At 37.6% G+C, this 70,729-nt stretch overlaps 5 protein-coding genes across 6 annotated transcripts; 2 read left to right on the top strand and 3 right to left on the bottom strand.

Moving 5' to 3' along the window:
• Positions 1-1,663: 1,663 nt before the first annotated feature.
• On the top strand, positions 1,664-10,228 carry si:ch211-243g18.2 (uncharacterized protein LOC559906 homolog). Its single transcript, XM_041970942.1, has 10 exons — positions 1,664-1,715; positions 3,117-3,389; positions 3,491-3,616; positions 4,282-4,364; positions 5,153-5,309; positions 6,533-6,697; positions 6,809-6,934; positions 7,774-7,991; positions 8,839-8,867; positions 9,604-10,228. Exons 2-10 carry the CDS (start codon positions 3,126-3,128, stop codon positions 9,717-9,719), a joined length of 1,284 nt encoding a protein of 427 aa, XP_041826876.1. The 5' UTR covers positions 1,664-1,715; positions 3,117-3,125; the 3' UTR covers positions 9,720-10,228.
• Positions 10,229-13,804: 3,576 nt separating this feature from the next.
• Positions 13,805-17,228, bottom strand: rbp4l (retinol binding protein 4, like). Its single transcript, XM_041970267.1, has 5 exons — positions 17,178-17,228; positions 16,616-16,733; positions 16,379-16,515; positions 15,732-15,844; positions 13,805-14,392 (listed from the first exon to the last, which is right to left on the bottom strand). Exons 2-5 carry the CDS (start codon positions 16,730-16,732, stop codon positions 14,169-14,171), a joined length of 591 nt encoding a protein of 196 aa, XP_041826201.1. The 5' UTR covers position 16,733; positions 17,178-17,228; the 3' UTR covers positions 13,805-14,168.
• An 8,592-nt stretch (positions 17,229-25,820) lies between these two features.
• On the top strand, positions 25,821-36,046 carry pde6b (phosphodiesterase 6B, cGMP-specific, rod, beta). The gene is made up of 23 exons (XM_041969818.1): positions 25,821-25,979; positions 26,130-26,441; positions 27,495-27,647; positions 28,568-28,657; positions 28,771-28,911; positions 29,018-29,092; positions 29,215-29,279; positions 29,489-29,555; positions 29,633-29,680; positions 29,767-29,916; positions 30,065-30,208; positions 30,399-30,464; positions 30,705-30,854; positions 30,962-31,069; positions 31,250-31,359; positions 32,116-32,203; positions 32,292-32,392; positions 32,524-32,631; positions 32,708-32,771; positions 32,943-33,017; positions 34,538-34,621; positions 34,793-34,946; positions 35,871-36,046. Exons 1-23 carry the CDS (start codon positions 25,821-25,823, stop codon positions 35,921-35,923), a joined length of 2,565 nt encoding a protein of 854 aa, XP_041825752.1. The 3' UTR covers positions 35,924-36,046.
• Positions 36,047-38,421: 2,375 nt separating this feature from the next.
• Positions 38,422-57,148, bottom strand: fybb (FYN binding protein b). Of its 2 annotated transcripts, XM_041969820.1 has the most exons (22): positions 56,997-57,148; positions 51,448-52,444; positions 48,041-48,167; positions 47,879-47,949; positions 47,504-47,526; positions 47,013-47,065; positions 46,649-46,775; positions 46,363-46,522; positions 45,985-46,102; positions 44,396-44,415; positions 44,240-44,312; positions 44,005-44,091; positions 43,456-43,496; positions 42,601-42,682; positions 42,370-42,469; positions 42,101-42,263; positions 41,927-41,960; positions 41,806-41,840; positions 39,959-41,699; positions 39,246-39,300; positions 38,651-38,749; positions 38,422-38,509 (listed from the first exon to the last, which is right to left on the bottom strand). In XM_041969820.1, exons 1-19 carry the CDS (start codon positions 56,997-56,999, stop codon positions 41,677-41,679), a joined length of 2,337 nt encoding a protein of 778 aa, XP_041825754.1. In that variant the 5' UTR covers positions 57,000-57,148; the 3' UTR covers positions 38,422-38,509; positions 38,651-38,749; positions 39,246-39,300; positions 39,959-41,676. The 2 variants fall into 2 exon arrangements, with proteins under 2 accessions (XP_041825754.1, XP_041825755.1); XM_041969821.1 differs by lacking the exon at positions 44,005-44,091.
• A 1,302-nt stretch (positions 57,149-58,450) lies between these two features.
• Positions 58,451-66,032, bottom strand: ccdc80l2 (coiled-coil domain containing 80 like 2). Its single transcript, XM_041969215.1, has 12 exons — positions 65,441-66,032; positions 65,287-65,375; positions 65,018-65,191; positions 64,747-64,898; positions 63,466-63,768; positions 63,100-63,331; positions 62,792-62,948; positions 61,508-61,644; positions 61,254-61,405; positions 60,244-60,347; positions 59,856-59,936; positions 58,451-59,712 (listed from the first exon to the last, which is right to left on the bottom strand). The coding sequence occupies exons 1-12, from the start codon at positions 65,718-65,720 to the stop codon at positions 59,384-59,386; spliced, it is 2,190 nt and encodes a 729-aa protein (XP_041825149.1). The 5' UTR covers positions 65,721-66,032; the 3' UTR covers positions 58,451-59,383.
• Positions 66,033-70,729: the final 4,697 nt, after the last annotated feature.

Here is a 70,729-nt window from a genome sequence, read left to right as displayed (position 1 = left end):
AGGTTGCAGCAAGATGAGTGACTGCAGGTAAGGGAGGGCTCCTGGTAACTGGATGTGGACATACCCTGATCAGTGAGGGTACAGGATGAAAAACTGATGGATTCTTGCTGTGTCAAATATTAAAAGCAGCACTGGGAAAAATGTGATATGAATCTCTCATAATTTGCAATGTGGCCAAAAAATCCAATTTTAAGTTAACCAAAAATAATCTCCATATCTGCACCATGAACTGTAGAAACAGTAGACACCAACTTATTACGCAATCAGTACTTGTCTACTGTTTTCAGCATCACATTTTGCATCTAAATATCACATTTGTGAATTGTAAATGCCGAAAGCAACATTCAAGCATAATTCAAACACAGATGGCTAAACATCCCCAGTGGCATGGAGGGAGTGCATATGTCAGTGAGCCTGTGAGTAGTTACATTTTGATAATCAGATTTGTGGAGTTTACATGCACTGCAAAGATGCAGTAATAAAAAATGGTTTGTGTTTTTCTGTCCATTATTAGATTTCTTTTACAGTACATATGTACAGTACCTCACATAAGTGAGTACACCCCTCACATTTTGCAAATATTTCATATCTTTCATTGGACAACACTATAGAAATGAAACTTTGACATACAGGATACCAAACTATAAAAACTAAACTATATTCTGTATGTCAAAGTTTAATTTCTATAGTGTTGTCCCATGAAAAGATATAATGAAATATTAGCAAAAATGTGAAGGGTTTACTAACTTCTGTGAGATACTGTATGTAGGGTAGGGACATGAGACTCAAACTTCCTGTTATTTTCAAAACATTTGGATTTGTTTTGTTGAACATGGTTGTGCCTATGGTCTTAGTGTGTGGGAGCTAATAGATCTACAAAATAGGCTACACCCTGCTGCTGTCCTTAATACTCCATGAGGCTTTATACTCCATGAGGAGAAAACAACGGTTGACTTTCATACCACACGCATCAACCTGCTCTTAGTCTTGGTGTGTTATGTCATACATTGTGACTATGTCATTTTAGTTCACTACCTTTTTACACATGCAGAGATGTAAAAGAATAAAATAAATCAGACTTACTGGTTTACATGAACAAATAACATTGGAGTACTGGGGGGAAATCGAGGTGTGTTAATCTGGTTTCTCATAATCAAATAACTGTCACATTATGCAGTTTACATGATCTCTTTAATAATCTGATAACTCCAACAATCATATGATGTTCCAGTTTCAGGTGTTCATGGAGGTGGACTCAGTGTTCTGTGTTGGATGGTACATGTTTACTTTCATGTATCATGTGCTTACCTTAATGCTGTAGAGATCTGGAAATATCCACCATTAAGCTGAGTTTAACAACTAGATCTGGAGTTTCAAGTTATATTTTAAATGTGGAAACTTTGACATATTAGAGAACATTTTTTGCATGCAGAATTTCAGTCAATTTTAAGCAAAAAAGAAGTATTTCCCATTCAAAAAGCACAGAGTGAACATTGACTAGGACAGCAGCACAGCATATTAAACTTTAGTGGCTCAGGTCAAGTGGAAAAGTGTGTTTTCATGGTTTGACTGGAGGTGTAGTACAGTAGACACACCTCCTGTAGAGATGCTCCTCCCACACCTGCATATAAGCTTAGGACACCTGTAGCATCAACAGCACAGAGCTTCCTCCATTCTTCTAGTTTACACCTGAACTCTACCTGAAGAAAACCCTGGTAAGAATAAAATTTTCTCTGTATTACTTTATTTGACCTTATTTTTAGTTTTGCAAGTAGGCTTCTTTAGAACTATAGATTTAGAAAATGTTTAGCTATTCTATCGGACGCTTTAATAGTGGGCACTTTTAAAATGGATCATTGATATGAATCTAAATTTTTAATTGCTAGAAAATGATCCAAAAACTTGCCTCAAGCAAATTGGTCTAATTCCTTTTGTTGACTTTCATTGTAAAGTTTTCTGCACATCTATTTGTCAGCTGATGATGATATCAAAAACTAAAATGACAGTCCACTTCCTGCTAAACAAAGTCTGTCCTTGTGCCACTGGAATTCACTCTGAATATTTTCTAGATCATTTTCCCAAGCTCTATCTTTCATCTGAACAAGGACAGCCTGTCTCCTGCTGGGTCCTTTGTAGTATTGTGGGAACAGTGTTGTGAGGATCAGGTGACAGAGACACTGAGAGGTTCCCTTGACCACTAATCTGACACTGAAACCCTGCACACACACATAAACACATACATACACACAAAGACAAGGCGACACTGTCCTGCACTAAATTTGACATCCAAACAACTACTAGTCATGCTTGAAGTCCAGGAAGTAATGTGAACACCTGTTTTTACAAAGTAACATCACTGAAAAATGTTATCAGCACAGCAACCACACGATTGCTGTTAGATATTTAAATGATTCACTTCGGTAAGTGTCTGTTTCGGAAGCTGAACATCTATTATTCTGTCTGTTTTTATGAAAAGTTTCCTCTTGAATCTAACCTGAATCTTATTATCATAGTAAAAGGCTGTGAAAGTGTTCTCAGCCACACTGAGAGGCTCTTCTTTGACCTGAAGCTGAGCTGTGATCATTTACATTTTGATTTCATGCTGGCTTGAGTTGAAATTTTATTTGCACACAGCTGAGAATGACACTCTGAAGTGGCTCTGATCATAAATTCAGTCATCTCTGAGATGTAGATGGTTAGTTTGAATGGCTGACTCATTGAAAGAGTCCTTTCATCATTTCAGAGGACGATCAGTAGACGTGAGTGTTAGGCCCTACTTGTATTTCCATTAAAAGCTGGCCAAATGCAAGAATAAAGCACATTTGCTGAAGGGCCACAGAAGAGCTTTTCTGCAACTAGATCTCATGTGATGCTAGCTTTAAATGGCTGAAAAAGGTCAAACCATCTGCCTTTTCACTTTGTGTGTTTTTGTCATGATGTTTCCCCCTTCTTTCTGAGATAGGTGAACCTTTAAGAGTTGTTAGAGATGTAGAAAATCTTGTCCATGACGTGCTAAAAAATAAATAAATAAATAAATAAAACGAAAAATAAAGAAAAACAATCCTTGTTTCTTTTCCATATTTTGAAACTGCTCTTTGTGCCATCTGTCATCACAGCTACCCATCATGGCCTCCAGCATCTCAGTGAGAAGTTTCTCTATGAACCGTCAGCCCTCTTTTTCCAGTCGGTCTTTGATGGACACCGGCCGGGCTCGCTCCCGGGCCTCTGTCTCCTTTGCTGCAGCCAGCCCGCTGACCCGTTCGGTATCTATCAGCCAGGATCTCAATGGCCCACTCAGCCTTCAACTTAATGGACTTCATGGCAACAGCACCAATGAGAAAGAGGCCATGCAGAGTCTCAACAGCCGACTGGCCAACTACCTGGACAAGGTCTAATACCCAACACCGTGTTGCACCATTACTGGACAGGAAAAGGAAACTCTACAGCTATCAGTAACCTGAAACACTTTCCTTCTCTTTGTCCCCTTCAGGTGCGTTCACTGGAGCGCTCTAATGCTGACCTGGAGATGAAAATTAAGCAGCTGATGCTCGACCGCATTCCCAAAGGTCATGATCTTGATTCAATGATGGCCCAAGCACATGCTGTTGAGCAAGAGGTGGGAGTGAAGAAGCCTGCAGCCACACATAAGGGAGTTCCACTTAAAAAGTCAGAATGAAGAGTCTAAATTTAAGAGAAACCAATTAATATTGCTCAGGTGTATGAGAGCTGTCTGTATTTTACATAGACAAAACAGAAATGCAAATCGTAGCATATTGTTGCAGGAGCTTCATCTATAGGTTAAATTTGTCTGATCTTTGAATTGTTCAACAAGACAAAGTTAATGATTATGCTGCCTTTGTAAGAATGAAAGAGTTGTAGCTTAATGGAAAGTAAACGTATCTCCTTGTTCATCTTATGTAGCCATTAGCTAGTTTACTGTTTAGTGTTATTGTAAGTAAACTACTGCATGTTCATTTTGGTCACATGGACATCTAACAAAGCATCACATGTACTGTAGAGGAGTGAAGGTCAACTGGCAGCTGTACCTCAGGAGAAGGAAAAGTCATCTGCCAATCAAAAGGTTGATAGCTTCCTCAGACCACATGTTGAAGTGTCCTTAGACGAGAGACCGAACCCTCTGTTGCCTCCAATGTGTCCATTGGTGTGTGCATGTGTGTAGATGACACATAAAAAACAACAACAACAAAGAAAGCAAAAACAGAGTACTGCGTATACAGAGCGCTATTTAATTAAAAATTAACCCATGCTTATATTTGCCAGGTGAGGAAGAAGACCTTGGAAAATGCTCGTCTCATGTTAGAGATTGATAATGCTAAACTGGCTGCTGATGACTTCAGAATCAAGTGAGTGATTAACGATTATACTACCGTGAATAAAAACAGGTATTTTGTGCTAAAACAGCCCTTTGATTTCCTATGTAATTCTATTATAACCACTATACATTTAGCCTGACTACCTTTTCAATCTCTCTACTCTTCTCTTACCTCAGCGTGTCAGGGTTAAAGGCATCCCACTCTATGTCTGGCCCTGTTGGAGGATATTACCCTGTTAAAATAGTCTCACTCATCTGACTACATAAAAGAAAATCACTTTGTGCTTACAGATGTACTTGCCCTTTAACTTCTCTATTTTGTTTGTAAGCCTGATTAAAAAACCTTTAAAAAAATCTACATAAGCCCAAAATAAACAAAAATAAAAGCAACAGAGCTCAATAACTAATGCTCAGTTTTTGTTATGTGGGAGTTGGTGAAAAGCTGACAGCAAATATGCAGCTTGTAGTGACTACTCAACCCAGAATCCAAGCAAAGTACTCTGGAAAATAGTTTTTAATGGTAAAAGCGTAATGTTGATCTGTCTTAGTAATTTCACTTAAAGATTATGTCCCCATTATGAGGATCTCTGATTTATTACAAGTTGTAATCTAAATCTATCTTTTTATAATTCTTATAAATAAATACTAATAATTTTTATTAAGCTTAATAATGTACATATAAAAATTTTAAGGATTTTTCTGGTGCAACTAAAATAATAATAAAAAAAACATCTTGTATTCTATTTGTAGAATAAACCTTAAAAAACAGACTCATGTTTGTAAAATATGTTGCTGTTTGTCTTTTCTGTACTGCCCAAGGTGGGAGACGGAGTTGGTGATGTGTCAGTCTGTGGAAAGAGACTGCGTTGCTCTGAAAAAGGCTAAAACCGACCATGAGCAGATCATTGCCTCACTAAGAGGAGATTTGGACAGCCTCAAAGAAGAACTCTACTTTTTAAAGAAAAACCATGAGGAGGTTTGTCATCTCACCTTGTATACAGTTTTATCCTTTATTTTTGTCGTTTATATCCAGATTTATACGAACTTGCTCTTTTCGTATTCTGTGAAACAACACTTTCTTTGCTCAGTACTTAGACTCATTTCCACTTTGGCCCGCTCTCGTATTCTCTAACCTGCCCTAACAAGCAGCACGTTGTTTGCTATTGCCTTGACCTCATTGAGTGGTCTCCTTAGATTCTTTTTTCAGATCCAAAGTAGAAAAGGATGTGGAGAGAGGTGGAACTCTTGTTACTATGGACAAAAGGGAGGGTAATCTGGAAAGATAGCAAAGATAAACTTACCCACTAGCAGCAAATGATGGACTGAGCTCCCTCTTACTGAATCGAGCCTATACACATTCAATTTGATGCCCCTTATAATGCACTAGGCTAATGCTGAATATGGAAAGAATTGGTATGTTTAGTTTTAATACTAAGTAGATGATAACCCTGCTACACATGATGCACATTTAACAATCATGCAATTCTTCTTTTATATGTTATTTGACTGCTGTTTGTACCCTGTATGCTGTGGGGAAAGCTCTGATATGAAGACTTTGTTTCTCAAACTATGGGTCGTACTATTAATACATCTTTGATTTCCTCTCTAGAATCTATGCCAATGTTCTAATGTAAACATTAGGGATATTTGCATCCACTCAAATAGAGAATCAGCATTTCTTGGGTTTAACTGGAAAACCAGATCACAATGTGTCCTCTTGTCGTTTGCTCATGCAAGGATTCTGTCCATAAAATATGAAAACATAACCCTGTTTTCTAACAAGAGCAAAACAGTTATATTAGAATGTATTTGAAAACAGACCAAATTAGATTTCTGTAAATGACAAGACAATGTCACAAAGAAGCGAGAGTAAAGGAGATATACTGAGTAGGTGTTAGTGGGTGTGGGTTGAAAGGCCAGGGGTAAGTTGAGCTCTGACATATCAAGTATTCATGATGAACTCCTGAATAATAAAAAAAACTGTCACATCCTCTCCTCCACCCTGTGGTGTAGGTTTCACAAAACTGCTCACTGTTCCATATGATGCCTGTTTGCACGTATGTATAAACATGGCTCGGCTACTCAACAAGAAGAAGAAGCATTAAACACATCGTGAAACCATAATAATTTTAAATAAAAATGTTTTGCTTCTTTTACAATGTCTAAAAACCTGAAGAATACAATTTTCTGCCCTTGCAGGAACTTGATCAGATGAAGTCTCGCATCGCCAGAGATGAAGTGAATGTAGAGGTAGACTCAGCCAGTGGACCAGAGCTGGGCAGCATTCTGTCTGAGCTGCGCTCCCAGTATGAAGGAATTGTCAAGAAGAACAAGGAGCAGGCGGAGCAGTGGTACCGCAAGAAGGTGTGGGGAGAAATATGCTTCCTTTATTTACAGTTTATGCCCAGTCTATGCAGCCTGCACAAAGATAAACAGATGTGGGTTATTTATTTTTTTTTTTTTCACCACGTTCAGCTTGAAACGGTGCAAAATGAGGTGAAGGAGAGTAACGAGGCCCTGAGAGGAGCACAAGGAGAGCTGACAGAGAGGCAGCGCTTCCTGCAGACTCTGGAGGTGGAACTGGAGAGTCTGCACAAACAGGTGAGCACCTAGATTGCTGAGATTAGATGAAATTGTCTTACATACAATAAGACACTTAGTGAAAGTGTTTATGCACGTAACGGTTTGTGGCTCCTTGATCCAGAAATCTGACATGCAGCTAAAAATGATCCTGTAAGTCAAATCTCCACTTTCAAGCTATACAAACTAAACTTCATGTACATAAAGCAGTGCAAACACAGCAACTGTAATTTAGTATTAACTAAAGACAAAGTCAACCTGTATTATAGTATTAGATGAAAGAGAGGCTAGTTTCACGAGAGATTTGCCCAACAAGAAAGTCAGTAAAGGAGTTCACATTTATTTTAAACTTCTTTGTGAATCCTTTGAACATTTCCACACTGCTGCATTGTAATGTCTGGGAAAAAATGTTTTGTTTTTCTTTTCATGTAATCCCGTGTTTACAGTGAACATGTTCTCCCACGTTGATAAGACATGCAAGGGCATAAGGGATTCAGTTGCTAAATAGTATAGTGGTGAGTTACAGTAGTGGGAGAGGGTGTTTGCTCCATGTACCAATGCCTTGTTGGTTTCTGATAATAATGGTCTGGGAGGTCATTTCAGAATCAAGAGACATTCTTGAGGTTTAATTTTCTCCCACAAAGCAGATCTGATGAAATGAGACAGGGTTAATGAGCCAACTGTGTCAGAACAGTACAGTCACTGTAGTGAATGTAACCCCAGTTTTATCATGTATCCTAAGTTGCCAGTCCTTATTTTCTATTATCACGATTAGACTATCAGGGTCATTAGAATAATTATGTTATCATCACGCTGAAATCAGGATGGTCAGGTTTGTTATTCTCCCTTTGCCCACTCAGATAGCAGCTCTGGAAGGTAACCTGGGTGAAACAGGCCAGAAATATTCATCTGAGATGGAGCGTCTTCAGGCCACCCTGAACCAGATGGAGGATGACCTCTCCCAGCTCCGCTTGGACATGCAGCGAACCAAGACCGACTATGAGCAGCTCCTTCGAATCAAGCAGAACCTGGAAATGGAGATTGCTACCTACAGGCGCTTGCTAGAGGGAGAGGAAATGTAAGTTTTGGAGTCATAATAATGTTTTATTGCAGGTGTCAAAGGTAAAAGCAACAACAATGGAAATACAGTAAAGCCTGACAATCAGACACTTTTTGACTCAGAGGTTAAAGGTGTTTAAATGTACTGACAATCATACATTACTTACCAGAGGAGAGGCTGCTGTCTCTGTTGTATGTGCCACTGGTATGTTCACAAGTGGTGTTGCATACCTAGATGCTGTTACTGATGTCTTTAACATCCTAGTTGGGGCACCAGGGGGCAAACTTTTTCAACAAGACCTGAGGAACTTAAATGGAACTAAGAATGCTCCAAAATCTGAATACTGTGTGGTTGAGTAGATCATTGTTCAGGATGCAGTGCCATGTGTGGATTGCTGTACTCAGCCCAAATTACTACCACTGCTATGACATGCTAGCTTTCATTTTAATTGGAATAAAATTAAAGTTTAAATAATCTGGCTACCCTTGTTAAATTTGTGTATCTTGATCTTGTTGCTGACATGCCAAGCAGCCCAGTAGCCAGAATGTAATGTGGCCCTGTCAAGCTTCTAGGAGTCACAGATATTCATAATTGTACCATTTCCCAGCAATAAATGCATAAAATTATAAAAGTCATGCAATGTTTAGAAGAGCAAATCTTTTACCAACACCAACCAATTATGTTTGTGAAGGTTCTCATTTATTCATCCAGTCATGATGGCCAATGTAGGTTGAGTGAAGTTAACTTTACTAGATTTATTTTATTTGCTTTAATCCAGAACAGCCAAAAAACAATAATATATATACTGACCTTGATTTATACTAGTTTAACAGTAATTCTAACTTATTTTCTTTCTATCCATCAGAGTCAAAGAAGTTCCTCCTCCACCTAAAAGTGAGTCCTTATTCTATTTATCTTTTTTAAAATCAGTCATTGTATTACTTTTTGTAATTTTCTCATCACAACTTGAAAATTCAAGAAACACAAATAATAAAAAAAAAGAAAAAAAGAAAGAAAGATAAATGTAAAAAAAAAAAGTGATCTTCACTGGATAACAGCAGAATCCTATTCAAATGAATTTATATTTGTCAGTGGTGTGGTGAGACAGGCAGACAGATATAGTCTTTAACAGAGGTCCAGACATAATTACAGCTCTATAAAATTGCAATGCAAACACTATTAACAGCTCAGCTGCTATAGCAACAGCTGTGGGTGTGACAGCATTCATCACGTAACTGTGTGTCCCTCTGAAAGACTCATGCTGCTGCGTTAGCAAAGAGAAGACTGTTTTTAAAAATGTTCATTTTTTAATCACAGGAAAAACGACAAGCCTGACATCATCTGTGAGGAACAATCGAAACTGCTTTAAGAGATTTTGTAAAAATGTTTATTCAGTAAAGATCATAAACATGGATATTATGTTTGTCATAAAGGCAAGACCTTCTTGTTAAATCTCTAAGCTCTTCTTTCATTTACTCTTTGTTTCATCACTTCTCATTTCTCATGATCTGTTAATTTGATCTCTTTTCACCCCAACAGAATTTTCTACTTTTAATAATGACAAACTCCAGTGTATCTCGTCTTAATCATTCCCCCCTAAGCAAGATCTTCTCATCTCTTTTCTGTGCAGAGGAGCCTGATGTCCGCACCAGGAAGATTGTGAAAGTGGTGACTCAGACGATGGTCAATGGCAAAGTGGTGGATGAATCCAGTGAGGTGGAGCAAATTGAGGAAACAAAGAAATAGTAAAAAAAAAAGAAAGAAAACTTGCCTAAAGTTAAATTAAATGGAATTTTTTTAACAAATAGAGAGAAAGAGTAGTAAATACATAAAAAACAAATATTACAATGTTAACCTACATATTAATTGTTTGGATTGAGAATAGGCATCATTTAGTTTTACATAAAAAGCATGTTATGTATGGGTCATTTTGGGGCATTACTCAACAATGAATGTTATGTAATTTTGGAGAAATGTTTCCTGACAGTGATGCTTAGATTTTATTTTTACAATTTGGGAATGAATAGATTATCGCAAACAAAATGCACGTGCTTAAATCTTTTGCTGGAAATCTGTGTGAAGGGAACTAGCGTTGTCATCACTCTATTCATACTAATAAAAAGCTATAAAAATAGTATATATAGTTACATATTTATTTCTTAGCATGGTAAAGTTTACTTTAGTTATTACATTAACAAGAAAAGCATTTAACTGTGGTTTTTTGACTGTATTCTGAATAAAAAAACATCAATTAATCTGGGGTATGTTGATACATATATTTACACACACACACACACACACACACACACACACACACACACACACACACACACACACACACACACACACACACACACACACACACACACACACACACACACATATATATATATATTAGAAAAAAAAAAGAATGAGCCAGTCTTTTGAATGGCTCTTTGAACTCAAGATCTGGCTCCCTTCAAAGAGCCATAAATCCTGTTTCTATCTCTTACAAGCTATGGAGATGCAACATGGCCTGAGTTTTACTTGGAGTCACATCAACCACCTGATAATGAAAACTATATTTCTAAAGTATAGAATTATTTTTCTTCTTTTTCAATTTTCCTTAAACACACCTGCCATTGTGAATTTTAGAAATCATGCATAATGAGGCTGAAGCTATTGCTAATGCTACCCTGTAATTCCTTCACACAGCTACAAAGATTTCAGTTTCGTTTATTTCAAAAAGACAATGCATATTCATGAACATATAAATGTAAATATGCCAGAATTAGCCCGAAGGCTACTTCACATCTGTAGTCCCTGGCAGGTCAAAGAGATAAAAACATCATATGACATTACAACTTTGCACAATATACAGACTGAGATCAAATTATTAACGACAATTCATAAGACATTAGAAAAACAACACAATAAGACACAATCATGACATAGAACAGAAACATTTACATAAGAGCACAACATCAATGATCACAAATCTGGTTCCCCTCGAGCCATCGTTTTAAATTAATATTAAAAGTATTGAAAGTGGTAGAAACTCTTATTGCAGCTGGGATATAATTCCAAATTTCTGAACCCTTGACTGATAACACCTGCTGGCTGAAAGTAGTGCGTCTATAGGGTATTACACAATCACCTCTGGTAGAGGCTCTTGTTACTCTACCACTAGTACTGGTTTAAGATGACAGACAGAAGGTGTTATTGAACTTAGGTGGACACTAATGAGTCTGCAGGTCACACTGTGAGGATTTGTATGAGTTTTCCACTGGTCGTCACACTTTACTTAGCACAGTACATGTCAGAGTAAGTCCCTGTTACAAAGACATAAGACCCAATGGAAAATAATAACTATCTTGTCATATGAAGTTTAGCTTTGCAAATTTATGGTATGGAGCCCAAACAGCAAGCAGAAGCATGCTCATATTTAATATAATTAAAACTGAAGCAAGTATGAAGTTGTAATAATTTCTTTACCCTACCTTTCTCTCTCTGTCAGAAACAGAAGCACTTTGAAAGAAAAAATGTTATGACAGCAGAAATGAGAGACACACAGATCTTTGGTTCAGTTGATGTGTCAGCAACATATACAACTCCAGATCAGTCAGCATTTAGATGATCACAGACAAACTCAAGGACACAGAACTTTTGTGGACAAAAAATGCTAATATCAGAACCAGACTGAACTAATTGATGGCTATTTTACAGATCTATGGTATAAATAAAGTTTATTGCTATCATTACTGAAATGAAAATAGTTGAAAAGGGTAAAAACACTGCGCTATGACTAACTCAAAAGGTCTTCAAAACTGGTGTTTACTGCACACTGTGTCACATGGAGTATAACACTGTTGGGGTTTAGACGTTTTTTCTGGAGATTTACAGATGACCTGATTCCTTGTATAGTGAAACAACTGATCCTATCAGAGTTAAGCTAGTTCACAAACAGACTAACTCTAACTCCCACTGTCCCAATGTCATTACTCCCGGACAAAATGACCCTCTGTAGAACAGATTCTCACTTCATAGGTTGGCCTGAGCCAACAACAAAATGACTGAATCAGATGAAACTTTGCTGTCTGTTGAGCATCAGTCATTTCAGCATACTTCACACATTATGACAATTTAGCAAATATAAGCATTATATAGTTTTCAAGTGTTTAAAACTCTCAGGTTTTATTTCACTGCATAAGCAAAGTACTTTACTTTCCAGCTTGTTGCACAACATTAAAAGCAGTTTCAGAATCAACCAGTGTGTCTGTCTCCTGCTGATTTCTTTTTCTCAAACAACTATGATTTTGACAGCGTCCTTGTTTTCTCCTTCAGTTACATTTGATCTTTTTACTGGTGCAACAACACAAAGTAGGAAACACACAAGCCACATAAAGACCAGTCTGACTTCAGATCAGTCATCTGTGCAATCCAAAGATGAGAAAACTCCTCATCTGATCCTTGACCCTGGAGCACCCTCGATGACCCCACAGCTGAGGTAGACTAAGAAGGCCTAAATCTTAGACCACCTGTAAGCCTATTACTGTTTATTGTGTTAGATTTGGCTTAATTTTCTTGGGCTCTGAAAGGATTATCCACTTGTACGGGCAAAGTGCAGTACGCACTGTGTCAATCTTCAGCCTACCGCATGTCTAATGTGTGCCAGTCTTAATTTCAAACCAACACACAAATACAACTGCGGATCAGAGCCAATCAGAGGTAAGGAACTACCCCTTCTCTTGGCTTTTTATGTTATTTTTCTCTGAGCTTGGGTATTGAGGGAATAAACTCACAATTTGTAGACAGACATTCAGAGAGATAATTAGTCCAGACCTTCCTAGTAACTGTCCCTCTAGGATTTTCTATGGACAGAAGAAATCAAAGAAGAGCTCATTTAAAAAAAGTAGTGCATCTGTTTGGTTATAGATTATAAAATGAAGCACGTGTGGAAAAGAAAATGCGTTATGGAGTAAAATATGGTGGCTGATCTGCTGTGGACTCACTTAACTGACTGGTCCCTCTCCTCTCAGCATCACTTATTGCAGATGTGTGAGGACCCATGGGCATCACTTAAAATGCAGTCAAGTGTGTTTAGCATCATATTTCAACATGCAGGTAAGTAAACACTGTGAAACAGTGTATTCCTACAACTTTTTTCAACATGGTGAAGAATGGTTTACCTCACATTAAAATGTTTGTTTCTAAGCCTAACAAAGTTTCCTTAGAAACTTTCCATGAAGCCTTGTCTGAAATGAACTAAATAAAAGTGAAAAACAAAACTGAAAGTGAAAGTGAATAATAAAGATATGCAAAAAAAAAAAAAAAAAAAAAAAAAAAAAAAGCTAAAGAAAAGAAAACGAGAGTTTTAAACTTCACTTGTGTTTTTGGGTCCATAATTTTAAGACATTAAGGTTCATCTTAAGCCACCCTTAAGAACATTATTGCTGGTTCTCATAAGTAAGAACTCCAGAATGAAACTTTTATAGTTTACTTTGGCATCTAATGCTGTTGAAACTAGTGAGTCAAGACACATTAAGCATATCTTATAAATGTTTTGGCCTTTCACTGTGCTGAGGATGAGAACGAATTGATATATCAAAGAAATGATTAAATAAAAATTATTAGACAATAAATTGAATGAAATGTGTTACCCAATATTAAAAACTAAGTTTGTGGTGAAGATTGTGTATTTTTTTCACTGCTGGAAATTTTATAAGACATTCTAATTATGCAAAAAGGGTTTTAATATTAGAATGTATTTCATATACATCTGTAAATGTGAATCTTTGAGCTGCACAAAGATAGACATTTTTCAACTCTATTTGATTAGAAAAAAGGTTTATTTCAATTTTCAAATTCACCCACTGCTCCATTGCAACAGTAACACTTTTCTTTGACAGGTGATGCAGCCTATGCAAGCCTCTCGCCTCCCAGTGACCACAACAAGCCATGTGCACACACTGACACAGATGGAAGTGAGTAAATTAAACATAGAAGAAAACAAAACATGAAGATGATTTTTCAATGCCTCTGCTTTGTTTTATCTTCTTCTGTCAATCTCTTTGCGTTTTTCACACCTATCACTCTCACAGATTCACTTTCTCTCTCACACACACACATGCACTCTATCCCTCTTATTTTCATCAAACCAGCTAGATAGCAGCTAGCTGGCATACGCTCCCGCTCTCCTTTTCCCTCTCTTGCTGTTTAGCAGGCCCCAGACTGCAGGACTGGCTGAAACTCTCCGGCCATGCAGATTTCATCCTGTTTCTGACGAACGACACGCTGGATTGCAGGAGGCAGGCCACGAGGGTTCCTGGAGAAGACAAGGGCATAACCATCCTCACAGCTTCCATCCTCTTTCAGGGTGCGACAGGCGTAGGTGATGGCATAATTGTCATAATCAGTGTCGATCACCCAGTAGTTGTCACCTGGTTAGAAAGAAATGGAGAACATGAGGAGGAATTCCAAGGAAATTTTGCCAGAAATGATGAAGTGATCTTGTTTTTCTGAATGGCAAACTTCTAAGTTGCAGACGACCCGATATTCCAGATTTGAAAGTCCCATATAATACAGTTTTTCAACAATTTCATATGGGTGTCGGAGGTCCAACAACTTTGTTTTCAAGGTGTATTACCCCAAATTCAGCCTTTATCCTTGTTTTCAGCCATTCCAAATGTAGCTCTAGTGAGCTCTATGGAGAATGGGCTGTTTGTTTGTCTGAACCTTTAAATGTTCATGAGTGGTGCCTGTCCATGACCCTCTCTGGGAGAAGATCCAGCTTTTGCTGGCACCTGCTTGGTGATTTTAGAGGGCAGGGTCAGCTAGCCAGGGGGGTCAGGTCAGTGACAGTATCCAATAATGGGAGCGGTGGTTACTTCCCTTTGTGAGGTCACAAAGGGAAAGATCTCAAACTGATCCGTTTGGGCACACATTCACTAAAAAGTGGAACAAGCAAGTTAGAGAGGAGACATAATTTTCTTTTTCTTTATTAAAGACAAATTACATAACTTTCCAACTTTAAAACTCTCGGACTTGTTTGATAGCACAGTGATATCTACCACACACATTTCTGGAGCCATCTCTGCCCAGCAGCGTCATGAGGCTGAGAAACTGCACTGTACAACTTTTTCATCTGGGTCGCCGCATGACGTTGCACCCAAGTTTAGCTTCACTCGCTATCAAATGGACATAAATACACCAGGCATTTTGAATATGTGCCGTGACTGATTCAGCATATAATTTAATCCACAGAGAAGTAGACATTCTAAGTAATAAGACTGTCTTTTGCTAGCGGAGAGATCCCATGGTGCAGGTAGGATACAAGATGGATTCCCAATTAGTCAACTATAGGGGGCACCTTGCTGGGAAAATTGCAAATGTTCTGTTGTGCATCTTTCAAATTCTTAAAAAAATTTTTTTCTGTCTGTTAAGTTTCTACTGTAAAAAACAGTGAGCTGTTATAGACAATTACATTATTACAACAGGCTTGTTTATTTAAAAAATCGCATTAATATGTGCGCTTTATTAATCATTACCAAAATCAGCTGGTGTTCTCATGGTGCACATTTTTACAATGGGTTTGTGATTTTCTAGTTATATACGGCTTTGTAGATGCTCACAAATTGGCTGTTTTTTCCAAGTTGGTGCAACTGGAACGCCAACTACCTGGTAATGATGTTGCCTACTCTCGAACCTCTCAGAATTACAAGACAACTTGAACGCACCATAAAGCCTGGATGTGAGGAGGGAAAAGTGTGGCAAACATACCTCCACTGGAGAGGTAGCTAGCCAGACCCTGGTAGTTCATGAACATCTTGCCGGGGGTAGTGGGGTCAGGAACAGAGTACTGAGCAGCCATGTCAGCACACACAACCCAGAATCTGTAAAAAAGATGTCATAAACACAGATTTTCACAAAGAGCAACATGTGAAGCAACACATGTAAAAAGGTTCTTTGTCTTTATTTAATTCACTATTTCTACCAGCCACACTGGATTCCGCAGAATTTTTTTTCATTACACAACAGGCACATGATCATGACTGTAAAAGTGCATATTATTGTTCAAAAGCCTCTTTCCATCCAGTATTTCTTCCTAATCCTTCATAATCCAAGGAAACTCTGCTTCTTGCTAATGCTGCTCACAATGTTCTTTCAAAAATTATACCCAGTAACACGTAGGCCAAAAACAGATTTCAAACACCTTAATGAAATTCTGGCCAATGAAACTGAATATCTTAGATTCCCAGATCAAGTCTTTTCTGGCTGAAATGACCTTGACTCCAAGCAAGCATTTAAATAGGGGTGAGGGCAGCTAGTCTTGCTTCTACAGCTGTATCTGCATGGAAAAAAGTCTATGGGAGATTTTCAGTTATTACTGGGAATGGTAAAAATCACCTACTAACTTCCTAACTTACCCAAACAGTGTGACCCGTCCTTTGGAAGAGGCAGTCATGGAGCCATCATCATCAATAGTGTACTCAGCTGAGATGTTGTCCTGTAGGAACAGCCCCTCTGGGTCTTTCTTCTGCAGTGCATACCACTTCCCTGCATACTACAATAGAAAAGAAGATGCAGGAAATGAGGATACATTCATGAACAGGTTAAAAAGTTTTTCAGTACACATGCTACATGTGTGTTTTGAATTTTCTTACCCTCTTAGGGTCAAAATCTTCTTTAACTGAGAAGCTATCAACAAGACAGGATGCAGACAGGCAGCGCTCCACACAGGAAACAAATACCAGCAGGAGGGCCAGCTTAGAGGATCCCATTCTGTAATCAACATGTAATATTTTAATTGTGCCAGAAGAATCCTAACCAGTAGGTGAGATCCAATTGTTTGCTGAATGCTAAATCAAATAGGTTACTTTGATAATTTTATATCAGTATTAGCATGTTTGGACTTTTACTGCAACATAGTTCAGAACTTGTGTTTCTAGGCATACTAAAACTGTAAATATACCATGAAAATATAGGGCATTTTACCTAAATTTAAAAAAAAACTTTTTAGGGAAGAATTATGTTCAATTACAAGCTATGTTTAAGCATTAAGGTGTACTCTGTACTTTTTCATGGAATGTAATAACTACTAATCATTACAATAGTTATAGCTAAAAAAAAACTGAAAAAGCAACAAACTTTCAGGTTGTTACTACTGACAGTATTTAATATATATAGTAACACAGTTTTATAACGAAGGTAGATTCAGCATCTTACCTGTCTGAGGTCAAAAAGCAACAGTGTTTGAAATCAAAGCTCTCCGGTAACAGGTTATCTACCAGACTGGGTCCTACGTCGGGGGCAGTCTTTATATATGTGCCTAACAGACAAGCTTATGGCTGATTTTCATTGCTTGGAACTAAATAAGGTGCTTAAATCTAGAGGTAATCTTGTTGGGTTGAAATCCTTACCGTAATCTGGATTCTCTGTTCAAACCCGAGCAAGACTTACTATAAAAACAATTAGACCTTTATGTAACTGACTGGAAGCACAGTAAAACCTGCACTTTCACAGCAGAGCTAACAAATTAATTGTATCTAGACAAGACGATTCACTAAGTGATTGAGTTTTCTTACACTGCTTTCTTGTATAATGTATTTACTGCAGCATTATACAAAAAAAGCTTGCAACCATTTATGATTAGTTTTATCCTTGTCTAAGATGCTGTCTAAAACAATGAAGTCAGGGATGTCTTTCTTGATCCATATCTGAGGCTGATAGGTAACATCTGACTGTGTTTTGTTCCCACTGCATTGCTTAAGAAAAATATTCACATTTTGTTGTATTGTCTGCAATGGCAGGATTAACTCATGCTTTTCTAAAATGAAATTCAATGCTCTCAATCTCAAAAAGAGATTTTATGGCAAAGTAAAATACAGATATATATGTAACTCATCAATCAGTGAAAAAAGATTTGATGAATGAGGGAAGATTTCTGCTTGGGAAAGCAATCAATGAATAAACAAAACTGGCAACCCTCGACAAACAGAACAACAGAACAGACATCCAATGACTTCATCATCATTTTATTGATTAAGTTAATTAAGGTTGCCTTCATAACTTGAGGATATTTTTTTGTAAATTATACACCAGAAAATCCTTCTTAAATTGAATTGGTGTTTAACAGGCAACCATGAAGCCACAATGAACAAGCGGCGTGGATAAGAGACACTTGTGAAATTTTGTAAATGGAGTATCGTTAGAATTTAGGTCAAAATTAAGGCAGGGTGGGGTTTGTTAAGCTGACATGGCACAAAAAACAAACAAACAAACAAACAAACAAAAAAAAAACACACACAATATGACTTAATAAACCATAAACTGATCCCAGACAAAAACTGAGACCTGAAAAAACTCCTGGAAAACATGTAATTCAAAGAATAATAAAACATCCTTTCAACTATGACAGAGCATTGAATTGTACAACTCTCATTGGCATCTCTACACAACATGGAGAACTGAATTTCTGCCACAGAAATAAAACAAATCAAATGTTACATCCACCTTAGTAACCAAAGTTTACAACAGGCCTCTTCCAGGAATGTGCTGAGTCTGGCAACCTTAAAAACACCATAAAAGCAGCATACCAGTTGCTTTTTTAGATCATACACTGCTTTATCCCAGCACAGTTTGCTATAGTGCTCAGAATTAATGAGCCTTGAATCCACACAAACCAGCTTTTTAACACACATTTGATAAGGGCTGAATGGATGATTCAGGAAAGAACAAGAAGGCCCTCTGTGTCCAGTGACTAAACAGGAACATAATGATTTTGTGACAGGGAAATGTTACAGCTTAGACACAAAGCAGAGTGTAGGTTAAGGACGTAGGTGTACAGTTCTGTCAGTTGTGAGTTAAAATAGATTTAGACTATTGAGTAATGTTGTCTTTTTGGTTGAGCAACTGAGGCGTAATCCTTTAAGAAGCAGTCAGTAAACACATCCAAATAATACAGTTAGATAATTAGATAAATAAAATAGTTTTCACATGGACCCCATTACAATGAAAAAAGTGACTTTTTTATTTTAAAAAAAAGGAATTTTTGGAAGCACTCAGTAACAAAGGAGCTTCCCAACACAGATGTACTGTACTTTTATTCATGCAATTACACAATGACATGTGCTTATGATCTCTCATATCCTGGATTAACCCTGGTCACATGACATTGTTATTGGAGTGCAGTGCAATAGTCCTGCTTACCTGGCCTGAAAAAGTTAATTAACAAATCAAATCATTGATGCATACAATGTATTCATCTTTAAAATTGTACTCAAACTGTATAAAAATTACACTCATTTAACATTTGATAGTAAGTCATTTTTCTAATGTTTTGTTTTTTAAATGAAATATTCTTCTATTTTGTAGTACTTTTAAAAATGATTCACCAAAGTTATCCTGTTTCCATTTAACTTTTCTATGGATTGAAATTTAAAAAATGGCTGGTTAAGGATTACAATAAGTAGAATTGTGTTGTGGTACATACCAGAACTACCAGAAAAAGTTGGTTTTGTTACTTAGATTGATTAGTCAAACATGCATGATCCAGGGTTTTCAGACATGTACTTGAGTAAAGAAGGAAGTGTCTGTGAATGGAAGAACTTTATTGATTTCATGAAAAGATGGCTACTAAGGTCTTTTGGACAGAAAATATTTAGCGATGACTGACTGAAAAGGATGTCCTTATTAAACATGCTGTGAAATTGTCACAATAATAAAACAAATCGTTCTTTGTTTAAACACTGACCATATACACCAAACATTCATGTTTATGTTGAGCTTTGGGCTGCAGTTATTTGTTGTTAATCTAGTAAAACCTATGTGAAAACAGCAGTGTCAAAAGAAAAATCCTTATTAAGTGCTTGACCAATGGCTTAGAGCGCCACATAAAATCCCACAACTATTTCCTTACTGGTGTTTTGCAGGTGGCCTGCTGGTGTGAAATCTAGAAGGGTGTTCAACTGGGTTGTGATCTGTAAGGGTATGTATTTCATGGCCTCTCGTGTTATATGAACGGGTGCATTGATATCCTGAAGGAGACCCTCCAACTGGACCTCAGACATGCCTATCAAGGATGCATTTCCTTTAATTAGCCATAATCATACACAAACAGTGTCAAACGCACCTAAAATAAATGATGATTATGTCAAGATTAGGAATCTTGTATTTAGGTTGTGTGTATTCTGTGCTTAGATAAAGCATCACTTTAGAAATGATGGTGCATTAAAAGTGTTTGTGACTTCGGAACTAATGTATGAGTCTGCTGCCATCCTTTGGTGTGTGTCAGGATTGCATCTTGCAGGAGGTGATTAGATTATGGTCACACAGTGGCAGGAAAAGGTAAGAAGACAAGTTAGTCCATAGCATAGTTGATATCACTGACAAAGCATTTATTTTCTTATAAATATTTGTTTCTTTACCTAGAAAGTTAAAAAATTATAAATGATATTTGTGGGGGCTGCACGGTGGTGTGGTGGTTAGCACCGCAGCCTCACAGCAAGAATGTCGCTGGTTTGAATCTCGGCTGGGGGGAGGTTCGAACCTTGAGGGTAGTGGCCTTTCTGTGTGGAGTTTGCATGTTCTCCCCGTGTATGTGTGGATTCTCTCCGGGTACACCGGCTTCCTGCCACCGTCCAAAGACATGCATGTTAGGTTAACTGATGACTCTAAATTCTCTCTCAGAGTGTGAATGGTTGTTTGTCTCTATGTGTTGGCCCTGTCCAGGGTGTACCCTGCCTCTCACCTGCTAATGCTGGGATAGAATCCAGCTTACCCTCGTACAGAGAATGAATTGTATCTGTCCATTACAATTTGTCACAGCAGCATAAATAGATGAAGATAACATGCACATCCCAGAAGAGTAATGCTGGGTGCTGGACCGAAAAAGTATCAGATAAAAAGTATAATCTGCGCACCGGAAGCCGCTCCTTGAAAAGTTTAATTATGTTTCGGGCACCAGCCCTTCTTCAGGCATGAAATGAGATTGGAGACTCATCTCCATATATGCAACCACAAGGATTCCCCTGACACAATCAATATTCTAATATTACAAAATTACCCCAAAGTTAAATTACAGTTGAAAATTATAAAATTATTGTCCTGTTTTATTGTTTCTTAATGGATTTTTACATTATTTTGGGGCGGCATGGCTCAGCAAGGTAGAGCGGTTGTCTTATATCCCGAGGGTTGCCGGTTCAATCCTTGGCCAAGTCGGGTTCATGTAGAGGTGTCCTTGGGCAAGACACCAAACCCCTAATTGCTCCTGATGGATCGTGGTTGAGTTCCTTGCATGGCAGCTTCCGCCATGTGTGTGTGAATGGGTGAATGTGATGTATAATGTAAAGCGCTTTGGGTATCGTTCCAGGTACAGTAAAGTGCTGTATAAACAAGGACCATTTACCATTATTTTTGTATAATTTACTGGTACATCAGTTTATTTATTAAGCTAGTTTTATATTTCGTTATTATTTTGAATTTTGGAAGTTTGGGTCCTCCATACAGGCTAGCTACTGAGGGGACCATGTAAACAAGGATAGCTAATTCCTAGATACACAAAGTGATGGACAGCATGAAGCCAACAAGTCATCAAAACATCACAAAAATCACAACCTGCACCAGAGGAGGAAAACAAAATGTAGGCAGTGTAAAAGCACTCATCAGAGATCCTTACTTGACTCTTCAGACACAGAGATGAAGTAGGTACAAAATGTGATTAATTCATCCTGCAAAACATTATCTGATGCCTGTGTTACTGCTCTGAGCAAAGGGAAATCTTTTGTTCCTACTATGTATGGTGGAGATTTGGATATGATGGTTGATGTTCATAAGTTTTTTCAGTGGTTGTGAAATTCATTCCTCTCTCCCTGCAAATGGAGACGCTGAGACCCTGGGTGACTCGGCAGAGTTGACAGAGATGATGTCACTTGTGCTGCACTGTCTGCCGGATCCAGGATGCCGTTTAGAGGTAAAACTTTCTTCCTTCCCCCTAACAGAAATGTGTCCATTGACACAGCAGACTAATGAAACGTGACGTTTTCCTCCTTTGCCAGAGGAAGTGAGAAGATGGCTAAAAACATGATGTAGGAACAAAGACATGAATTAAAAACTTTATAAAATGACAAAAGAAGTAATAATTCAGAGCATGGACAAAGGGGGAGCTATAGTCATTTTGGATTGTACTGCGTATGATGGAGAGATACAGAGACAATTGAGCAATACAACTTTTTATAGAAAACTCAACCACAGTCCAACACAAAACTTCAAACAGTGCATCGGAGAGTGGTGAAATCACTAAACAAGAACATGCATTTATGGTGGTTAACTCTCCCATCCCCCTAGTTTTGTACACTCTCCCCAAAATCCTGAAAATATATCAGTATTTGGGGATTATTTTCTGCAACCACTGGTCACTGCCCTGCCATCTTTCGTTAAAGACTCTATGGAGTTCATTAAGATGATTCAAACTATTCAACTCAAAAATGAGCACATTTTTTGTTACCACTGACATTGAATCTTCATATACAAATGTACCTTTTGATGGGGTCTCCAGGCAGGTTACACTGTAACTGCCCCAGCACTCATTGATTTGTGGACCTTAATTGAAATGATCCTGACATCCAATTTTTTTCTGTCTGGTTCTGATTTCTATCTCCAGGTGTCAGGGACGATCATGGGAGCCAACATGGGAGGCAACTTGCACCTGCCCTTTATTTCCAACTGGAAGAGGTACACTGATGACATTTTCTTCATTTGGACGGGCTCTGAGGTCCAGCTCAGAGTTCCATATATTTATTAACACTCACAGTTGGCACTTAAAATTTGTCATGGAGTATGACAAAGACCAGATGGCCTTTTAAGACCTCCTACTGTACAGAGCAGGTCTGTCTGAGTCCAATCCTTGAGAGCTACTATCCTGCAGCTTTAGATGAATCCCTTCTTCAACACACCTGAATTAAATGAATGGCTTGTTACCAGGCCTCTGCAGAGCTGAATGACATGCAGATGAGGAAATTCAGCCATTTGATTCAGGTGTGCTGGAGAAAGGATTCATCTAAGGTTGCAGGACAGTAGACCTTGAGGGCTGAACTTGAGCACTCCTGGTACAGGGACTCCAGCAGAGTGGGTACTAACCTCTGCTGCAAAAGTTCTATAGGAACTCCATTCTTCGTGGACGATCTTTTTACCCTATACCACCCAAAGGGAGTTTACCTATTTCTCAGTTCAACTGTATTCGTAGCATCTGCAGCTCAGATGTGGACTATCTTGCTTAAGCCTCTGACCTTGAAAAACATTTTCTTGAGAGATCATATAAACATGAATGGATGGCATATGCTCACAGCCGTTTTGACTCTGTTTCCCAATCTGAGTACCTAAACAATACTAGCCCTAAAGCAACTGGGTCTAAGATTAACTGTATGATCCAGTACTCACGTCTGGGCAGAGACTTTCAAAGCATCATTCAAAAACAGTGCCACATTACTGACTCTGATCCTTCTCTTTAAAGCTTCCCTACACCTCCTTGAGTTTTGTTCAAGAGACCTCCCGACCTTAGAAACATATGAGTGAGAGCTTATCATTTTACAGTCTGTTACCTCTGGGAATTTTAAATGTAGCAACTTCATTCAGTGTAATTTTACACACAAAACATCACCTTTCAATTATCCACGGACTGGCAAACCTATAACATCAAGGGGGTTATTTGTTGCAATACTGAAAGTGTGGTCTATCTGCTTAAGTGACCATGTGGCCTTGCATATGTTGGAAAAACCACCAGATCATTAAAAACAAGAATCACGGAATACAGATCGAAGATCAGAAACAATGACACCAGAAGTCCGGTAGCAATACATTTTACACAAACACTGTCAAGTGTTAAATTTATGTACATTTTTAGGCCTGTCCTAAAAATACATCTTCTAACCCATACGTGTAATCACAACATCATCAGCTATTATATCAGTCCAATCTGTTTCTGAAGACACCCAATAGAATTTAATGCTTTAGCAATGAAGAACAAAAGGGTTTTATATAATGTTCACCTACAGATATTAGATTGAAGTAATCCATTAAAACTAATTAGTGTTCATCTAAAGTATCAGCATTTTTGTAAGAACATTGTTGACTCCAAAACTTCTCATCCAGCTCCATGATCAGCTTAAAAATTATTATTTATTCAGTACTTCATCTGCCTCAGGATGCCTGCAACTATGTGTTTGAACATGAACTCTTCAGGACATTAAAAAGTTGCTATTTTGTGTTTTTAGAAACCACAGATAAAGTATGTGTCTCAACATTTCTCAGCAAAAAGCTTTTTCCAGTTTTACTCCCACCTTGTCACATACTGACACTTTTATGAGGAATGTGAAGTATTTTAAAAGTTAGTAAGGCAAAAATTGACAATGGTCTCAGATCACTGATATAAAACTGGACTCATAGAAAAGTCTGATGTAGTCCGTCACCTCCCCAACAATGATCAATAGCAACACAGGAAATTTTGAGATTAGGTTCTTTTTAATATTATATTATTTATTATAATATTATTATTTCAAAATGATTCAACCGCTCATGTATTTGTTGTACATGTTTTGCCTTTCAACTTGGAATTAAAATACATTTTGGGGTGAAAAGAGGGTGCACCATCAGGGCATATAAAGGTTTATTGTTTTCAAACTTAAAACATTATGATTTGCGTAAATGAGACCTTCTGTTTCCTTTACAAAAACCCATTCTCAAAATGTACCTGCGGGCACCCACCCATCAAATGGACCACATGCTCACTCTTTACACTCACACACACCTTGCACCTACTGTAATCTATTATAGTGGAAGCAGATTATCTATTTGACCTTTTGTTTAAGGTGTTTATGGAGCTTTATTATAAACAGTCCCTCCTAGCTCTGAATGAAAGGATTAATTTTCCTTCAGAGATACAGAATCTCTCTCTTTGTTTTTCTTTTTGTTTCAGGCTGCATCAACGGTTTCTTGTGGAGAAACACAGAGGTTTGGGGTGCTGAGATAATCAACTAGTGTCCTAACTAAATAGGGCTTATGCCAGAGGAGGTCCCATTTAATAAGGACTTAAAGAGCTTGTACAGGTACACTTGAGAGACAGAAACATATGGGACATACATACTGTACATACATTTAATTGATTATTTCATTTATGTCAGTACTTTTGCAACACATATCCATCTCAAACCAACATATAACATTTTAGCTAAATGTTGGTCTAATTAAAAGAAACAGAGGGTTTCTATGCATAATCAGATCATTCAGTTTCTGTATGAAATGTTCTTTTTAGGTCTTTTCAGTTTAAATTTTCACTCAGCAAACATGTAAGTGAACTCAGTTTTGCTTAAATGACCAGGTTTTGATCAGCGCGTTACAGATACTGAATGTGATAAACAGTGAAGGCTGGATCCTTTGGCCCACATATCCGTTACTACATGATCAGCTGATGAGTTTAGCATAGGCAGATCCCTGCTAACCTTCAGCACTATCTGCTGATGACAGAGGGATTGTTTGGATTCAGCCCTCTGCCTCCTACTCAGGGCTCTCCCTCTTGCATTTCACTTATCCTACTAACAGGGGGGATTAATTTTTTTTTAACCTGTATTTGAATGTGTCCAACTCTTTTTCCCCCCTTTCTGTGTAACACCTGGGTAAGATATGTTTCTTTCCATTAGAGATAAATTAAAAAAATAAGTAGTTGTTGTGTAAATATTGTTTTGTCTGTTGCTTTTCTAGTTGGTGAAGTTGGAGGCAGCTCCATTAGAGCGGCGTTGGACCCAGCGGGAGCTCCATCACTGAGCTGAAGAGGGAGAAGACAAGGGGCATTAGGGAGAAAAGGAGGAAGAAGGAACCATGGGTGTGCAAAAGGAAGATGTGGAAAAGTTCCTTAGGGACAACCCTGCGTTTGCTGAAAAGTACTTTGCCAAGAAGTTGACTGCTTCCTCCCTATCGAAGCTGTCAGGACTCCCAGAGAAACAAATCGACTTCAGCCAGTTTCACGAGCTCAGTCAGGTAAATTGTGCATTTTTTTTAAGATTGTTTACTGGGAAAAAAAAACTTAAACAAGCCTTCATGCTGGAGGATCTTATTGTAGTTAAACAAATCCCTGCTTATCCTTCAGAATTTCAAGAAAAGATACTGTCAATGCCTTTCTTTTCCAAGGTTGAAGAAAGTGTAATGATGTATGACCTGATCAAAGATATGCAAGAGAACGTCAACATGGAAAGAGTGGTATTCAAGATCCTGAAGAGGCTCAGTGCTCTCATCCATGCTGACCGCTGCAGCTTGTTCATGTACCGGCAGCGGAACGGCATCGGAGAACTGGCCACAAGGCTCTTCAACGTCTCCACAAATTCAGTGCTGGAGGACTGCGTGGTGCAACCTGACTCTGAGATCGTCTACCCACTGGACTTGGGAATAGTTGGCAACGTGGCCCTGACCAAAAAGACGGTTAATGTGAAAGACGTCAAACAGGTAAAGAATAAAGAAAGTGTGTGTGTGTGTGTGTGTGTGTGTGTGGGTGGGTGGCTTATTTTGCTAGTTAGTCAGAGTGAAATGACGCATCAATGAGGAGCACTGCTAAGCTCAGGATGATGATGCCTTATCTGGATAAAGTGCAGGTATAAAGCATCTGTACAGGTGCAGTTCAGTTAGTCACAGTGTGATTCCTGATATTACCACCAGGTGACACTAATGTTTAAGTTTTAAACCCACACAGTAATTGTAATTCCCATTCAAATCCTAAACTTAATATTGATAATAATTTATGTCACTAGATTAGTAAATGAAAAGTCAGCACCAAATGTTTCAAAACAAAATGGGGACTGTGGTCATCCTCCCTGTAAGCAAAGGAAAAAATCACGTAACGGCTGAAATATAATGTTAAACTAAAATATTCATTTTACGTTTGAGAGTATTCTTTGAACATATGTGGAAAAAAGATGCTGCCTATATACAATAGCTGTGTGGAGGTGAGTTATCTTTGATAGAAAATGAACTGCTAGCTGTTATTAAGATGTGATAACAGCTGTTAGATGGATCAGCATGCTTTCTTAAGTCCATCAAATCATGACCAAAGCCTGCTGGTTGTATAGAAGTAAGAGAAAAGTTAGCTGCTCATAGCTACTGTATACTTGACCAAGTGAAGGTGTAAATCCCCTTGTCAGACATAATCCATTTATTTTCAGATCCCATCAGCCTCTGCTCTAGCTGTGGATTAGGCGCCTCTGGCATTTAGTCAGCAGGAATCTAAGACAGATCAAAACTAGATTGGTCACTTCCATGCAGCATGTACATGATGGGCAGGGATTTGTGCTTTATTTTTTCAGAATGAAAAGTGCGGCTATTATAATAAAATTAGCTGTATACTCTAAACCAATCACACTTGGGAAGATGGTGTACACTAACAGCACATCACATAAATTATTAAATTAAATTAAAAATAGGCTTTAACATATCTAAAAAAATGTTTAAATGTTTAAATGAGAAAGCAGGTTTTCTGATACGTGATGGTTTCTGCCCTCTTAGAGTCAGCACTTCAGCTCATTCGTCGATGAACTCACAGATTACCAAACCAGATGTGTTCTCGCTACGCCTATCCTCAACGGCAAAGACATGGTGGCAGTGATCATGGCTCTGAACAAAACCACAGGACCACATTTTACTGCTGAGGATGAAGATGTGAGTACCAAGCACTCAGGAAGACATACACAAAGGCTGAGGCCAGTGACACTTTATTAGGAGGTAACAAATTGAGAAGATAAAATAAATCACTAGGAAGCACTAACATCAGGAAATCTCCAGTTGAAGTGAGAGATCAGGACACCTTTAACCCATTAGAGCCAGACATGACATATTTGTCACATACAGTTTCTGAGACATTTTGCTTCTATTTATAGTATAAATTTTGCTCAAAATCCTGTTGAACACAATCTGATACTTGTCTTCTGTCCCCTAATAGATACCCAGAAGCAGAAAACCATATTATAATATTTTAATATATCACATGGTAAAACATAACAAAAATATGTAAATTTTTTGTTACATTTGGTTACAGGGCCAAATAAAGACCTCATATTTAAAAAATTGGACTTTTCTTACCATTTTTTTATGGGTCCAGCCTTAACGGGTTAAGAGGTGGAGCTCATGTTAATTTACATCAGCTATTTATGTATTTAATTTTTATTTATTTATCATTTCTTCTTTGTATTGTTAATTTTATTGATATTCAGCTGAATTTTATTTCATTTCAGTCCCTTTGTTTTGGTTATTTTCTCCTTATTAGTTCACTGTATTTATTTTGTTGTTATATAATTGTAAATAAATTTAGGTCGTACAGGGTCAATCATGAGGTATTTATCACATGAAACACAATCATATAGTCAGAAACAAATGAAGGAAAACTTAAGTTAACCTGTTTTTTTTGTGTGTGTTTTTAACGCACAGTCATGTCCACATTTTACTGCTGCACTTCAATTTACATTTCATCCCATATCCCTGTACTCCAGCACATGCTGTCTGATAATTAATAATAGTTAATAATTAATGATATTGGAGATTTTGCTGTGACAAGCAATGTTGTGTCCTCCTTGTCTGTGCAGCTCTTCTTGAAGTACATGAAAATTGCTTCTCTGAACTTAAAGATCTTCCATCTGAGTTACCTCCACAACTGTGAGACACGTAAAGGACAGGTACAGACAGACCTTTAATCCTCCAAACTTGGCCATTTATTCCACACATTAGATAAAAATACAGAAATATGGTGCATGAACATTCTGAGATGCTGCGTGTTTCACTTTTCCAGCTGCTGCTGTGGTCTGCCAACAAAGTATTTGAAGAGCTGACAGATATCGAACGACAGTTTCACAAAGCCTTGTACACAGTCCGAGCCTACCTCAACTGTGACCGCTACTCTGTCGGTTTACTAGACATGACAAAAGAAAAGGTAGTGTGTTTTTTATTTTTTATTTCTTTTATGTTGTCTTTGTTCACTTTTGGAGGTTGTGCATTTACTAACATTAAGTTAATAACTTGTGTTCATGTCTCTTCAGGAGTTCTTTGACATCTGGCCTGTGCTGATGGGAGAGCAGGCACCTTACTCTGGCCCTGTAACTCCTGATGGCAGGGTATATTCTTTAACTAAATCGTTCTTATGTCATTATCAGTTCTCTAGTGATGCTTGTGTTTTAATATGCTTAAACTTTTGTGATCTTGTCTCTCTGACCTTCTTGTTTCATTTTGCTTGTAGGAGGTAATCTTCTACAAAGTCATTGATTATATTTTACATGGAAAAGAAGAGATCAAAGTCATACCGTAAGCAGAATCTTTGTCATTTTTATTCTTGCAAACACAGCTATGTCTTGATAATTTAAGGAAAAAAAAAACATTTATGCTCCTGCTTAGTGTTTCAGTTTTAACTGATGGAAAAATGTCTGTGAATCACCTGAGCAGATCAACAGCGGCTCCATAACATTTTGAACAGTCACATCTCCTAACTTTCCTCTTCCTCATCTGATACACAGCAATCCACCTGCAGATCACTGGGCCCTGGGAAGCGGCTTGCCAACTTACGTTGCCGAGAGCGGTTTTGTAAGTTTCTGTTTTTTATCAAGTAGCTGAACCATGTTGTCCAAACGGATTAATCTGTTATTTTCTCTGCTCCTCAGATCTGTAACATTATGAATGCAGCTGCTGACGAGACGTTCCAGTTTCAGGTGAGGTACTTCTCTCGTCTTCAGCTGAAGAGGAAACTCCTTTCCAAAGAGCAGCTCAGGCATCTTACCTTGCTTTGTTCTTGCAGACAGAGGCACTGGATGAGAGTGGCTGGACCATAAAAAATGTCCTCTCGCTCCCCATCGTCAATAAGAAAGAAGAGATCGTTGGAGTGGCAACGTTCTACAACAGAAAAGATGGAAAACCATTTGATGATCAGGATGAGCAGCTCATGGAGGTAAAATTAAACTAGCCAGCAAAACAATGAACAATGTAATAGTTGCTTCTCATCGTGGTTTCTGAATCACAAACTATAGATTTTGCTCCTAATTTATCTGTGAATATCCTGTGATGTTTGGTGTAGTGGCATGTTCTTTGTTTCTCAGGCTTTGACTCAGTTCCTGGGGTGGTCAGCTCTGAACACGGACACTTACGACAAGATTAACAAACTAGAAAACCGGAAAGACATTGCTCAGGACATGGTGCTCTATCATGTTAAATGTAGGGATGATGAAATTCAAAATATTCTGGTGAGTACTGAACTATTTCGGTGATTATAAACACTGGAATAGTACATAGAAAGACTCCAAAAGTTTCAGAAAGATGATCTAGCATCCAGCTGGAGAATGTTATTTTCAGTAAAAAACTTTACCGAAATCACACATTACAGCCAATGATTTGTACTTTCTCTTTTGTATTTAAATTTTCTCTTTTTTGCAGAACACAAGGGAAGTCTATGGCGTTGAGCCATGTGAGTGTGAAGAGGAGGAGCTCCTTGATATTCTGGTAATACTAAGACTTGTGTACTTGGGTGTCCAAGTACACAAGTATCTTAAAATTGAAAGAAAAAGTGACGCTCACTTATTCACATATTTCTGAGTGTGAAATGACAGGCGTGAGAGAATCATATCATATCATATCATATCATATCATATCATATCATGTCTGTATTCCACCCTCATCAATGTGTTAAATAGATTTTTTTTAGCTGTATTCAGCTTTTGTTTTTGTGCTTCTCTCTGTTAGAAAAAAGATCTTCCTCCATTGATCAAGAAATTCGAGATCTATGAGTTCCGCTTCTCAGATTTTAACTGCACAGAGATGGACCTGGTTAGGTGTGGGATCCAGATGTACTACGAAGTTGGAGTAGTCAAGAAGTTCCAGGTCCCCCAAGAGGTAAATGTAGACACACACAAACGCATAGTGTGCACAATCTTACATTGAACCTTCAAATGGTGTGCAACCTGTTTGATAAATCTTTTTTTTTTTTGCTTTCCTTTCAGGTGCTGGTGCGCTTCATGTATTCAGTCAGTAAAGGATATAGGAAAATCACATACCACAACTGGCGTCATGGCTTCAACGTGGGACAGACCATGTTTACACTGTTAACGGTATAAGTTAGTGCTTTGTGTTAATCTCTGCTTATTATCCAGTTTATTACTTTTTACTTTAATATATGAAAATCCAAAAAGCAAAAGATACTTATAGAATTTCAGCTCTTATTGCAGTCTAAAAAAACTATGGGTTTTGAGTGTTTTGGATCAGTTTTGTGTATATCTTTGTGTGTTCAGACAGGGATGCTGAAGCGATACTACACTGACTTGGAGGTCATGGCCATGGTAACTGCAGGATTCCTGCATGATATTGACCACAGAGGAACAAACAACTTGTACCAGGTCAAGTAAGTCCTATGGGAACTTCTTTATTTCTTTTCGGATATTTTAAAGTTGCAAAAATCAGTCCTTTTAAGAGGTGAACTTTGCCTAATGTTGAATTGACAAATGCCAACACATACTTAAAGAGCTTAATATCCATTTGCCTAAAGTTCAATTCAGGATGGCATTTAGAATGAACAAACAAATTTAACTGAGTATTTCTTAAAAGCTGATCTAATGTAGTTATGGCATTGAAAGCGTGCAGTGTGTCACAATAGTTCATATCGAAGATTTTCACATTGGGGCCCTTGACTGGAAAAGTTGGCTTTTCAGTAAATTGGAGGATTGAAGAAATGAAATGAAACTGAAAACAGTTTTGTTTGAGGCTTGCTGGGAGGCAAAAATCCATCAATCAAACATTAACATTTTAACGACGTGCAGTTGCTGAGCATCTATGAGCCTCAACAATTTTATTTGAGTCTTTTAAGGAAGCAGCAAATGAGCAAAACAAAGCAAGTAATCAAAGGTAAAAGAGGGAGTGTGTTTTAAAGAGAATTATTTCAGAGAAGGCCTAAAGTCTAACACTTTGAAACCCACTGATTTGTACTAATTAAGCATTCAAGACTTATGAGTAGTTTAGATAAATGTTCATATACCTTAGAGATAACAATGATGAAATATGGAATTGAATTAATGGTCAAAACATGCGAAAAACCTCCAATATGTTACCACTCCCATGCCTGAACCGGCTGAAATCTGAGGACTTTTATTTCCTCCAATAGATCTGGCAACCCTCTGGCCAAGTTACACGGCTCCTCCATCTTGGAACGGCACCATCTAGAGTTTGGAAAGTTCCTGCTGGCTGACGAGGTAGAAAACAGAAGGAATGTAACTTAGCATGTGTTTACAGCCAATAAATATGACAATGTCCATCGCTCTTCCTTCATGTCCTCTACAGTCACTAAATATCTACCAGAACCTCAACCGGCGGCAGGTAGAACATGTGATTCATCTCACGGACATTGCCATCATTGCCACCGACCTGGCTCTTTATTTCAAGTCAGTGTATACTATCTTTTGCTTCACCAGCTAGTATATTTTCTTGTTTCCCCCTTACTAAATGCTTATAAAGGTCCATGTGTAACCTTGGGGAACTGTGGTAAAATGTTTGGTCTCTGTGTGCCCTCCAGGAAGAGAACCATGTTCCAAAAGATTGTGGACCTTTCACACACATATGAAGATGAAAAGAAATGGGTGGAATTCATGTCTCTAGAAACAACCAGAAAAGAGATTGTCATGTAAGATCAAGAGAACACTCAGTCTTCTTTAAATCCCAAGCATTCCTCTGAAACTAGAGATGTTTTCTTATTTCAGGGCTATGATGATGACTGCGTGTGACTTGTCTGCTATCACAAAGCCCTGGGAGGTACAGAGCAAGGTGAGAAGCACAAAAACAAATAAATCAAGGACTTCATGGGCAAAGAAAGGTGGTTTTAATTAGTGATTAGTTGGCTTATAAATTAGTTTAAATTAGTTTTAGGTTGTCTTCAGCATTTTTTTGTGTTTTAAGCTGGCTCATTAAAGATAACTCTGTGTGTCTTTCATTAAGGTTGCCTTGTCTGTGGCAGCAGAGTTTTGGGAACAGGGTGATTTGGAGAGGACAGTACTGGAGCAGCAACCTATTGTGAGTTTGTTTAAATATTCATGTAATAGCTATAAGGACAAAATCCAGAAATAGTTTGTGAAAACTAACTACACCCACTGATTTCATGATTTAAGAAACTTTAAAGACCAATGTGTTGCTAATTGAATACACTTGATTAAATGATCATCAGTAGATGTGAACACCTCTGTAAAGTGATCTGGAGCATTCAGGTGTGAGTTAATGCATTGCCCAGGAGGAAAGACAACAATGAGCTTAAGAGAAGATTTTGCTGCCCATCAATCTGAGAAGGATTATAAGGCTACATCCAAGCAGGTCCATCATTTTACAGTGAATAAGATTATTCACAAGTGGAAAAGATTCAAGAGAGTTGCCAATCTTTTCAGGACTGGATGTCACTGCAAGTGCTCTCCAACGTCAGACTCTAAAGGCCTTCACTAGCATCTTAAATGTTAAAGTTCATAACTTGGAACGATTGCATGGACAAAGTTTTTCTCTATAATAACATGGCAGCTCAGTTTAGTTTGGAAAGTTGCATCTGAAAAACCCAAGACTTCTGGAACAATGCTTTATGGACAGAGAAGACAAAAGTGGAGATGTTTGTCCCTATGCATAGCATCATGTTTGGAAAAAACCAAAGACAGTGTATCAGCACAAACACCTCACACCAACTGTCAAGCATGGTGGTGGAGGGTTGATGATTTGGGCTTGTTTTGTGGCCAGGAGACCTGGCCAGCTTGCAATCATTGAAGCAACCATGAACTCCTCTGTTCATCAAAGTAATCCAGTCAGATGTGATGCGACATATTACACAACAGCAAATCCACAGGATAGTGGTGCAAAAAATAAATAAATAAATAAATAAATAAATAAATAAATAAATAAATGCTGCAATGACCCAGTCAAAGTCCAGACGTCAACCTGAGTGAGATGCTGTGGTTGGACCTTAAGAGAGCTGTGTGTAAACAAATGTTACAATAACCTGAAACAATGTAATAAAGAAGTGTGGGTGAAAATCCCTCCACAGTAATGTGAGACAGTTACTTAAGTTATTGCTGTTAAAGGTGTTTGTGAAAGCAATTGAGTCATCGAGTGTTCTGTTAAATGATAATGGCATAGTGCAATATGTCATTTATTCTTGTTTATTTAACTTAGAAATTTAGTGTAGGATCTGGTTTGGACCAGATGATATTTTCATATATCCTCAATGATAGTATATTTCTCTTTTTACACAATGAATGAATGAAAAATACTTTATTAATCCCAAAGGGAAATTCAATTCAATAGTGTAACCTATACCCGTGGCCTCTTAGGGGAAACAAAGAGCCTGACAAAACCTCTTTTGTCTTAAAATTTGTGTTTAGCACTTTCATTTTCAGCAGAAATCTCTTAGAGGGACAATAGTGTACTAAAAACAGGACTTGCTCAAATAGGTCTGCAGATCACCTGATCATTGTAGAAGGGAAAACAATTATTTAAAAAGGAAAGATGTTTATTACCAGGTAGATACTGACCAGCCATGATTAAATTCTGTCTTCCAGCCCATGATGGACAGAAACAAGGCAGCAGAACTTCCAAAGCTACAGTGTGGTTTCATTGACTTTGTCTGCACGTTTGTCTACAAGGTAACGTTTAATGCTGTATCTTCACTGAAAACTCAAACACGACATTTCCTTTTAGTCTTTATCATGTTTTTTTGTGAGTAACTTGATTCTCATTTCTGTGCAAAATGGTTGATTATAAGTCATAGACTAATTCATCATGAGATTTTTTTTTTTCTTTGTTTATCTTCTCAGGAGTTTTCTCGCTTCCACCCACAAATCCAGCCAATGTTGGATGGCATCCTTAACAACAGGAAGGAATGGAACGCTAAAAAAGAGGAGTATGAAGCTAAACTGAAAGCAATAGAAGATGAAAAAGCTGCTAAAGAGGCAGCAGCGGCAGCCAAAGGTACACGGATCCTTTAAAATGATCACTATTTACCCAGCATTAGTGTCTGATCTGGTGATTTGTATTATCAGATGCAACTTTTAATTGTGGTACCTGTTGGATTATCTGTTATCTGTTTTATGCAGGTCCAACATGACGTTTTAATACACTTATCAGAGACATGATTGGGATAGCGATTTATTGTATTATTGATCCAGGGTATAAAAATAAAATAACTAAATACAAGGTAGTATATTTACACATAATAAGGATTGCTTGGAGTTATTGCTAATCAGCTAAAGAAAGAAAACTGGCACTTTCAGGCTGGACTGAAGTAAGGGTCAGACAATGTACAAATTTTAGTCAAAGTGTTGGTAGCGTTATGGTCTGAGGCTGTTTTGCTCCAGTAGAATTGAGATACTGCACAAAGTGGAGGAAATGATGACACAGTAGGACTGTTTTTGAATTTGTCAAAATAAACTTGAACCATCTATTTGACAAATGGAACTCACACAATAGTTTTGTGTTCAGAGAGGACAGTGGCCCCAAATAAACAGCAACTTTTGTCATAGAGCTGATAATGTTGACCAGTGTTGCACTTATGGAATTTTCTTCTTAAAATCATTTTGAAAAGATGTGATCTGTGCTTTGGTAACAAAAAGTGTATTGAGTTCTTACCCATTCTAAGTAGAGACAATAAATATTCATGCAAAATTCTGCCAGAAGCTTGTAGATGGCAACCAAAAGCATCTGGTCAAGTCACAAATATTTAGAAACATACAACCAAAGAGATATCACATTTTTAGCCCAGAATGTGCTAGTATTATCATATATTGCCTTTACATTTATATGCAAGATAACTGTACTGTAAACATACAGTTTTGAAAATGTTCCTGATTCAACAACACACTGACATTTTTATTTATTGTATAATTTCTCCTACAGCTGCTGCAAACAACCCCAGTGGTGGAGGCTCCAAAACCTGCTCCGTGTGCTAAAATACCAAAGACATGTGTACGTTATGAGGGTGTAAGTAGACACTCGTGAAGGACTGACGTCAGATTTATCTGAGAAACACAGCCAACATATCTGACTCACTGCCAAGGAAATATATGTCAATGAGTCAGGAACGTGGATATGTGAATGCAGAGCCCTGTAATACTTCATAAAAACAAACAAAAATAGTTCAAATTAGAATAGACAAACCTCAATAAGGAGAGTTGGCCAGGTGAGCTAAAATTTAAGTTTGGATCAGCACGGACACCACACACGGAAAAGACATAAACAGGAAGATGTAAGGCACATGCAAGGATCTTCCTATCCCTGACTGATAGTATATTATACTTAAAATGAACAATGAAAATAATTTAGTATTTCAGGTTTCTTATTTTGAAAAGTTTCCCCCCCCTTTTTTTTTTTGGGAAAATTAATGCTAGTTAAACATGTGAATGCATAATGTGTATGTGCTTCTTGTAAGTCATGTTTCTTTAATGTGCACATGACCACTACCTTTTCCATAAAGCTTGTTATTCTACCCAGCAAGCATTACACAACACAAACTGTAAATACCTTATGTAGTAATGATACGCCTGTACAGTATGTATTATATTAAAATGAAAACAAAGTTCTCTTGAATTATTTTTATGTCCAAGCCTAGATAGCACAAACTGTTTGGAGTTATTTTTTTTTTCCTAAATCGTGCATTATTGTAAGCATTTTTTTTTTTTTTTTGGTTAGAAAGAGCATAGATAGCACCTAGACTGGAATATAATCCTTTAGTCATATTCCAAAAGTTAATTACTTCCTTCTTCCAGTCACATACTATTTACAAATGAGAGTTTGTTTACTTTGACTGTAAAAAGTAGTTAGATCTTACATGCCACAGTTTGCATAGGAAGCCTATTTTAAATGTTAATAATGTGCAACAGATACATACATGTAAGCTTACTGACAGCAAAAGTCTATAGATGCTTGTGATGCCTTTATACTGTATATACTTTATGTGTGTGTGAGTGTAGCATAGCATATACTTAACAAATGTAACATTTTAAATGTCTTGTGAAATAAGCAAAGGTTACATCCAGGAAATCAGGTGGTACCAGATAAAACTGTTTCAGGTTACATTGTTGTGCTTGTCCATATGGGTGAACTAAATGATGGACTTAAAGCTTTTTTGAATAGTGGGACCAGCTAGTTCAATAAACGGCTTTTAAGAATGAGCTGTACTATATTAATACCAATTTAAAACTAATGTCTGAATTGGACTCGGGGGTCAACCACAGAAGACCCTCTGGGGATCAAGAGAAGAATTTGTAACAAATGGACTTTTGATGTGAGGGGAAACCCAAATAACTTGAGTAAATGCATAAAGAATGTGCAGATTCTGCAAAGGATCCAATACCCGAACCCAGGACTGCGGTGCTGTGAGGCAGCAGTACTAACAACCGAGCCATCAGAACGATCCCTGGGGCACAGAGCGGTTTGAGACAGCAATAAAGAAAAACTGAGCTTTGTGTAACAACTTGTACAGACTGCCTCACTGTCTGTAAATATAAAAAAAGAGAATATTTTTCAAGTTGAAATAGAAATGCTTATATTTTATAGATCTGCAGACACTGGCAAATAAGTTATCAGGTAATTATATTCGCCTTTATTATTAAATTATGAGTTAATGTGCTTGCCTCAGTTTACAAATGTTAAAATATTCCACATATGGAAATACAGTGACATATGGGTGTACCAACAATGACTGTGTAATATTAGGTACTAACTGAATAATGTGCTGTGGATGCACCCAGATCATGTTTAAATAGACGTATTTTATGGACAGTACTTTCACGCTTGCCTCATCATGTGTTCCATGTGTACAATGATGACACAAATAAAGCAAATGTATTTTTACGTGGTTGCTGAGTCAATTCACTCCTGCAAAACTGAGGCTTCTTTGGAACCACACTAGTGGGGGAACTTGATATTTTCTACTTGGCCATAGTTTTGTGCTCACTTTCAGTCAACAAACAAAACTGACTTCTTGAACATATTTCATTACAAAAATTAAAACATAGTGTAGCATATTCTGTCTTAGAACTGTTAGCAGAAAATGTGCCATAGCTCTCATTGAAATCATTTAGCCATATAATGCAATGTAGAGTCCATAATGAAGGTTAAAATATTACACAACACAAGAGTATTGAGACATAGCTTCTGTCCACGATGCAGTTTCTACTACTGGTCCCCGACCCTAATCCTGGGATTACTGCTAAACTAGGCCTGGATTACAACAATACCGATCCGCTAGCTCATCTCCCACTGAAGGACAGGTACACACGTACACATGCTATGTGTCCTTTATTTGCTTTGTTTACAAAAATGAATGAAACCCTGATTAACACCTAAAGGGTGTTTTTAATTAGCAAGATTTTTGTTGGTTTTCTTTTGCAGGTGATTATGTTAAGTGTGTGTGGTTGCCACATAAAACAAACACACTAAAGTAACTACATGAAAAATAATTTTTAGTTTATTAAATTTGGAATGTATTAGCACAGGTCCAAAGAGGATTCATTTGAGGATGGTGTCGGAATTTGCTGCAATGAGAAAAAAAGAGGAAAAAACATTATTTATTTATTAGATGTAAGGCCAAAATATACATTAAAAAACAAACAAAAAAAAAAACTGTGTTTAGATGTCAGGAACAGGAATAAAAATTGTTTGTATTTCAATAATACCTTCAGACAGTTGTTTGTAAATGCGTTCCTGCTCCTCCCGGGCTTTCTTCTCTGCTTCCTCAACTCTCCTCTCCTCCTCAGCAATGGGCTTCAGGTAATCTTAACAAGAAAGACAAGACAGTCTGTGAACACTGAAATGCAATAAGAGCAAAACAGCACACTCACAATGAGGAAGAGTGGTGTCTTACAAGCTCTTTAAAGGTGGATTATAACTGTATCACAGTATAGAGAGATTTCTTTGTGTGCATTTACAAAAGCTTTATATAGAAGAGCTGAACGGAACTATATGGAACATTCAATCCAAGTTACTATGATATACACTAGTTACAAAGCCACACTTAAGACTTTTCTGGAGTTATTTACCAAGCGAATAATTGTATATGGCAGTTTAATGAGAATCTAACAGGATGAAGTCTTTTTTACTGCAAAATAAAGTCAACTTCAGGTCACCAAATATCCATCAAGATTATCCTAATAAAACAGAGTTTCGACCATTTTTCTTGTTATTAATTTATTTATTTTTAACTTTTGCATTTTTAACAGATTGCATAAATAAAAGAAGCGATGCATGGCGCATGCGCACACATAAACTTACCAAACCTCATTTTGCCATAGAAAATGCCGAGCAGCAGAGCGGACCATCTGGTCGTCTAAAACAAAATTAACCAAAAGTTTCAGTCAGTGAAACATTTTTTTAACAAGCTGTGTGAGCTTAGACGTTCCAGTCATGAACTATTATCATGCTGTTAGATTTGTTTCGTGTTTCCATTTGGCAGTGTTTCACTACTTCATGAATGAAATTTAACAATAGGTTTAGTCGTTCCTTAATATATTTAGCCGAGGCATTACAGTCCCTTTTATGCAGATCGCATTTTATACTAACAGAAATGTGGTTTCCGGTTGATGAACATATATATATGAATGTGTATATTCTACGTGTTTAGCAAAATCAGGGGCGAAGTCCATTTTTCCTGCCCTCTAAATTCATTACAAATAACTATAATTACCTATCTATATTACACTCTGGATTCAAAGTAAATTAGTATGTAGTAAGTAAACATAGTCACAGCAGCTGCGTTAGACGGATATGCAAGATGTGCAAATGTTATGCTGTTTCGGGTAAGAAATGTTCACCTGTCTCAATGTCATTGCTAGCAAACACTGGCTAGCCTGCTAGTTAAACAACTCCAAAAACTTCGCAAACTTATTGGTGCTGAAAGATTATGAGTTGATTAAATTTATTATTATTTTTTTTATCTTTACTTTAACAACCATATTAATGTTAAGGCTATATCAAGTTTTTTGTACCTTAATGAGCGGTGACACTGCGACTGGAGGAACCATGATGAATGTGGCCGGACCGATACTTCCGGTGTATGCGGAAGTAGTTTTTATAAGTATTCAAAGAAGAAAGTAAAGGAGATACTTTTTCTTTCTTTCTTTCTTTCTTTCTTTCTTTCTTTCTTTCTTTCTTTCTTTCTTTCTTTCTTTCTTTCTTTCTTTCTTTCTTTCTTTCTTTCTTTCTTTCTTTCTTTCTTTCTTTCTTTCTTTCTTTCTTTCTTTCTTTCTTTCTTTCTTTCTTTCTTTCTTTCTTGTTGAAAATAAGTATCATATTTTCCTTATTAGAATGTTGAACATAGTATTTTCAGGAAAATTGTTATACCATATTTATCTCTGCAGTGCTGGTTTTCACCGAGGACTTTATTTATATCCAGTGTATAGCTTGAATAATATTAATTTACTACATGCATACCAAAGTTTAATTTGAAGATGTTTAAGTGAAGAAACTTCCCCTTTTACTAAAACTTCTGATTCTAAATTTTCAGCACATTGTAAAATTAGTTTTAAGCCTGCTTTTTAAAAAAATTATTCTAATTCTGTTCTGCAGATGATTTTGTATGATTGCATGAAAGTTAATTTTCATAGATAGAAAAATCAAGGCTGCTGTTAATATTTGCTTTTTTGTGGTCAGATAAATGACTGCAAACCACTGTGGCAGTTTTTAATTTATTCCAAGTATGTTTCTCTTCATATATAAAAAATAAAAGAATTTTAAAATGGTGAATTTTTGTAAGAATTTGTAAGAATATTTAACAATGTAATGTACTGCAGTATTCTGTTATTTCAGAGCTGCTACCGGCAGGCACTGCAGATCCTGATGGCTGCCACTAGATGTCGCTAAGTCTCTTCCTGAAAGAACAACTGTATAGAGATGACTAATAGTCTTCATTTCTTGCGATTGTTCTTTCAGTTGTTCATATAGTACATCATCCAGCTTCACTCACATAACTTAAATTGACTGGTCTCATCTAAAATGGTGTCAGATGTATTAAAAAAATCTCATAATGGAACAGTAAGCCTCTTTTATTGTCTTCACTGAAGCTATGCTCTTTCACAATTGCACAAGCGCACCTTTGTAATAATAATTGCATGTACAGCATATTTGAGGCAGTTTGGCACTTAAACACATTGACAGTTAGCTTTAAAAGTAATCCCAATTTCAGTTGACATTAGTTAGTTGGTACAATGTTACATCACTGACACAATATAAAAAGAAATCAGCAAGTTGTGCTTTTTATATGCTTTAGTTTTTTTCTATAATGTTGCAAACTGTAGAAAAATAGTGAGAAATGCATTTCAGCTGCTTATTAAAAGGCAATCTAAAAGAAGAAAAACAAAGAACATAGAAATAATCAAATACTGTTGTTCAAACAAATGCACCACAAGTAACATAAATGCTTTAAAATGTTTTTGTTTTGTTTTGTTTTGTTTTTGTACAAACTAATTCTAAGATGCATTGCATTGTTCATTTAAAGAAGCCTGCTTTCAGCTCTAAGTGGCACTTCTTAAATTTTCCAACAATTCAATCATTTATTAATATATAATAAGGGGACTATGGAATGGCAGTTCAGTCTGATTAACAGACTAACTTACTATAACTCACAGTGTATATAATTGAATCTATAATAAATAACACATCATGAGCAGTATCAGTGTAAAACATAAAATTCGATGCAGAACGTTTCTTAGTCGTTGTCGTAGATGCAGTCTGAAAAGAAAAGGATTATTAAAATGGATTCGCTCTTTAAAAAAAAGTGATTTTGTTCCATTGTACAGAAATATGTTCATGAAATGATCCTGTTTAGTCAACATACCATCTCCCCCAATATCATCATAGATTTCTCCATCGCTGTGGGCAAATCAAAACTATTAGTACAGACAGCAAATTTCAGTAGTCTCATTTTATTTTTGGGCATGAATGTTTATTGTACTTACTCCATGACAATGTTGCTGGTTAAAACATAACCAACTGCAACACATATTTTAGAGTTAAAACACATTATAGAATTTTATGGTGCAGATAATGACAAAGCACTAGTATTTGTAATTATTTGATGATTTGGACTAGAATACTTATTAATTTAAACGAAGACTAATATAAATACTCACACTTTCCATCCTCATTCCGACAGATAAGTTTGTCATCCACAGCTTTAACAATGACGTCAAGTGTCTCCCCAGCTTTTAATGGCAGGTCTTTCCCGCCCCACTTCTTGTTAGAAAATGTTGGCAGAACGTTCACTTGGTACAACATCTGTATCTCCCCTTCATACTGAGAACGATTGAAAACAACATTCACAATTTATATACTGAATAGTTATGCATGTGACAGAGGAAAGAAATAAATGTGAAGGTTAAAACATAGTAGAAGGACAAACTTTGAACTTTTTCCGGAAGTCTTTTTCCTCTTTCTCAAACTTTTTCTGCTTCTTTGGGTCCATTTCTTCAGTTTTGCTTTTGCCTTTTATGCCTGGAAGGCTTGACAGATAAACAGACAAGTAAAAGGATTTAACTCTAATGAATTCAATAAGACAATTAAAATAATGGATTTAAACTACAAAGGGACACATACAGTAGGTTATTTTGTAGTATAACTGATGTAGATGTACCTGCTAAGGGGAGGAGGGGGAGGTGCATTTTGAGAGTCAACATCATCATATATCTCCTCATCATCTGCTGCTTTTGGATGATCTGTATAAGACAAGAGTAAAACTCAGGAATGGAGGATGCATTTTATTTAGGATACATAGAACAGTATGCTTCACCAGCTGAAAACAATGATGCAATCTCAACAGATTAGACATAATGTGTCAATAAAAGTTTAAAAAATATCAATGAAAATTATGTGCATAGATAAATTTTGAATAAATCAGTGTAGGACAGTACACCTTGCCAGTAACTACTAATTACTTTAGCTAGCTAAATCTACAAATACCTTCACTAAACTAATGTTGGTATTTTATTCACCATGTGTTGGCATCCAGACAAAGTTAGGAAATTATATCAAGAAACAACTTTGATATTTAAATGCCAGAAACACAATTTCATTTTACTTGACTGAATCCTTTTAATGGATTGTTTGTGAAATTTGTTGATATACTTTTTTATAAAGCAGCACATTTCGCAGGCTGAAACACTACATTCATGTCTATTACACAATAATATAAAGAAATTGACTCCTTGATGCCTAATATATTTGGTAAACACTGTTTCTGAGACCTATTCCATCACTTTATGGTAAAAACTTTGCTTAAACCTCTACAATCATTTCTTCTGCCCCATGGTGGATACCTTTTGCACTATATATATATATATATATATATATATACACACACACACATCTTGTTAAAGGGCCAAATAAAGACTTCAGACTTTAATAAAGACTTTTAATTCAATTAAATTCTGTTTTATATATATGAGTCCATCCATCCAACAGAACAGAAAGTGTTGTTATTGAATGTTACCTGAATTCCCATCTGCAGTAAACTGGGTAGGTGGAGGCACTCTGGGACAACAAAGGAATAATAAAAAAAAAAGAAAATCAAAAAGTTTCAAAATCCAAATTTCTAACAAAATACCAATAAAAAAAGTTAATGTCATTCAAAGTGGTCAAAATGAATCATATTTCTGAATTACAGCACACTGTGTAAATTAGTACTTCTGTTAAACAGTGTGAAACAGCAGTCCATGCTTTCATTTGCTCAGTTATGAAGCAATCATTCGCATGCAACATAATCATAAAGATTAGTGAACTTACAGATAATTGGTAATCAGTCATACACAGGTTAACATCACTGTTAGATTTCAGATTTACATTGTAACAGCCAAACAAGGTATGATTGTACAGTGTTATTTAGAAAGAGGTGACGTTGTTGATCTGATGCTGATCTGGAAAGAAAACTGTAAAAGCCAACATCATGTAATAGGAGCCATGGAATGACGGCTGAAAGATTAGGGATTAACAGCAGTGGATAGAAGATCTGTGATCGGTCTTACTACTTAGTGTATTTTACACTTTAATGCTGTAGGGATGTCTGTTTCGATCAAACATCCGCAGGAAGCTTCGAGACTTCACAGTAGTGGACCTGGGAATAGGGGTACTGGAAAGCCAACCAAGGATGAAAAGACTGGCATTTCTTTTCTGCTTGACATGGTCTGTGTTGATGTTTTTGTTTATAAAAAGCAAAACAAAACAACATATTGCACTACAAATCTCACTCTCTTGTAAATAACTAAATCAGTTCCCACCTCACTTCCAGGTTTGGATCAACAACATCATCATATATTTCTCCATCTTCTCCAGGTAACGGTGGGAGAACAACTGCAAGATCAACATGCTTTTTATGAGTGAAACAGCCTAATGTTAAGTGTAATAAAATGGAGTGTATTATTTTAAGATTTTACCTCCTGGTCCTTTGAGACCACTGCAGATGGAAGAATATGACATGAAAGACAAGTTAAGTTATTTTGTTAACTGTCATTTCTCACAATAAATTGGTGATGTGCTCTGTGGGGCAACCAGGCTTCAGAAGTGAAACTGCTTCAACTTATTGAATGCCCATTAGTGTTTACTCTTCACCGAATGAATGACTGAATTGTCTGAACAAAACAAGCTGTAAAAGGAATAAAACATTTTTAATCTTTTTAAACCCGAGGTGTTCCGGGAACGTTGAGAACAAATGGTGCCAAACTGTGCCAGAATGGCCATTTTGAAGACCCTGCCTGTACTGTGTGTTCTGCTTCACTGTAGCAGAGCTGGCCTTTGCAGAGATAATGCTCACATATTTTACTACGACTTACTATGATTGGTTCCAAAGGGATATTAATTTATCCTGACAGTGTTCTTTTTTTTTTTGTGAGCTTGAAACTTTTTTTATTTGTGCTATGTGCCATCTTCATTTATCCTTAACCAGTAACACATACACCAATATTAGCACATCTTAAAAAAATCTTCCTTTAATATAACTCCAAAAGTATTTAAATAGCTTCACTAACAATATAATGTAGATAAAGTATGCTGGAAAACCAGTCAAAAGCTGTTTTAATGAGGAGTTTAAGGGTTGTCCTGAAGACTTAGAAAAGGTATATGTTTGATTTTGAGTTTTGCTTTTTTTTTTAGTTTGATTCAGTGCATCCTTGTTTTTTTCATTTCTGTGTGGTGTGAATATCTGACTCTAATAAACAGAAGCAAACTGAACAAGGTAGTGGTAAAAGCTAGAAAGATAGTCAGCCGCCAATAAAAGACTTTACAGCAGTTCAGAGGAAAGCTCTATCAATAGATAAAGATAGCACACAACCCCCTGCGGTAAGAGTTTGATGCTTCTCCCCTCAGGGCGGCACTACCCTGGCAAAGAAAAAGATGTACAAATGTTCTTTTAGTCCTAATGTGGTTGCTTTAGTCAACAAACTACAGTATGTTGAAACAACAGAGTACAGGCTGTATGCAGATGGTTGAATCTGGTTTGAGATATTTACTGCTGTGTTTTGTACAATTAATAAAATTTGTGTTTTAGTGTCTATTGTATTTATCTACTTTTATGTACCTATTGTCACCTGTAAGAAAGAAACACAAATTTCCTGCCTTTGTAGGACAATAAAGTTCTTCTATTTTTTATTCTAATTCTAATATACCTCATGGTTGAAGATATACTCATTTCATTATGGTATTCAATTTTCAAGCAGAGGTCTAAAAAGTAGCTCAAAGCAAACTCAGATGGTCTCCCTGGTACTGTATGAACTTTAGCTCTGAGTTCTGCTCGTGGAAAACTGATCTTACTGAATCAATGCTGCTGCTTAAATGAATAAAATATCTTAAACATTTTGAACAAGATGCAGCATAAAATCCATCACACTATGACACTATGTTTAGTTCGGCTTTAAGAGAAGAAACACTCCAGGAACCAAAAGCTGCTATTTCATTTGTCTTCTTTCTAATAACATTACTCTAAGTGATACAGAAAATAAGAATTAAGAAATGTAAGCATTTCTGGTACCTTTTCTCAGGCGCCACATCAATGTCGTCATAGAGCTCCTGGTCATTCGTTGACTGAACTGGACGATTCTTCAGCGAGTTGAAGTCAATTTCTACGGAAGTGGTCTTCACATAACCAACTGCAAGAGAAAAATGATGTGTGAGGTTTATTGTCCCTTATTGTCTCTGTGTTGTTAGATTGCAGATGCCTGACTGCAGTTTTGTAATGAAATATTGACCGTAACACATAACGCAGAAAAAGGATGCATGCAACAACACGGGTAAAAAATGAGACACAGTTCTGACTTTAGAGTCATCTTTACAGGCAGGATTGACAGGACAGAAAAAAAGAAGGGCTAAAGCAATGGTATTGTCAATGAAGAATAGGATGTGAACACACTTGATCCATCTGGTGTACGTCCCAACCATTTCCCCTCTGGGTTGCCCTGGACACGGATGATGTCCACACAGTCGCCCTGCTTCAGAGCCAGATCAGTCTTGCTGCCTTTGCAATCCACAAGAGCCTTTCCTTGCTGAATGACCTCCAGTGGTCCGAGCAGCTAACATACACAACCACATTATAAAGTATTGATTTTCTAGTTATTTCCAGTCAGAAACTACATTTCATAGATTCATGAACTATTTCTCTAAGCTGTCCTGGCATGCCTCCAGTCTACTTCACCTACTTTAAACCTTTTCCTGGCATCGTTTTCCTTCTTTTCTCGTTCTTTCTGCTCCTTTTTCTCAGCCTCCAGTCGCTTTTTCTCCTCCTTATCATCTTTCTTTTTATCTTGGGCTTTTTCAGCGTCATCCCTTTTGAGACCAAAAACACAAAAATGTTGGCAGAGACATAAAATTGTGTAAATTACAAAGGATCCATGAACACATGCAAGATGAAAAGGTTGCTCAAAATATACTTTCTTTTCCCACATACATCATTTATACATAGAAATGATCGAACTCAAACCTTAACTCACTTGAAACGCCAGTCAGGCATAGCAAGGAGTGAAAACAAAGTATATATATGTTTAACATAGAAGATTTTCTCACCATCGGTCATCCAGTGGCTCGTACATATCTCCATCATCACTGTCAATTTCCTCCTGAGCAGAAAAAACCCAGAAAAGAATTTACCTTTGCATGTAGGGTTCAAACTCAATCTGTTAGGATTTATTCCCAATATATTGCTGCATATTACAAATGTCTATTTCAGTTCTTTGTATCTTGTTGATGTATGTGTTCTTAATTTATTTTGGGCTGCTGCAGTCTCTTTGACCACATACAGGCTACTAACATTTTCCCACACTGATAAATCATCCTTCTGTTTCCTATGTCACTCTAATATATACTTAGCCATTTTTATAGCAGTATAATTCATTTTCATTTTCCACACTATTTCATTCTTATTTACTTATTTGATCACAATTGCTGTATGAATCAACTTTATGCTGCTACAGGATTTAATGTCTTATGGTTCATTTTTGCTATCATTTGCATATATGCAAATCTGTATGAGGTCAGGATAGCTCAGCAGGTCTCACCTTTGCCTTGTGACTTGGGTGGCCTACAGAACAGAAACAAAGCAGCATTAAAACATTTTCAGTGTAAAAAAATTTTCCTAGGAAAAACAACTGTTACCATAATCAGAGTCATGTCAGTGTTTTCTAGTGTTAACCACACGTACTGTACTTATAACCAAATAGGATTGTTGATGCGATTACTGACTGAAGCTTGCTATGAGGCTATACAGGTAGTGCACACTGACAAATATAGTTCCTTTTATGTAAATATGTAACCATGGTAGAAGGTTCAACCGCACACAACCATCTTATGTCTCCCTGAGGAGTTAATATATAATTGTCATACAACATGGCTATGAAGCATTACATTTCATGAAAATGTGACCATTACAGAACCTGCAGATGGCGGCAGAGGCGGAGGAGCATTGATGATTTCATCAACATCATCATAAATGTCTTGCTGGTTCCTGAGGAACACAAAAAGGATGTAACGTCTGTTAGCTTCACCAAAGAATTAAACAATGCAATGAACATCATTTGTGTTTACATGTGACATACATGGTGCCAGGATGTCGTGGAGGTAAGCTGGGCACAACAGAAGGCTGAGTTGGGGCCACATGGTTGCTCTGGTTACTGGGGTGAGAGCTTGGGGGAGCTGGGACGGTGGGTTTCTTGAAACCAGGGCCTATAGCAAAAAATTTGCACTGTTAAAGAAAGGTCCTCAGCTGACTGTCTCTCCTGTATAGCACATCATGTACTGATTAACAGATAATGTAAAACATTACAAACATTTGCAAATACTCTATTGAATATTTGAAATCTATCCCACAAATCTGAAGTCATTCATACATAGCAAGTAACTAATAAACTCAACGGCAAGTTTCCAAAATGTAACTTTTGTACAGTGTGGATAATTGTGGTCCATTATAATTAGAATTATGGCTGCTTTACCTGAAAATAAATAAATAAATAAATAAACACCTAAGTTTATTAATTGCAAAAACAAGACCACTGAGGTGGGCAAGACATGTCAAATAAAAATTTGAAACACCAGTCAAGGTATCATTCATTAGACGACAAAACAAAAAACAAAACTATACACCATAGCTGGAAGAAAAGAAGGGCAGAGTTTAGGTGTCTGTGCTAGCAAAGATTTAATTACATAAGTCTTCACTGCAGAATTAGCAACAACATAAAAAAGCAACGCTGTAAATAACATATCATTTCCTGCTGTGACATGTAAAAAGTCTGGGTTAAAAGGTATATATATATATATATATATATAAAGTTATATGTCTGACACTCCAAACTAAAGCCTTTATTTGCCTTTTACTTGGGTACGGAAGTACTGGGGCATTGGAGTGCTTTTTCGGCTACCTCTGTCATTTAACAAAAAGCAGAACGACAATGTCAAAATAAACTGAAGCAACAAAATAAGAAAGGAAACAATAAACAGTATAAATGTGCAAAAGTACAATAAAATGTGATGGGTAATTTATGTGAGTGAAGATTGCCCAGAGGATGGCACAAAAAGAGAGGTAGGTGTGTGTGTTTATGTGGAGGTGCCCCTCCACAAAGCAGTAAACATGACCCAGTCCCAACAGTTTTCAGATATATTGCTGCTATTAAATCTGATGATCTAATATTTCTCATAAGATCTCACTTTCAACATCTGATATGGTTTTTGTGTTAAGTGAATAAAGTATTGTTTTATGAGAAATAAATCTGAACATAACCTAGTTTGACTAGAAGTTGTGTTGTTTCTTGTTTAAATCGTTCCCTGTTTGCTAGTACGTACTTCCCCATATGGGGACATGAGTTCAGCTGTGATAGCGGTGAGCAGGGGGGGGGGGGGGGGGGGGGGGGGACTGGACAGGGAACCAGGCTGGAGCCAATAGAGGAACTAAGTGTGTTTCTGTAACTTCTGTCTAATTTCTAAGGCTTTTCAAAATAGCAGGGTTAGTGGCAAACAGTTTTAAAACAGAAGAAAAGTTAAAAGTGTATTTAAAACACTGATTGTTTTTCGTGTTGCTGTGTTGTCCGGTAAAACTGCACTGAACAGCAGCGTGCTAACCATTGTTAATGTCACTAAAACCACACTGTCCTGTGAAGCAAGTCTTTTTTTCACACTTCTCAAACGTTCTAACTTACAAAGTTTAAGTTTACACTGTTTATGGTGTAAAGGAAGTGCACTATTAACAGCAAATTTACAAAAATATCTTCCTTTTCAGACATCACAAGACCTGTCAACTGACAATGAAGAACTTGGTCAACTTTTCTTCATTTATTTATTTAATTAATTAATATATATATATATTTTTTTTTATGTCATTTAATTTTTCAGGTGTTTGCTTCAGTTCAAGATAAGAAGTTTGACACATTCAACTTAGTTTGTGTGTAAAAATTAATTAGGACTATGCAGATTTGAACAAAGTCCTAAATGAACATGCATGACCCTAATACATAAACCGAATGTACTGCTGACTTAATCAGCCAACGGTACGCTGCACAAGTGTTGATAGCAAACAAGTGTCAATGTTGCTTTTCTGCTTTACTTTTGAGTCAGGCAGGGAAGTCCAGCTTTTTACAACGACTCAGCTCTTTTGGTTTATCTCTCTTACAAGAGCCAGCTCCCAAATGACTCTTCATTAAGTTTCATTCAGGGCTTCTATTTTAGCCTAATTTGACAATTATCAATAATTTGTATGTTCGTAAGTATTTTTTTTAGTGTCTTTATTAAAGCCTTATTTTTGTGTATTTTCTTCATTACAAAATACAGTTACTTTAATCAAACCTTTAAAAGATCAACTGAACACAGAACCACAACAAACAAAGGAAATAAATAAATGACAAATTCTTAACATTATGACTCTTTACATTCACTAATTCATCCACTTTTGCCTCTAAATTAGGCTCCTTATCTCTTTTACGCTGTACCGTGCCTGGCCTGTACATCCCCTGTCTTCCGGGTGTCTGTCCTCGTCTTCATTTCACATAATGGTATGATCAAAATCTGTCCTATGACTGGCTGCATGATGTGTCCATCAAATAAAGTCCTGCCCAAGGGGAGTTGCCTCTTTTTGATGAGTAGTATGTTGTGTAGTCAACAGCATGTACTCACTACAAGTTTAAACTAGCTGTATTTGTTTATGCAGTGTTGCTTCTCATTGGTTTTCTCCTTATTTTCAAGCAAAATAAATAAATAAATAAAAGATAAAGATATAGTTAGTTATACTTTGGTGTAACTTTGCACTGTAGATTGAGATCTACAGTAGAGGAAGTTTTTATCTTCCTCAAGTCGGTGAGTTGTTAGGGGCTCCACCAGAGAGACGTTTGTCTAAACTTATCCGATGGTGTAATTTAAACAGTTATTCAAGGCCTTTATATTTAGTAATACCTTCAAAATGGAATTTGCTGTTGGCTGAATCTGTTTCAGTGCATCTTATTTACTGTCAAATGAGTATTTTTGTGCATTGTCTATGATAAAGTATATATAAATACATTTCTAAACGTGTAGTTTATTGAGGAAATATGGTGTCTTCTGTGCTTCATAATCAAGTTAATTTGTAATGCCAAAAACAATTCACAAACAACTTTTTATTGATGCTAGCTCTTCCAGGAATATTAATCTGACTTAGTGCGGCAGAATCACCATCTGAACCTTCAGAACATGTTGTAGCTTTTTGTAAGAATGGATGCAAATAGGTTGTAAAAAGCTTTCAACATGCAATTGTATATGCACCCTACAAAGACAGAGGTTAAAAACTTTCTCTCCGATCTAAAAAAAGATTAATTGTTGAAGCTGAGTAGGGCCATGAAAGTGCAATCACACATCTCTTGGGCAGTGTTCAGCTGTAGTATTTTGGTAGTGCTTGCAAATAACTTTCACAGAACTAAACTCAAGCTACTAACCAAAAGTTTCTCTGTCATAACTGTTCCACAAACAACACTGTTATCCAACTTACCCTCTTCAGAAGCCTCAGCACCTCTTTTAATATTCTCAAGGTTGACTTTGGGGGGTCTGTTTGGTTTAGCAGGAGCAGGACCCAAAGCTAAACTGTTGGGGAGGGGGTTACGCTTTGGGCCTGAAGTATCATCAGTCTTAACAGCCTGAGTAGAGGCCTTGTGTGGCTTCTTTAAGCTAGGCTTTTTGTTGGCAGGAGGTTTGGGAGGAGCAGTGGAGTTAGTGGCATTAAGGGCTGGTTTGTTGACTCCGCCACTCTCTGTCTGCTCTGATGGTTCCTTCTCCTTGTTGAACATACTCTGAGCAGTCTTGAAATTGGAGGAGGGCTTAAAGTTAGCATTTGCTAGAGGTGAGGGTTTGTTCATGGTGTCTGTGTTTCCTTCGGCATGTTCTTCATTCTGTTGCTGTATTTTTAAGACGCTGCTTACTGGCTTTTTATGCAAACTAGGTGCTTTGGGTGGAATGGGGCTGCTAGTTAAGGCTGTACCCCCACCACTATCTTCCTTCACCCAGCTGGGCTTTGAGTTAACTACAGGGGGCTTTGGAAAGGCAGGTTTGGATTCAGACAATGTGGAGCTGAGGGATGGTTTGGTGAGAGGAGACTTCTGTACAGGACTTTTAGCTTCAGTAGCATGTGAGAAATTTGGCTTCAAGGGTGTCTGCTGTTTCTTAATGACAAAAGGTTTGTTGCCAGCACTGGTGTCATCCTGGTTGTTGGCAAATTTGCTAGTCAGGGCTTTAGTTTTATTTGGTGCATGTACATCTGGGTTACTTGTGGTAGATGCTGCGTTTTTCAGGAAAGATGGTTTTGGAGGGGTATTTGCTGCACTGCCAGAGAGGCTCTCCAAGACAGGTTTCTTCTGTATAGGTGGCCCAGAAGAAAGGGTGGGGTGAAGGGGCTGTTTGGGACATCCAGCTGGTGAGGAGGACGTTTCGTCAACACTTGTCCCAGCTGTTTGGAAGCGAGCCATGATGGCCTTAACATCAGCCTTATTTGCCTAAAAAGAACACAAAAGAAAAATAAGAGGGTGACTTAATATTAAGAAAGTAAAACTTTTAAAATGATCCCATTCCAACTGATTCACCTGGGAAATTAAATAAGCAGCTGGACAAAGTTAAGCTTTTGCTTGCTTTTTAAAAGACAAAAACAGAAACCAAAACTGAGGGAAAAAAGAGGAATAAAGCATACAAACTGATTAAAGTTTTAGATAGGAACAGAGAGACAAACCTAACAAAAACACACTCATATAAAAAACAAAAGTATTTCATCTAAAAACATCTAAACCTTCCCCAAACAATTAGTTTGAATGAAAAATGAAGTAAATAAAAATACTTCATTAATCTCTAAAGGGAAAATGTAAATTCTAGTAGTTTTGTATCCTAATTAGAAATGATTCATTGACAGTCTCTCACTGAGCACACTGTCATTCTCTTACAGTGTTGTGTAGGTTTATGTTCATCAGGTTGTGCAGCATTGCTCTCTGTACAATTGGCTCCAATGCCTCTGAAGATGATTACCCACACAGAACCAGCCTTCTTGGTCAGCTTTTTTCAGTCTCTGTCTCTGATGCTGTTGCCTCAACAGACAGCCGTTTGGCAGATAGTATTTCCCACAATAGACCTCTACAAGATGTGCCACATCATGGTGCAGGCATAAGGATTTCAGCTTTCTCAAGAAGTAGAATATTCTCTATCTCCTCAGTGTTGCAAATCCACATAGTTGTGGACACATCCACCTGTATGTTTCAGAGCTTCTCATATAATCTTGAGTTTTCTGGGGCAGAGATATGAGATTTCTTTTGTTAGAATTCTTTAGGTACTGGAACAAGGCAGACTGTCCTCCACATCACAGAAATTTACTCCTGACTCAAGCTAATGTTGAAAATGGGCTGTAGAATCCAGCATAGTTGTTCGGCACAGTTCTTCAAATGCCCTGCAGACACCTCGTGGAGCTGCAACTTTATTCTGGTTCAGCTGCTTCTTCACCTGACTGCCAGAAACTGCAGGAAAATCATATTCAGTTCATTTGCTCTGTCCAGCTTTCCATCAGTTTGAGCTCTCTTTATCTTGAAGCCTGTGATTTTTGTGTGTAGTTTCGTTTTTAAGTAACTTGTGATCGAAGGCTTGTTCCTGGGAAAGAACCTCCTTACTGTTGTTGCAGGAATGATGATCTTCTAAACAGAAGTTAATGAAATCTGTACAAAAGAAATCCAACATCTGCAGGTGCAGGTGGTGCAGCAAACAAACTGCTGGAATGACAGAAGTGTAGCAGAGAAGGAGACAGTGAAATCTCTAGAGATCACCATGGATATGTAAGGTTGTTGTAGCCTAGCAATGACAGGGCTAATGAAAAAGTATACATTTTAATTACAACCCACTACCAGAATAACACATGTAAACTCTCTGGGTAGGTAATATTGGAAGAAATAACAGATTTGTGTCTTCAGTGCAGATTTTCTCATTGTGACATACATAACAGTGACATACTCAGGATGAGATCTTCTGTTGTTAACAAGCACTGCCTCAACCCCCACCTTTACTTTTTCCACCCACTTTGTTGTCTTGATCTGGTCAGCTGTGTATAGACACATGAGAGATCAAGCAGCCTGGCTTACTGCAGCCATGTTTTGGTGATACACATAAAACTGCATTCTTTGCCTTCATTCATTTAGTTGACTATTTCAATTTTTCATCAGAACAGTCACAAAAATTGTTCTGATTTCCTCTACTTTTCTTTCTGCCTTGCATCCCCTTTATTTCCTTTTCATCTAGCACATTTACAGTATTATTGCGCTCATTAATTTGGTTTTGGAGAACTGAGTCTGTTGATTCCACTGGTAAACAACTCTTCTGTTGCCATGTATGCTCATGATAACAGATATGGGAAAAAAAGCTCAATGTATGAAGAGAAATCAACCGAGCAGCATAGCTCCAAACCGCAGTAAAAAACATCTCTTAAAAAAATTAGCATGACAATGGATAATTCTTTTCTCAAAAAGTTAACGTATAAAAAATTAAATTAAAATGATCTACTTTAACTTGCTTAACTTCCAGTGCTATGCTTTCACTAGGGTAATGTTATAGGTGTTATAGGTCAGTACCCTAATTTCTTCTCTTTCACAACACTCAAAAGATCACACATGCTTGTGGCTCAGATGGTTTGTGGTTAAAACAAATGCCAGCAAACCCCATATTAAACTTTGGCCAAGCGTGGGCCATTTAGCAACTCCTGTGATACTCTTGTAAACATTATTCAGCTCTAGGTAGCTCTTGTTTTTTGAAACAACATTTAGAAATAAAAAAATTTAAACAGGATGGCTATATTAACCAATATTCGAACTGTGGTGTTTCATGGATATGTAGCCTATTTACACACCTGTTCCCATGGTTAATTGGTAAACAGAAAAGAAAATAGATAAACAATTTTGAATTTCTTATTATTTCTAAATTTCAATCATGGAAAACACATGCTGTTTACCATACAGCACTGACTAATTCAAGTTAACACTCCAGGTGACAGCTATACAGGGAACCTACCACTTCTAAAACCACAGCTTGCACAACTTCCTTGGTACAAACTAGATTTGACTGTCATTAACAGAGAAGTTAATTATAAATCCTCAGATGTACATTGATGATAAGCACTTTTGTAAAATATATACTGTTCAAAAGGATGGGATGAATACCTTTAAAATGCCTGTCGTAAAGTGTATCAAGCTTGTCAGTGTTTACTTTGACTATAAGTCTACAGATAGAAGTTTATGATGCACCTTTGACTATGACACAAATAATTAGACTATATGAACTAGTGTGCAGAAAGACAATGCTGCATCTCTCATCACTGGTTGCAGCTGAGCTGTGGCAAAAACACAGCTCCAGCCGTTTCCCAAAAAAATGGACTGACCAAGAAGCAGCCGCACCTATTTGAATGAGGCTGGTTTGACTGGAGTCAGAGGCAGCGTACCAGGAAGTGGAGATAAGAGCATGAGGACACAGTTTCTCTCAGTCCAGCCACACAGCTGTTAGAGCAAAAGGAAACTACATACCAGAAAGTACAAATGTCAAATGGGATGTTAAAATCACCGACTAGAATACGGTCATAGATTTTTTCAAATATATAGACTTTGTTTTAGCCAAAACATGCAATTGCAGGTAAAGAAGCTGATGTATAATATTATGATTCAGACCATGTCTGTGCCATTTATCAGCTGCCACTTCATTTTAGAACTCATTTTAAAATTCCTTTATTGCTCCATCCTACCTTTCTGAGCTTATTTACCTACTCGCTCCTTCAGGTCAGCTGATCTGTTTCTGAGGATGCCAAATACCACACAGAAGCTCAGAGGGGATCAGGCTTTCTTTGCTGTAGCACCTAAACTGAGGAAGGATCTCCCCCTCCACATTAGACAGGCCTCTATGTTGTCCGATTTTAAACCTCTTCTTAAAACCCATCTTTTCAATTCGGCTTTTACCTAGTCACCATCTGATTAGCTGAAGATTAGCATTATGGGGAAATGTCTCTTCTCTGTCAATGCCAATAACATCTTGTGTTGCCCTAACAAAGTGTGTTAATGTTATGCTTGAAATCTCGCTGAACATTAAATAAAAAGACAAGAAAAATAGGAATGTTCCAGAATAATTCTGCACTTCTGTTTTTCAACCGCAATGAACTATAAATTACCAAATATCTTCTGTGCCATGCAACTACAGTTGCTGCTTCTCTAAATATCCTTGTACTAAACTTGCATTTTGCATAACTCTGCAAAGTTTGTGACATACTGGAAATGCCTCTCAGGCTGAAGTGCACCTCAATGGAATCATGTCAGATTCCAGTCAAAAGATTCAAACCTATTACAAGTACCTTAAGGACACCCTGTTTACCTATAGGGGTGTAAAATTTAGTTAGGTTGACCCTGTTTACAATCCACTGTTTTAGTTCAGGCTCATTATGTGAAAACTTATAAGAACCAGAGAGAACATCATCTTGCTAGCTAAAAAGACTTCATTTTTTGGACACTAATTTTGCAAATATAAATGAAAACGGCTTTTATTTGTAAATCAAGAGGACGACTAAATCTAAAGTCCATTGGCCCGGCTGTTGACAAAGAAAGAGGAAGCATGATTTCTATTTCCAGTGTGATGAAAATGCTGGCCAAAGTTGCAAAGTGCAAACATGTATGTGACAAAGAAAAATCCATTTATTAGATGTAGCATTTGATAAAGGTAAATAATCACATCATTTCAAGATCGATAATAACTCACAAATTGCTAAATTGGTTTTTTAGTCTGCATTGTGTTGAAATCAAATATACATATTAAGTATGACAGCTTTTTATCTTACACTGAACTCACATAAAGTTAAACAATGTCAAAAATGAGTGTGATGAACAACATCATCATGGCGTGACAAAGAAAAACTTTTGTACATTCACTTCTTGTAAATTGACCATAACCACATCTCAACTATCAGCACAATTCTATCGAGCCCCTTCAGACTCAAGATCAAGATGCTGATTAAATAGTTTCAGTCCCTTTTGAAGCTGTACTCACCATCTTTGCTGCCACAATCCCAGCTGCCTCTGCTGTGTCTGACTGGTTGGTAGATAAAGTGGTGGACTTTGTTCCGTGTCTCTGTGTGAGTTTCTGTTGCTGTCGAAGAGATAAAGGCACCGAGGTGCCAAGCGAGAGAATGTGTGACAAAAAAGAGAAACACTGCGTGGGTATGTCTGAGGGGGATGTCAACTCTAGCTCTGGCTGTGACATAAGCATGTGTCTACAACTGACTACTTCCTCTCTTAGTAGTATGTGTGTTTTGTGTGAATGTGAGTGTTACAGCTCTGTTATCTAAGGGTTTTGATCTTGTTGATTTGCCTATCTCTGGCAAATGCCCAGCAGTTTCCCTCTGCACTTAATAACTAATGTTCAGACTGTCAGAGACGGATCATAACAAAACAAAACAAAACAAAAAAATAAAAAAATAAAAAAAGCAAGCTGAAGACAGTTCCCTAGCAACCAGACACTACAAGTAGGAAAATGTTATTTTAGTAAAAATATAATGCTGCCTTTAATAAAAATAAATAAATAATCCACATCTTCATGGATAATAGGGTGGAATGTTTTAGGATGTGCACATTTTGATGAGTGGTGTGGGGACGGCGTGGCTCAGCAAGGTAGAGCGGTCCTCTACCTCAGCCAGGTCAAGATCATGTTGAGGTGTCCTTGGGCAAGACGCCAAACCCCTAATTGGTCCTGATGGGTCATGGTTGAGCGCCTTGCATGGCAGCTTCTGCCATCAGTGTGTAAATGGGTGAATGTGGTGTACAATGTAAAGTGCTTTGGGTATCATTCCAGGTAAAGTATGAAATACAGACCATTAACTATTTGATATTTGACACTTTCCTCCTGCGTAATTTGCATAAATGGGATGTTTAGCTGTGTTCACAAAAGGTTTTCCAAACATTTGTTTACCCGATATATATATTGAAAAATAGCAGGTTGTGGTTTTTAGAGGATGCACTATCTGGAAGTCACCTGGCTTTTCCCCACCAATATGACACAATAATTTAAAGTCAGCCAGCGTGTCTGGCTGCTATTTAGCTGGAAAAAGGGATGTACAATAAGCCAACATGCAAATTCAACAGAGAGAGTTAAGGGCAACTTTCTGTTTTGCTCCAACTCTCCATTTCTTCTTTGTGTGTGTTTAATTGTGCTTTTTTTAAATGTGTGTATGTATTTTAACATTAAATTAAAAGTAGTTCCTTCTTTGAGATTATTTGACTTTTTGTATCATCCTCACACTCCTCACATCATTATAAAAGTTCAAAGCGTAACCCATCAATCTTCTAAATGTCACTTCACTTAAAAATAGTAGCCTGAAAACCTTTTTTAATCATTTTGAGCCACTTGTGCAGGTTTGGAACACCATTTCTAAACACTGACATGCAAAGAAATAAATTAAAATATTAACTCCTACAGACACAGCTTTTCTTTTTGAATTTCTCTTTTATTTACCACTTTTATATTCCCACACAGTTGCTGGGATAGGCTCCAGCTGCCCCACAATCCTACATTGGATTAAGTAAGTTTAGCAAATAGATGTATAGATGGATTTTCATTTTACTTTACATATTTATTTGAATTTATAGCATTCTTGTGACTCAGTACATCATAATGCTGCTTCATTTGTATAATCTAACATCCACATTCCTGCAGGTGAAATGCACGCTACAAGTGACTGATACATTTCCTCTGGACAAGCTACTTGTCATCTTATTGTAATCATTAACTAAATCTTCCTTTGGATATTTTTTCTATAAGCTCTATGTAAGAAGAAGTGTTTTCTCCCCTTTTCTAGATGCTGCTTTGGTAAAGAATCAAGCTTTCGTGTGCTACTTTCCCTGCATAAAAGAAATCTCAGTCTAAAATAAACATGGTGGATGACATTAGATAATCGCTTATGTGTAATAAAAGAAAACCCTCCACAATACAACTATAGTTCATAGATGCATTTTTTTTAATAATAGGAACTCTGTTTCACTGACACATAGTTTCCTGCAGGCTCAGATGTTTACATAAGAATCTATGAAAAGAACATGTGTTTAGTTCAAATAAAGTTTTGGTCTCGGCAGCACAATATTGTAGCAGAGGGATGTTTTGCCTTTCTTTGATTTAAGCAATGTGTTGCATACAGACTGGACAGAAGCTTTGCCAAAAAGCACTGTTAGAGCATGAGTGAGCCTTCTTTCTGTTTCACTGCTGCAAACAACCAATTACTCCAACCCACCAGCTCTTCCAAAGAACAGCTAGAGGATACACATATGCTTTTTTTTTATTTTCTTAAACTGATTCCAGTATTCAACAAATGCATGATATTTATCTGCTTACATTTTGTATGCTGCATCTTGTGTCCTGAAGATATTATAGTTTTTATGTCATTTTTATGATTGGTGATACAAGTATGTATAATCTGCTCTATCCTCATCATACCCAGGATTGTGTTCTGCTTCACTGCTTTCTCTTCCTCTGTCTTCAGGACAGTGGATCCCCAGTCTCCTCTGGAGCTTCCACTCCTGAAGGCGAAGCTCCATTGAGTCTACCAGATCATAAATGTTATCCAGGGACCACATAGGTGATGAGAACCACGCCTTGACATCACCATCCTTCCCTACGACCAGCATACTGAAGTAGTCTTTACTGATCTTTAGCTGTTCTCTCATATTGTTGACCGTCTCGTGGGATAATGGCTCAACCTCACTCTGACTACGACCTGTAGGAGAAATAAGAAAGATAACTTTATGTAAGAGCCTTCCAACATGTCTTCTAGTACAAATTATGTTACTATTAAGTTCTGAATCAAAGTTTAGGCATCATCCCCATGCACTTGCACTGCCTCGCTTGACTGTTGCTTACCATTTAAGGGAAATAGCTCCACAGTTCCTGATGCTTTTTTTCCATTTCCAGTCAGCTTTAACATGCCGAAGTGGCGAATACCTTAGGAAAAACCCAAGATAGCATAGTGAAGCAGCAAAAAGCAGAAAAAGGATGGAATGGCAGATTTTTACAGAAAAAGAAATGTCTAGTAGTTGTTTAAATTATCACAATAACATTTTTTTCAGAAGCCTCACATGATTTACAATCATTTTTATATTCATCCTGTAATTTTGGTTAATGAGGTAATAGTCAGACGTGATTAAAACTTATTTTAGGGTCCTGATGGTCAGAGGAGAAGCCTGATTCTGATTCATGTTTCCTAGATGCATCAACAAGGACAAAGCAGACGTTATGTTGAGTCACTCACCCAGATGACACTCCTGTCCACTGAGAGCAGACAGCTGCTGTTGAAAAGAGTAGTCATCCTCAGAGGGAGCAGAAATCAGTAGTAGCCTTCTCTTGGACATGAACCTGAATGTAAATACAATGGTGGAGTTAACATTAACAGAAATCAGTTGTTAATATTTAGACACAGCGTTAATCTTATCTTTGAAGTGCTTTATAACGGTAAAACCTGCTGAGGGGGATAACCCAGATCTATAAAAAGTGAATTTACTGGACAGAAAAAGTGATCATTTGAATGGTTTATGGTTATATAAGATTGTATTTTGAAATGTTTTATTGTCCCACCAAGGCAGGAAATTAGTCTTTGGCCGCACCAGTAGCAATAAAAACACAAGAGTCAGTACATACGATACCTACTACAAATGTTAATTGTTGTGTAAAACACACACCAGACACAAAAACACAATCTTACCAAAGGTGCTCTATAGCGCTGCCCTGAGGGGAGTAACTCAAACTCTCTGGGAAGGGGGTGTGTTTTATCTCTGGTTATTGATGGAGTTTTCCTTTGGAAGGTAGAGCTGTAAAATTAATCTAAGGTCTTTTGTTGATGACCAACTATCTTTCTGTCTTTACCTCCCTGTTCATTTGCTCCTGTTTATTACAGTCAAATGTCCAAACCAAACAGAAATGTAAAAAACAAGGAGGCTCTTAAAAAGACTCACATATACCTTTTGTAAAACATCAGTAGTGACCTCAAACTCTTTCAGCCTCCGTAGTAAAAATCATCTCTGGCTGGCTTGCTTACATATTTCATCTGCATTTAGTGAAGCTCAGCTTATCATCTATACACACACACACACACACACACACACACACACACACACACATATATATATATATGTGTGTGTGTGTGTGTGTGTGTTTAGAAGTGTGCAATGAAAGATCAGTGCTCTTAGAACTTCTTAGATTTAAATTCATGCAGCAGATGCCGCTCTTCCATGTAATATGATATGTGGTGTTGAATTACTCCACCTGAGCAGTGAGTTCTTAGCTGCAGGGTCTTGCATGTCTTTGGAGCAAAGTGGAGGGCTCCTCCTTTCTTTCTCTCTCTCTGAATACCTTGAAGGGAAGTTGTCAATGTACTCGAACAAAGCTGAGCTTGATGGAGGAGCCTCAAAGACTCTCTGGGAAAAGATAAGAGTATGTTTGACAAAATTAAATACATTTTTTTAATGTAATTTCGAGGAGACCAAAAAACTCTGGAAACTCAGGTGAGACTGTCTTACGGTGCGTTTGATGTCATAATCCGTGACAGTCATTGAAAAGAGGTCTGAAGACGACAAGCCGAGCTCTGCTCTCAACAGAGAGATCAGGCCTGTGTGTGAGAACTGGTCTAGTTGATCACTTAGAAAGGGTTCTGACTCTGAAGCACACAAACATAAGAAAGACAATACCAAAGATAGATAAGATAAAACTCTTAATAAAGATCTAAAAAGCATTGTTAAAGCAGAACTAAAATGCAATAATGTAAAAAAAATGTCTTTCTGGGTCCTTGTGGTCATTAAGTGTATGCTGGCGTTATGCTGTGGTCACCATATCTCTAAGGGAGACGAAGCACGGCTCAAAAGCACCCCTATGATGGCGACAAATCATGGACCCAGGTTTACCTTGCCCGGAAGTGGGTCGCTGGGGCCCCCCTCTGGAGCCAGGCCTGGAGGTGGGGCACGGAGGTGAGAGCTTGGTGGCCGGGCCTTTGTCCATGGGGCTCAGTCGGGCTCAGCCCGAAACGGTGACATGGGCCCCCCCTCCCGTGGGCTCACCACCTGCAGGAGGGGCCATAGGGGTTGGGTGCAGTGTGAGCTGGGCAGCTGCCCGAGGCGGGGACCCTGGCGGTCTGATCCTCGGCTGCAGAAGCTAGCTCTAGGGATGTGGAATGTCACCTCTCTGGTGGGGAAGGAGTCTGAACTGGTGCGGAGGTCTTTGAGAGGGGCTGGACCCTCTTTCATTCTGGAGCTGCTCCTGATGAGAGGCACCAAGCAGATGTGGGCATGCTCACTGCCCCCTGACTTGGCGCCTGTGTCATCCACATTAAATATGATATCTATATTAGCGACATTTTTATTTCACTTATAGTAAATTTATCCTCAGGGATTTATTTTAGTTTTCAATTGTTGTTGCCTTTTCAAAAGCTCTAAAAATTAACAATGTCAAAGTCAGCTTTTTGTTCGATTTTTTTTAAAATATTAAAATAAATATGTCCTAAGCATACATAGACCCTCTGAACTACATTGTAATAACTGTGCTGGTGCCTATCTTTTACTGTAGTAATACCATGTGTCCATCTCTAACCCCAAAACCACAAAATAGCACAGCATAGTCGTTTGCTTTTCCATCTCTTGATGTGTTTATCCAGAGGATCCTGGATCCGAGTTTTATATTGAGAACAGCCGTTTTCAATAGAACACATCACACATATCTGTGTGGCATTATTAGATGATTTGACCTCCCAGGAAAGCCAAATTTTTAAATATAAATATTCAAATACTTAACATCTCACATAAACTTCCTACCGAGTTGGTGATGCTGCAGTGTGAGCGTGGCGTCACTTCCTTCACCCTCAATGGTTGCCACGGTAATCTTCCTGATAGCAAGCTCGCAGTGCTGCTTCTCATTCTCCTGATTCTGCTGGACGAACAGCGTTGCATCTCCGCTGGGCGTGGAGATCAGCTTATACACAAAAATAGGTAAATTTGCTATTATGAAGGCCCTGCATTTATCATGGATGCCAATGTGAAACAGTTTTGAAAATACCGAGAGATAAAGGTAGACAAGAGATGAAAACGCCTGAGAATACTTTGGATTAGGGGGGAGTTCTCACCATAAGCCTTCTGGACCCTCTTAAACGATCCAAAAATGTCTTCAGGGCTGTTTTATCCTCTTCACTGGCCTCTGTGTTGGACTTTTTCCCTCTTCCTTTTCCTTTCTTTCCTTTCTTCCCTTTCCCCTTTTTCTTATTGCCGTGTTTATCTTGTGTAACACCCTTTACATTTAACTCTTCAGTGTTTTGCCCTCCGTGTTGTTTCTTTCCCTCTTTTACGCTGGAGTGAGGCCTGCAGTACAGTTAAAAAGATGCTCAACCAGAACACACACATTAAAGCATTTAACTGCTGTCAGAAGATGAAGGACATGCACTTCACTTCTTACAATGTTTAAAATTTTCGCAAAGCAGATGAAAAGACAGCACCTGTCTTTCTCCACGTCTTCATTATTACTTGGGACTGATGAAGGACTGGGCACTTTAGAGCTGGCCCAATCATTACTGGTCGACTTCTTTCCTTTTGTGGATCCAACAGGCACCTTACGGATAACAAACCTCCACCGACCATTCAGTATGTCCTGGATTTTACTCTTCAGCACAGCTTTTTTATCTAGAGGTTTCCTTTGTGAGGTCACGACAGAGGTCACATTTCCTTGTCCCTGAGGGCTTGGCATCATCTTCTTCATCATCCTCTTTCTTTTCACAACTTTCTTTTTCATGGTTTTACATCTAAAACACAACAGAAAAAGCATTTATTCACATTGCACTTCACGGTCAGTTAGTCAATGCACCCTGACATATAAAATAGTGACTGAGACATATATTTGTTTAGATTTTCATATTCTATGAAACTTGGGAATCCAGCAGAGGAATACATTAAAAAATCTATTATTTCCTGCACAAATCTTTGAAATTCATTCAGCGCTTCATGTTTTTTTAATGTTCTGGAAAGGCTAAAAAAGGCAACAGTAGTAGAAGTTGATGCATAAGTGTTGTATAGAGGATTTCTTCAATACAATGTATGATGCCGGACTTGCATACAATATATTTAGAACATTTACGTGATAAAAAATAAAATAGACTGCCTGAAATCCTGCCAGATTGCACTTTTTAACGCAAGACAAAGACACTCAGATTTCTCCCCAATCAGGTGCTTTGTAGGTCCTGTTTCGAGCTCACCTGAAAGTAACAGAATAAGACACTTGTTGTGGCCAAATTATTGTTCTAAGTTGTTCTGATTGTTAAGTCCATGTATTTCTGCATTGATGGTATTGAGTACCATCTAGGTTGCCATAGATTTTTAGTGAGTCTGCCTTTGATAAGTAAAGAAAACAGCTATATGAACTGACATGCTTCATATAGCCATGTTTCATTTGTTGTTTTCTTATTAAAAGTTCCCACTATGAGGGTATATATATATATATATATATACACATATGTGTGTGTGTGTGTGTGTGTGTGTATAGAGTGAGAGAGAGAGAGAGAGAGAGAGAGAGAAATCCATGCTAAAAGTGGTGTGTAACATTAAAACTGTATAACATCCACATAGTGACTAATTACAGGCTCGACCTCTTAAACAGAGTTTTGCATAGATTTGCTCACAGTTCATTTCTGCTATAAACTGTATGTCTATAATTTATTTATAGACTGAAAGATCTTGTCAAATTACCCTCACTTCACATATACAGTGAAACGCATTAAGTTCACCTTAAATTGGATCCTTTTCTGGTCATCTTCTCTAGTTTCCTCATGGGGAACTGATCGATGAGCTCTAAAATTGCCTCAGCACGGACTGGGTAAGGGAAACGCTCGCTGACCTGAAGGTTCTTCTTCATAACCAACATGCTAAATGTTTTTTCCTGAAAAGATTGGCATTTAACACAACTCAAGGGCAGGTAAAAGTTTAAGTAAATGAAAATTAAAGCAAGATGTGGATAAAAGAATAAATAATTTGAACTACTTATGACATTGTGTTTACTTGGCCAGTAAGCTCTAGGTAGTGCAGCAGTTTAGTAACTGTGTCAGGGTCCAAGCTTTCTACTGTGGCATCCCCTTGAAAAGTTGTTTTCTGAATGCGACCTTCCATCATGGCATTCTGGATGATGGTGATGATAAAGGTGTCTCTTTCTGCTAAACGGCAGTTCAACCCTTTCTGAGGCACAAAAAGAGAGAGAAAATAAGCAGGAAAGAGGCTGACAATCCTCGAATTTAACGAAACAAATAGAATATAATAACAAAGTCCATTACCTGATCTGTGTCTTCTAGCTGCTTTTCCATCATATGAAGGTAGTGATCATTGTGTGATGGAGCTGATATCACCCACAACCGCTTTTTACCTGCAAGAAGTAAAGAATGTAAGTATGCAAACAGATCTATTAGGTGATCAATTAGTTCCTCTTGCCTAAAAATTCTGCCAGGAAATCCAGCTCCGGAGCCAAACTTGATAATGATTCTCCAACTCCCCTATTTTCCTCACGCTCACTGTCTTCTTCCAGCCACAGCCCAAATTCAGTTTTGGGAGGGAGGTCTGAGTAGTCTCCCCAGTCTCTCACATTTGGATCAAACTGGTGTTTTGGTTTGGTTCCAGCAATGTTTGGCCACGCTGCCAGCAATCCCAGATAGGTGAGGCTCCACAAGGCGGCAAAAGACATCAGATAATGTGAGGTATAAAAATGAACCATCCTTCTTGAATAGTTGGTTTGCTGAAATGCTGAAACTGTTCAGCAGCTCGCAAATTCTCAGAAATGAAAATGCACGTATGTAGTGTTCTCAGAACTTCAAGCTCGTAGAAAGCACGACAGCATCTGAGACAGACTGAAAGGATTTGCCAGATGTTTCAAAGTTATTTGATAGTTTGACAAAAAACATCCAGCAGAGAGGTTTCCATTGAATCCAGTTCAAAACTCCTCTGAAGGTTGCAGTATTCTGCATAAAAAAAAAAACAAAAGAAAAACTGAACCAAATCTGGAATCCTGATGATAAAGAGACGGCTGTGATGTTAACCCTTCTCACCACAAGAGACTGACTGGAGAGCTACTGCTCTTCTCACACACAGACACACTCCTGGTTCACATTATTGTCCAGGCTTGTTAACAGGAAACTCCTGGAATTTTCTACAACTTCAAAGCATTTTCTGGCAGACAGACTATCTCCCTTTCTCTTTTTAACTGCCTCGCGCACAAACACAATCCCAACAAATCTGTGTCAATGTGTGGGAAGCTGTTTTGTCTATGAGAATTAGAAAAATATTTACTGACATGTACACAACATCCTACATGCATACATTTACTCACATGCACAAGTAAAAACATGCTTGTGGTTGCACAACATTGGTACCTGATTCAGTGTGAGGGAAACTAGCCAGTGAAGTGTTTGTTTGAGAGGCCAAGTCTTCACCTGCTAAGAAGCTGATCTGAATTTGGGTCAGTGAACAATGAAAATACACTGAAAGGGTCAGTAAAATATCAGCTTCCCCAAATTATTATTGCACTATATGTTAAAGATGATTGAACACAAAATATTTAATAGTCAGACGTTAATCTGAGCTATTATCATTTACAAAGTAACACTCATGATTTTAAGTAATGAGAAAGGAGGAAAACAAAACATAGAAAATGCATTCAACAAAAAACAGCACTGTACTACAAAAGAAGAAACTGGGAGCTCAGAAGTAGTTTTAGCACTTCAGCCTAAAGTTGTTTGTTCTTCAGGGTTATAGGAAGGGGACGGCAGTGTTGCTGTAATTAACCCAAAGTGGGCTTTAGATACTTAAGTTCAGAAAAGTTCACACAAGGTCAGCATTGTGAACCTCAGAAGAAAAAAAGAATGTGCCCAAAGGTGAGTTTTGGTCTGAAAAAAGCACTCATTCCTGCCACAACCCCTCCCCAAAATAGTAAACTTCTAAATTTTTTCACTAGAAGCAAAGCTTCAAATTTCACATAAAACCCATATCTACAGTGTCCTCATGTAATTCTAGAAATATGCAGGCACATAAACTTGGCCCAATGCAACGATAATTCTGGGATTAAAGCTGTTTCACCTTTTAATAAAGTTTAATATGCAATTAGTTAGAATGATGCAGAAGTTTCATATTAATTTTACACTGACATATAGCGTTTTTAAAGATCAATACAAGTTAAACACTCATGAAAACAATAAACTATTTCTATTGCATTTTTAATTTGATTAGGGTTTCGCTTTTCAAACAATTGCATGACTTTAAACATATTGGAACACCTCCAGGAAAGGAAAGCTCCAGCCAGAGCCTCCCATGGTCTTGGCACAGGTCCCAGTGGGCCAAGATCGGCAGCCGCCGGCCCCGCCAGGGACCGGCCATCCAGGGCAGCCCGAGCGAAGGGTCCAGGGCCTCAGAAGCCCAGAGAGAGAGTTTACTATAATTAATTACTTTTTTTTAAAGCGACATGCCCAACACTGATGACTCCAGGCCTGACAAGTCCTGCCATTATGCACAGAGATTCCTTCTGATTTAAGAGGTCTTACAATAAGAAATATTTTTGGAGATGCTTCATGACATTAAAGGTTCCTGTGTGTTGCTTTTGTCAGAATTTTTAATTTTACAGACTATAATCAAGAATAACAGCAAAAAAAGGAGGAATTCATGCAAAGCCGATGCAGTTAGAAGAGATGTCTGGGTGAAATGTTACAATGAGAACCAGCCATGGTAACAATGCAATCCTAAGCCTGAGCCTGATAAAGAGAAACAGATGAGTATTGTGTGTGACAGAGTATTTATGCTGTTTATAATGCATATAGGCCCACCAAGCTGTAAGTGAGTGAATGTACAACAGCAAAGTAAGAATCGAAGTGCAAAACAGACCCGTCCCCTGTTAAACGTACTGGACACATTGTGAAATGACAATTGACAATGACAATGTGAAGTAAGCATGGGGAAAAATGTTGCTTTCATAACTGCACATGGTCTCATCAGTTTCTAAACACAAAGTCTTTTTAAAAGAACAGTCTGTGCAACAAAATGGCAGAAATGTCCCGAACCAAGGTTTTTGTAACTGTTAGGGAAAATACTTCCCAACACAAAACACCAATAAACCTTCTAACAAAAGAAAGACACCAGGAGTTATTCTTAGTGTATACAATTTTACTTTGCAAAGGAATATGCACACCATATGAGTATGATACACACACAAAATTGTGTTACACATCACAAGGTATTATGTAGGAAGGTTCACAAAGTCCTTCTGAAAAGATCAAACACTTCAGAATTACACAAAATCCAGGTTTCAGCATTTTCCACTAAAGATAAGACATCAAGAATTAGAGGCATGGGTTGGTTAGTGGCTGGTCTCCTTTTTTCTTCTTCTATAGTTGAAAGTCAGTCTAAGTCCCAATAAATGGTACAACTATCCCACCTACTGGTGAAAATTGTTACCTACATTCTCCCTTTTCTCCTGAGGTATAAACAGTGCGACCTTATTATCATATATGAAACATAATTTCCCATTTTACTATTATTTATCACTATGAAATAACTAATTTACAGTCTTTACCAATTCTTAAAATTGATTAAATACAACTCCAGATAAACAACATCAGTCCAAATGTAAAGCACTCTGTGGAAAACTAAGTACACTCCATGAGTCAATAGCTGCTACCTCTGTCAGCACTAACTTAATGTAATCATTAAGTTAGCTAAGGCAGGTTTTCATTTTACACTTTACAATATGCCATGGGGTGAATTTTCTGGGATGTCCCCTCTTGGGAAGATTGGCAATTTGTCTTGAATGTTTCCTCACAAATAATAAATCTTTCTTTCTTTGGAAATGGCCTAACGACCCTTTTATAGATTGATGGGCAGCAGCAATTGCTTCTCTGGGATCATTGCTGATGACTTTCTTCATTGGCATTGTGTTACACCTGAATACTCCAGACATTAAACTGCCAAAACCTCTCCTTTTATAGAGATGCTCACACCTGCCGGCTACTTTTTCTGTTCATTTATATGGAAGCGGTGTGAGTGCACTTATTTTTTTGCACACCGTTTCTGAATTTCAGCTTTGTTTTTGTTGAACAGTTCGAGAGTGTATGTCATGTGCTTTTTTTCATCTGAGTTTATTCCCCTGATTTTATCACTCTTGAGCACTCTCAGACTGGAGAATCAGGGAAGATTCCTGATTCATGTCGAGGTGTCCTTGGGCAGAACACCGAACCCCCTAATTGCTCCTGATGGGTCGTGGTTGAGCGCCTTGCATGGCAGCTTCCGCCATCAGTGTGTGAATGTCTGTGGGAATGGGAGAATGTGATGTATGGTGTAAAGAGCTTTGGGTATCATCCCAAAATGACCTACCCACTGGAAAAATCTGAATGAAAATGCTGATTTTCCGCTTTGGCCGATTAAGTTGTTCACCATGTTATATGACGGCTTGGCACAGATAAATTCCAGACGTTCAACGTAACTTAGCCAGCAAGGAATAATAGCTATGAACAATTCACAGCACTGTGATCACTGTGAACAATCATTATAATCCTGGTTACTTGTTACCCACTTTCTATCTATCTATCTATCTATTAGTCATCCACTTCACCTGTGTCTTGTTACTCCCTCTGTGTATAAGTACTCCTGGTTTTCAGTCACTCCTTGTCAGATCCTCTCATTTGGTCATGTGTGGTTTATTTCGTTGGATTTATCCCTGTCTTGAGTTCTGGAATAAACCTGTCACCTGCACCAATTCTGCCTCCTGCCTCTGACTGCCTGCAATTGGGTCCTCACCTTCTCCGACGTCCGCCATTCATGACACATTTGTAATTGTAGATATCTTAAAATTCAGTTTCTGCAAGCAAAAATGTGGTTGAAGATATCTTGAATTAGAATTCTGACTAGTAAGAATGTAATGTAGACATCTACCAATGGGAACAATGAGAGGAGTGAGCTTTGAATAAATCTTAAAATGGCTTGCCATAGTTAGGCTCCAGCTTCCCCGCAATGGGTAAGTTGTATTGCACGCCCACAAGTTTTTTTTTTCCAATCCCTTATATTAGTAATTCATGGCATTACTAATATGCGGCTACGACTTAATTTGTCAGAGAAATCTACACATCAGCTCTTCCCTCTTCAGTTGCACAGCTTTCAAGAAATCTTCATTGATTTAAATCTTCGTGCCCTTTAATTTCTTGGCAGAAGAAAAAATACATTTTCCATCTTTAATGTGAAGAAGCTTGACAACAGTTTTCCCCTCCCAATTTGCTGTAATAGTTTAGATGTCTCTAAACTTCTCTTTAAAAAATCTTGATGGCTCTATTCCATCCATTTTTTTTTTTTTCATTTCATGCAAAAAAACTTTGCTATTCTGCTCTTCTTGGCATGTGTCCTGACATGTAGGTGGTATTGAATAGATGCTGTAAGACATTTACTGAAAGCTTCATTCTCTGACACTGCTGCATCACAAAGATTTCCTATTTTGTGAAATCTTTTTAAAAGGTCCTTCAATGTAGCGTCGGCCACTTTTGGGATTTCCATTGTAGTAATTTCAGTGTCTTTATTGTTGATTTCGGCCTTTACTAAGGCTGAAATCCTGTCACCTAACTTGACCATGTCAACAAGTTTAATGTTGCCAATTTTATATTTTGCCAAAATCTTGTTAAGTAGTGTAATTGCAAAGATGTTACCAAAAGTCTCAGCCTGAAAAGACAACATTGAGTCTGTAGTTTCTTCAGG

This window comes from Melanotaenia boesemani, chromosome 19 (genome assembly GCF_017639745.1).
Source record: "Melanotaenia boesemani isolate fMelBoe1 chromosome 19, fMelBoe1.pri, whole genome shotgun sequence".
NCBI classification, from domain to species: Eukaryota; Metazoa; Chordata; class Actinopteri; order Atheriniformes; family Melanotaeniidae; genus Melanotaenia; species Melanotaenia boesemani.
Note: the sequence above shows the minus strand (reverse complement) of the source record. Positions and strands in the feature narration are given on the sequence as shown.

What these genes read in the sequence shown, in the direction of transcription:
- fybb (XM_041969820.1), bottom strand. An exon ending in GATCCAAACCTGGAAGTGAG is followed by an intron (nt 44,092 to 44,239) that starts GTGGGAACTGAT and finishes TTGGCTTTCCAG; the next exon opens with TACCCCTATTCCCAGGTCCA. An exon ending in TCGGAATGAGGATGGAAAGT is followed by an intron (nt 41,961 to 42,100) that starts GTGAGTATTTAT and finishes TATGTGTTGCAG; the next exon opens with TTGGTTATGTTTTAACCAGC.
- rbp4l (XM_041970267.1), bottom strand. Translation starts at nt 16,732, where the DNA reads ATGGGATCCTCTAAGCTGGCCCTCCTGCTGGTATTTGTTTCCTGTGTG. An exon ending in AAGATTTTGACCCTAAGAGG is followed by an intron (nt 16,516 to 16,615) that starts GTAAGAAAATTC and finishes TTTCTATTGTAG; the next exon opens with TATGCAGGGAAGTGGTATGC. An exon ending in TAGCTACCTCTCCAGTGGAG is followed by an intron (nt 14,393 to 15,731) that starts GTATGTTTGCCA and finishes CTTTCTAACCAG; the next exon opens with GTGACAACTACTGGGTGATC.
- pde6b (XM_041969818.1), top strand. Translation starts at nt 25,821, where the DNA reads ATGGGTGTGCAAAAGGAAGATGTGGAAAAGTTCCTTAGGGACAACCCT. An exon ending in CTGTAACTCCTGATGGCAGG is followed by an intron (nt 29,093 to 29,214) that starts GTATATTCTTTA and finishes TTTTGCTTGTAG; the next exon opens with GAGGTAATCTTCTACAAAGT. An exon ending in AGTTCCAGGTCCCCCAAGAG is followed by an intron (nt 30,855 to 30,961) that starts GTAAATGTAGAC and finishes CTTTCCTTTCAG; the next exon opens with GTGCTGGTGCGCTTCATGTA.
- ccdc80l2 (XM_041969215.1), bottom strand. Translation starts at nt 65,720, where the DNA reads ATGGTTCATTTTTATACCTCACATTATCTGATGTCTTTTGCCGCCTTG. An exon ending in ACCTAGAGCTTACTGGCCAA is followed by an intron (nt 64,899 to 65,017) that starts GTAAACACAATG and finishes CAATCTTTTCAG; the next exon opens with GAAAAAACATTTAGCATGTT. An exon ending in ACTGCAGCATCACCAACTCG is followed by an intron (nt 61,645 to 62,791) that starts GTAGGAAGTTTA and finishes TGTGTGCTTCAG; the next exon opens with AGTCAGAACCCTTTCTAAGT.
- si:ch211-243g18.2 (XM_041970942.1), top strand. Translation starts at nt 3,126, where the DNA reads ATGGCCTCCAGCATCTCAGTGAGAAGTTTCTCTATGAACCGTCAGCCC. An exon ending in TGGCCAACTACCTGGACAAG is followed by an intron (nt 3,390 to 3,490) that starts GTCTAATACCCA and finishes TGTCCCCTTCAG; the next exon opens with GTGCGTTCACTGGAGCGCTC. An exon ending in TAAAGAAAAACCATGAGGAG is followed by an intron (nt 5,310 to 6,532) that starts GTTTGTCATCTC and finishes CTGCCCTTGCAG; the next exon opens with GAACTTGATCAGATGAAGTC.